We start from the raw sequence: 53,251 nt of genomic DNA on the forward strand, positions 1-53,251 counted from the left end.
CACCCCTACCCCTGTTGAGCCCACTCACCCCTGCTGGCCTGGCCCTGCGGGGGAGCAGAGCTGACCTGTCAGGGGCACGTTGGAGAAGTCTGTGGAGAGACTTCGGCAGTGAAAAGCTGTGGATGAGGGAAGGACAGGGCGGGGTCCGCTTGTGGGACTCCGCCCCTTTCCACGGGAGCTGGGACGGCCCTGCTCCCCCCCCCCCCCCCCCCCCCCCCGCCGTGGGAGCTGGTTCAAGCTCGGGTTCCTCCAGCCTTCAGGACGGCACCAGGCTGCCACCACCGCCCAGGACTGCCTGGCTGCTGGGACCTGCACTCCCCGGTCTGGAAACAGCCCAAGGCCCACTCCTAGGCCACAGGTGTGAGAGGTGGGAGGAGCCCAGGAATTGGGTGGGCGTGGCTAGCCCAAGGAGAAAAGGTAACTGCAGAGAGGTGCCCTGGGGGCCCTACTGACCACAGGGTCCCAAAGCAGCTTTTCTCTTCTCTGGACTGAGCACTATGGAGGTGACTCTGACACTCCTGGGCACAGCCTGGCCCTCAGAGAGGGACATCTGGTGGCCAGTGGGCATGGGGAGTGGGCAGCACCTGGGCACAGAGGTACCCCATGAACACCCCATCTCCTTGGCAGTGCATGCCTCTGTGCTGAAGCCAGATTAGGGCCCCCTAGGAGCCATCACCCAGGGAGAGCCAGACCACCAGGGATGAGAGCTAAGGATCATGGCTGGGGGTCATGGCTGGGGAAGGGGATGGGTCGCAACCCAGAGGGGTGAGGTCCACATGAACAGGCTCAGTACACCCAGCTGACAGGCACCCACTGGGGCTCTGTCCGCAGCTTCTCCATGGCAGCCTGGAGCTCACGAAAGGTCCTCTCCAGGTTGGTGTTGACCAGGCTGAGGTCGAAGTAGTGCCCGTAGCCTCTCTGGATGCGGCTGCTCTCTTCCACTGTCCTCCTCAAGTCTGCCTCCTGCTGGCACAAGGGGACCTCGCGGCCATCAGTGTCCCCCAGTCACCCCCATCATCACGGGGAATCAATCTACAGCCTCCCCCATCTATCCCCCTGCCCAGAGCCCAGCCATATCAGGTACAGACTCCCTGGCTAGGGAGGCAGGAGCCATCGCACGTCTCCGGGCGGCTCTCCTGCAACCAGGGACAGACAGATGGGTGAAAAGAAGGAAGGAAGGAAGTAAATAACCTTTAGTCAGTGCCAAGCATGGCACTAACTGCTTTGCAACCCACGTGATCTTCGCGATAGCTCTGCTAGGCAGGACTAATGATTCCCCATTTCCAGCAGAGAAAACTGAGGTTCAAAGAGGTCACCCAGCCAGCCAGTGGCTGCAGAGGGTCTGTCTGACCCCAAGGTCAGTGCTCCCTCCAGTGTGACCAGGCGCCTGAGATGCACCTCCCAAGCACGCCCCCACTAAGGCAATCCACGGGTGCCCCAGGCCACCGCTACCCCACACCTAATCAAAGCTGGCCAGCTGGCTGAGCAGGGGTAGGAAGGAAACTTTGAATGCTGACTTAAATGAGCAGAGGTGGAAGCTCTAGCGCTGGCCCAGCTTTGTCCCAGTGGCCCCAGTTGGCTATGTTTGTGGCCAGGGGACTTCAGAGGGGACCCCAGCCCAGACAGCCTCTGACCAGGGGCCTGAGAACTGCAGTACCAGGCATGGCCAGCAGATGGACCCCTGAGCTCAGAGTTCTGCAAACCCTACATCCGGAGAAGGCGGCTCCAAGGGGTTCCTGGGGGAGAGGTAGGCGCCCTGATGTCCTGTAACCAGTGACTTGAAGCTTCTCCTCCCAGCCTCCTCCCTGATGCTAACTCATCCCTCCAGCCATCCTTCCAGCCTCCAGCCCCCTCCTTCCCTTCAGCTTTTCCCTCCAGCTGTAAATGCCTGGCCCACTTCTGCCCAGAGATCACCCACCGGCCCTCCGGGCTCCCTTAAGCACTCTGTCCCCCCACAGTGGACAGAGTGGCAGGCCTTTCAAAAGCTCCTGCACCCCAGGCTAGCTGTATCCCTGACTCTATGAGACTCTGGGCACTTTACTTCCTTGCTCAGATCTCCGTTTCCAAACCGATAAAGTGGGAGTCAGGAGTCCAACCTCACTGATACCTTGGGTGGTGCCCTCTCTCCTTTCCCCAATGCCACCTTTTTCTCCTCATCAGCTCCAGCCTACCTTCTTCCGGGGCAGCCATCAGACCCCTCCCACCGCACCTCAGAGTCCTCACCGTAAGCTGCTTGGTGGACAGCCCACTCTCCAATGCAGCCCGGTTCATGGCCCGGAGGGTCTCGTAGTCAGGGGCCTCGATGAACACCACATAAGGGACAAACTCAGCTGTTCTCAGCACTTTCACTGCCTGCGGGAGAAGAAGGGGGTGGGGGAGTATATCCCCACAGACATCCTGGAAGGGGGAGGAGGGATAGCTGGGGCCTACCTGGGAGGGTGGGGAAATGGAACCTGGGGATGAATGGGAGAGGAACAGCTGGCAGGTGGCCGGGGACTGGGAAACCGGAAGAGGCTAGAGAAGGAGGGGGCCTGGGAGGGCGAGAAAGAGATTCCAGGTGGGTTGGGTCCCTAGCAGTAGTTGGGGGATATATGAGGGTGCTTGGGAGACCAGTGCCTGGAAGCATATGGGAAGGGCTGGGGGTGGGCTAGCAGAGTACCCAGCGGGGATCTCAGACCGGCTGGGACTTTACCTGGGGGTTGACATCCAGCACACACACTTTGCCGGCGGCGACCACGCCCCGGATGGAGTCGATGCGCGTGCCATACAGGTTGCCCTCGTACTCGCCATGTTCCAGGTAGCGCCCAGCGCGGATGTCCGCCTCCATCTCCCCACGGGACACAAAGCTGTAGCCCTGACCTTCCCGTTCGGAGTCCTTGGGCCGCCGGGACGTGTCTGGGGGGGAAGGAGGGGCTGAGTGAGCACAAGCAGGCTGTACCATCTCAGATGAGCACGGTCGTGCAGTCTGGGAGGGGCAGCCTCCTTCCGCCTTCAAAACGCTGCCGCCTCCCCACACCCGCACCCTCACCCTCACCCTCACCCCTGCCACACATGCATTCGAGACTCCCACATTGACAGGACCTTCAGAGTTCACTGCGCCAACCTAGTGCTCACAGATGGGGGGCTGAGGACCAGAGGGGGCGATGTGCACCCCAAAGCCACACACCAAGGTCAAGGAGATCTGGGGTCAGCACTCAGGTTCCCGCCTCCAGGAACCAGGGGCTCTCACCACCCCAGCTGGTTCTGTCACCAAGAAGCCCCGTCTTCCACAAGGCCACACGCAGCCCTGTTTCACAGGGGTTCCCAGCGGGGCTTCTAGTAAGTGAAACTTGAGAGGAGGAAAGGCGAGGCCTGCCCGCAGCCCACCCAGGCCACCCAGGTTCAAAGGACAGCTTCCCCACCCCTCTCCAGCCTGCAGTTCCCCCTACCACCTAAAGAGGGCGCACTCCCCCCACGCCTCACTCAAAAGTACCCCTTGACTTGGGAGTCCATGCAGATGCCTGCTCAGTGGACCCAGCCCCAGCCCCTGCTCCCAGTCCCCTGCCCACCAAGGCCCGGCTCCCACTCACAGGGCACGGTGGTGCCATAGCGATCTGGATCCCACATGATGAGTTTGTTCTTCAGGCTGCGCCGGCCCACACCCTGGGCTCCGATGAGCACCAGGGTTTTCCGGCGGAAGGGGGGCATGCGGGCCACCTCCTCATAAATGAGCAGCTCATGCCGGTCAAACTCTGAACACAGGAGATGGCGCTCATCAGGCTAAGCGGGAGGCGTGGGTGGGGCCGGGCCTCAGGGAGGCCAAGGATAAGAGGGCTGCAGCGGTGGGTGGGGGGAGGATAGCAGAGAGAGACGGGGCAGGTTCTGGGGATGGGACTGGCAGCATCAGCACCAACAAGTCACTGGCGGGAGCGGGAGGGCGCATGCCATTATTAGAGGAGGACAGGGAAGGGGGCCCCCAACACCCACCTGCATTCTTCGTAGTCAAATACATCATTCGCTTCTTTTTCTTTCCTGAAAGGCTGCCACATAGGGTCCCTGGCCACAGGGAGATGGGCGAGTGAGGCCAGGCAGGTTTGTGTCACATCCCAGATTAGGGGTCATGAGGCGGGGGGGGGACCCTCATACCTGAGGTAGGTGTCAGCTCCAGATCCCGTTTGACAAAGGCTTTCCGCTTCTCCTCCAGCAGCTGGCTGGGGATGAGCCCAGCGCTGCCCCCTTCGACGTGGCATGCCTGAAAACGGACAAGGGAGAAAGATCTGCCTGAGTGAGAAGATACCTCCCTGGGCGCTCACCTCCCCCCCACACCACGCCTGGAGAGACAGACACTGAGGGCTCACCTGCCACCAGTTAGCATCGTCCTGGTTTACAATCTGCAGTAAGTCCCCAGCACTGAAGCGCAGGCCGGCTTCCTTGCAGGGGATAAGGCTGTCTCTTGCAGGGTCATAGTCGAAGTGGCATTTCACAAATACCTGGATGGGGGATCAGAGAAGGGTCAAGGGAGGAAGGTAAGGCTGGAGGTCAGAACCCTTCTCAGACCAGCCCCCTACCCCACTTCCCCCTCTGAGGGTGGGGGGACCGTCACGGGGTCCACTGTCTTCCCCAGGCCCTCACAAAGGTGAAAGAGGCTAAGGCATGGCCCCCCTAGTAGGGGCATGGTGCCCCCAGGCCCCCCTGGTAGCGGCCTCCCTTTGCATCTAGAACAAAAGGACTCAGACTAATGGAGCCTGTGGTCAGGCCTGGGGCCTGAGGCGACCACCCGCTGAGGAGGAGGCAGATCACTGGGTAAGGGACACAATCCTGGCTCTGGATCCCTCAGTCCACCCACAGCCGCCTCTTGGAACAGGGGGCTCTGGCAGATGGCTACAAAGCCAGTAAGAGAAAGTGGACAGAACGGCCAGACCCCCACGTTCCACCAACCGGGAGGCAGCTGTACAGGGCACCTGGCAACTCAGCATCGCGCATGCGCGCACACGGTACCCATAGGCCGGGGGCTGCATCGATACAGGTTGCCTACGCGGGTACAAACGCGCGCACGGCCCTTGCACATGCGTACGAGTGCCCAAGACTCAGGCCAATGCACGTGTACGTGGGCCTGTGACCCTGGCGGCCGGGAGTCCCGGCTGCCCCTTGGGCCTTGGGCTGGGTGGGGAGGTAGGTGGAGGGACCCACCTGGCGGGGCAGATGGGGCTCCTGGTAGCTGGGCAGGATCTTGAGGATGACGCTGCCGCTGGCACTGCGCAAGAGTTCCTGCAGCGCGCGGGGGTCGCTGCCCACTGGCTGCCCGTTCACCTCCTTGATGATGTCGCCCACGTGCAGCAGGCCTTGCTGAGCCACCATGCCGCCGTGCAGAATGCGCGCGATCACCAACTCGCCGCCCTCCACACGGAACGTCACTCCCTGGGGGGTGGAGGGCGGGTGTGACAAGGCCCCAGCTGCTCCAAGGCAGAATCTTCAAGTGGGTTTCCTAACGGCCCCTCCATTCCCACCCTCACCCCTTCCACCCCGGACTCACAGAGTCCCCCCTCTTCCATTTTTCTGCCCCAATCCTTCACTTACAGGGCCGCTCATGGAGGGAAGGGGGGCAGAGTGGGGAGGGTCCTGGCACGCGGACGTGTGCAGCTCAGGTGCACGGTGTCTGCGGTCTCCTGGGGCTGCACGGGCCTGGCCCGGGGGCAAAGCTGGAACCATCTTCCCCTTCAGCCCTCTCCGGGCCAGATCCGGCCTCCACTGCTTACTCTCCACCCCGCCCCCCTCCGGATCCCACCCCCAGCCCTGCCCTGTGGCCTCACCAGATGCTCTCCAGCAGTCTTGCGGATGCCCACCATGCGGACTGCGTCGGGAGGCACCGGCTGGTTGCTGAAGGTGGGGTCCAGGCCAGGGCTGGGCGGGGGAGTCTCATAGGTCTTCGAGGCCACAGAGTCGTGTGTCTCCAGGAGGGACTGGGGAGGTGGTGGAAACAGGAGGGACCGTGGGACAGTGCCCCGTGGCTCTAACTCCCCGCCAGCCTCTCTCCCAGGGCCGCCCCAGCCACCACCCCAACTCCCCGCCCACGTCCCCGCCCCTCCGGGGCTGGAACCTGGAAGTGAGGCTCTTGGAGGATGCGGGCCAGCTCCGCAGCTGTGCTGCTCTGCTCTGCCAGCTGCGCCAGATCCCGAAGGATCTCCTGCACCAGCTCCAGGTTGTTGTCCCGCACGGCCTCCAGCTTGGTCTCCTCCAGCCGTTCGTGGGCCTGGTGGGTGAGGGCGGGGCAGGTAACACCTGAGGGTCCCCAAGAACCCTGAGCTACCAAACACTGCCCCGCCCCCCCAGAGCAAATCCTGACTTCAGACCCCGCCCTTGGCACCGCTTCTGACATCAGCTTCAGACCCTCACTCACCCAGCAGCGAGCACACTCCCACCTGCGCAGGCACACCTTGCCTTCTCCTTTCACCCCCAAAATGGTGATTAGGACCCAATTTAGGGAAGGGAGAGTACAAAGGATAAACCTTCATCCTGTTGCCACAGAGGGCCATGAAATTTATCACACTGTCTCCAGCCCCACCCCACCCCCGGGACCCTATAAGCATGTGAGTTCAGGACAACTTATTCCACCCAACATCATGGTCTTGGACATCCTGTAGCCCAGGATGAAGAAGCCGGAGAGGTGGAGTAACTTGCTCAAGGTCACAGGGACCCAAACTTGGGTCTCCAGGCCTTCAGCCTAGTGCTCCCAGTGAGGGAGGGGACGAGAAACCGGTGCAGTTGACCTTGAACGACACGAGGGTTTGCCACACCAACGCCGGCACAGTCAAAAATCCACATATAACTTTTTACTCCACAAAGACTTAATTACTGATAGGCTACTGGTGACTGGAAGCCTTATGGGTAGCAAAGAGTTGGTTGGGGTGCCTGAGTGGCTCAGTCGGTTGAGTGCCCAACTCTTGATTTCAGCTCAGATCGTGACCTCAAGGTCGTGGGATTGAGCCCCTATGTCAGGCTCTGCACTGGGTGTGGGCCTTCTTGGGATTCTCTCTCTCCCTCTCCCTCTGCCCCTTCCCTTCTCACATGAGTGTTCCCCCCGTCTCTCTCTCTCTCAAAAAAAACAAAAACAAAAACAAAGAGTTGGTTAACACATATTTTCTACATTATATTATTATATACTGTACTCTACAATAAAGTAAGCTAGGGAAAAGAAAATGTTAAGGAAGAGAAAACATTTACAGTACTGTGCTTTATTTATTGAGAAAAGTCCACAGACGAGTGAACTCGCACAGCTCAAACCCATGTTGCTCAAGGGTCAAATGCACATGGCGCCAGGAGAGGACCTTGCACCTGCTTGTTGATTTATGGACTCTGGGCTCCATGTGCTCTGAAAAGGGGGAAGGAAGGTTTTACCAGTGACCAGTCCAGCAAGGAGAGTTATATTAGTTGGGTCAGGAAGTAAGGAGTCTTATTTCAGGGATATAAATGAAGACTTTTTTCTCTCTGAACCATTTGAAAAATAGACCTAAGTCACTTCACCCCAGACTACTTCAGCGTACATCACCTAAGAGCAAGTAGGAGACCAGCTACATAAACTATAATACCACCACCACTTGGAAGAAGTTCAACGTTGACACATTGATGTAATATCTAATAGACAGTCTCTATTTAAATACTGGTTAGTGTCCCCAAAGTATCCCTTATAGTTTTGGGGGGTTGTTTTTTTTTTTAATTTTTTTTTCAACGTTTATTTATTTTTGGGACAGAGAGAGACAGAGCATGAACGGGGGAGGGGCAGAGAGAGAGGGACACACAGAATCAGAAACAGGCTCCAGGCTCCGAGCCATCAGCCCAGAGCCATCAGCACAGAGCCTGACGCGGGGCGGGGCTCGAACTCACAGACCGCGAGATCGTGACCTGGCCGAAGTCGGACGCTTAACCGACTGCACCACCAGGCGCCCCTGTTTTTGTTTTTTTCTGATCAACAATCTCATCAAGGACCATGTGTTACATTTGGTGACACAAAGGCCACATCTTTTTATTCCCCTTTAGACCAGATCCCAGTAACTTCTGGTCTTTCGGGACATTTTTAAGTTCAGGCAAGTAGTTTGTAAAATGCCCCACAACTGGATTTCTCTGATTGTTTTGCCATGATTAGACTCAGGTTAATCATTTTTGGCCAGAGTTCCACATAAGCAATCTTGTGTCTTTCCCAAATCTTGAGACTGTGACTATTCTGTTCCCCAACAATCTTTCATTGATGTATTTAGCATTCATTTATGACCCCTGCCTAAATCAATTCTTAAGTTGGGGGTTGCAAAATAGTGATTTTCTAACTCCGTTATTCCTTCTACATTTATTAGCTGTCATTCTCCTGTAAGAAAGAGCTAGTCCTTTTTCCCTCCCACCCCACCTCCCTCTCACCTAAACTCCCCTCTCTGTATCACTATGGATTCTTTTTTATTCTGCGTTATACTCCACCACCATCGCTATCTTTGTGGTCTCAATTTATCCCAAATTTTGTTCATTGGGAGCTCCAAACACACCCGTGTCCTTTGGACACGGTTCCCATCAGTCCTCGAGCACCCTTCTTCCCTCTGCCACAGGCTCATCTCGTACTTTCCCTACCCCACGTCTGGGCTCAGCAATTTCTCCAAGGAACTTGGATTCCTTTTGGCAGGGAATGGTACTTAGAAACCAAGATCTGGGGTACTCAGTGCTCATTGCTTCTGGCATGTCACTTCTTTAGTAACCCTTAGTTGACCGTGATAGTTCCAATTAAAATCTAACGCTGCAAAATTCTCCTCCTCTGCTCCCGTTCCGTATTTGTACCTCCCTTCTCCCTCAGTGAGAACTTATTTCCCCAAAATATGAATATATCTGCTTATCTGTTCCATCCTTCAAAATTCAAAAGGATTTCAAAATTGCTAAACTACTGTGGCCACCTATCACAAACTTAAGTAAAAGTCAAGATTTATCTGCAGTCCCTTTTGTCCTCAGAATAGTCTAAAAGCACTTACAGCATTAGGGAGATGCTCTGTATCTGTGCTGTCCAACATGGCAGCCATATGTGGCCATCAAGCAATGGGACTAGTATGACTGAAAAACTGAATTTTTAATTCTACATCAGCAGTGCAGTTTATTTAAGTGTTTTCATTTTAATTTAAGCATTTAAATAAATACTCACATGTGGCTAGTGGCTACTGTATCAAATAGTACAGCCTTAGACTGTATCTCACTTAGGGTATACAGTCAGAATACTGTGAGCAAAAGTACTGGAATTAATTCCCTTTTCTGTATAGTTATGCTAACGATTTACTATGTGGACAGATTCACTTATCTGCACTTGATCTCAGAGTTTGCTTTTTTCATTCTTTTCAATTCATTTGTATTTTTTGAATATTTACAACACTTACATGGTTCAAATTTTAAATCTAGGGGCACCTGGGTGGCTCATCCGTTGAGCATCCAACTCTTGATTTTGGTTCAGGTCATGATCTCATGGTCCTGGGATGGAACCCCACATCAGGCTCCATGCTAAGTGTGGAGCCTGCTCGGGATTCTCTCTCTCTCTCTCTCTCTTTCTCTCTCCCCAAAAGATAATTTAAATCTATATAAAAAGTAAACCTAGGGACACCTGGGTGACTCGGTTGTCCAACTTCAGCTTAGGTCATGGTCAAGGTTCGTGAGTTCGAGCCCTGCATCGGCCTCCCTGCTCTCAGCACAGGGCCTGCTTTGGATCCTCTGTCCTCCTCTCTCTCTGCCCCTCCCTTATTTGCACTCTCTCTCTCTCAAAAAGAGATTTTAGGGGCATCTGGGTGGCTCAGTTGGTTAAGCGTATGACTTCAGCTCAGGTCATGATCTCCTGGTTCACAGGTTCGAGCCCCTTCTTTCTTTTCACAACAGTAAGTAAATATTTCTCTTTCTTTTTTACATACAACGTAGAACACTATACACACACACTCTTTGCTTCCTTTTTGTTTGATTGTTTGTTTTTTAATTGGCTTGGTTTGCTGTTTGGCTTTTTACTGAACAGTATGCCCTGGAAATCACTCTATGCTGCTACGTGGAGATCTTCCTTTATTATTATTATATCTTTTTTTAATTACTGCGTTTGAGTCACTGCGCCACCGGAGTACCATAATTCATTCGACCATTCTCGGGGGTATTTAGGTTGTTTCTAATCTCTTACTATTGCAAACAAAGCTAGAGTGAATAACCTGGCATAGCTGTTGTCTATTGGTAGAGAAGCCTTCCATGTCAATTCCTGGATCAAGCAGTAGATACACTGTGGTTTTGTTAGATATTGACAACCCCCCTCTCCATGGGGCTCGGGCCGCTTTGTCCTCTCACCAGCTTTGGATGAGAGACTTCCCTGAAGCCTTGCCACCGGAGCGTGTGATCAGACCTTTGCGTGTCTGCCAATCACGTGGATGAGAAACAATTTCTCAGTGGGTCTTGATTTGCATTTTGCTTCTGGAGTGAAGCTGAGCATCTCCTCATATGTTTAAAGGCCATCTCTTCATCTTTCTCTGCAAATTGCCTGTTCACGTCTTCTGCCAATTTTTCTATCAGGTCTTGGTTTTTTTTCTTTGTCCCATTTTTCAAATGTGCTCTGTGTTGGAAAGATAAGCCCTTTATCTGTGCTATCTCTTGCAAATATTTTCCCCCAGTTTGTCATTGTCTTTTGATGCTGCTTACGGTTTTCTGTCAATGCAAAGTTTATTAATACATGCATCTGATTTTTAAAGCATAGTTTAAAAGGGGGGCTTTCCCAACACACAGATCCATGTTTTCATCTAGGATATGTATGGTTTATTTTTCACATTTACATCTCCGATCTGCTTTGAGTTTATTCTGGTGTACGGTGTAAGTACGGATCTGCTTTGATATCTTTCCAAAGGACAATCCAGGTATCCCAATGCCATTTATTAAAAATCTATAGGAAATTTTGTTTAATTTTCTATGTGTGACAATGGTAGTGTGAATATATTTTTAAGAATCTTTATCTTTTAGCTATATATGCTGAACTACAGATAAAATTATGTCTGAGATTTGCTTCAAAATAATTCAGGAGAGGGGCGCCTGGGTGGCTCAGCCGGTTAAGCGGCCGACTTCAGCTCAGGTCATGATCTCGCGGTCCGTGAGTTCAAGCCCCGCGTCGGGCTCTGGGCTGATGGCTCAGAGCCTGGAGCCTGCTTCCGATTCTGTGTCTCCCTCTCTCTCTGCCCCTCCCCCGTTCATGCTCTGTCTCTCTCTGTCTCAAAAATAAATTTAAAAAAACGTTAAAAAAAATAATTCAGGAGAGAGGGATGTAGGTGGAGGTATGGATAAAGCAAGATTATTCATGGGTTGTTACATGTCAATGTGCAGCAATGAATGATGCAGGTTCAGGAGACATATTTTTCAAGCCCAAGAGAAGAGATTTTAATAACACCTCATAGGGATACCCTGAGGATTTGGGGAGATGCACACAGGGCCTGGCACACAGTAGGTGCTCAGTAAAGGCTGGCTCTTTCTATCTTCTCTTCCCCAAACAGGCCAGGGGAACGGCATCGGCAGGGGGAGGCACGTTAGCCCCACAGTCACTTAAACCAGCCTCTGGCAGGTGAGAAGCATTTCAGACAGACGCCCACAGCCTGGCGGGGCAGAATGTTCCTGCATGGGAGAAGCAGACAATTGAAGGGGCAAAGGAGTAGCACTCAGAAACCACTTATGCCTTGGGGCACCCAGGTGTCCTAGTCAGTTAAGCTATGGACTCTGGATTTCAGCCTCAAGTCATAATCTCACGGTCATGAGTTCAAGCCCCCACGTGGGGCTCCTCACTGAGCATGAAGGCTGCTTGGGATTCTCTCCCTCCCTCCCTCTGCCTTCCCTACCTCCCTGTGCATTCTCTCTCCCTTCCCCCCCCCAAAAAAATAAACATTAAAAAAAAAGAAAGAAAACAGTTATGCCTTGATGTTCCTTGATGTTCCCCAGGCGCTAACTGAGGCATGTCTCTGAAGGTTCCACCAAAACATATGTGCTCTTGTCATTTAGCTCAGCACAGCACGCCAAGCTTTCCGGGCCCTGTTACCAGCGACTAGAACAATGCCTGGAGTTCAGAGCCCAAGAACTGTATTTCAAGAATGAACAGTGGCACTGGGGCATGGAACCATCTCACAATGGCCACTTTAGCCGGTCTGTCTCTTCAGCTTAGCAGGGGAGAACAAATTTCCCCAGGAGCCCTCACTAACTGAGCCAGAAGCCAGGGCCCCTCCCAAGCTGCCTACCTCCCATCCCTCCCTTAATGACACCTCCCTGCAGGCTGGTCCGTTCATCCTCCTGTGGCTGCCCCGGGCGTCTCACCCACTGATATAAAAGCACAGCTCCTCCAAGCTGGACTTTCACGGCCCAGCTTGGGCTGGGTTGAATCCAACCCAGAATTGGATTCATCCTATCCTTGCTCTGTGATATGTTCTCGTCATTGGTTTGGTTTGTGCATGGCTCCCTTTCAGTTTGGTCGGCATTGAGTTAGACATTTTTATAGTAATATAACAAGGATCGAAGAACCCACCATTCAAACCATAAATGAGGATCTTGACAATATCCTACATCTAACCACATGGCCCAGCCACCCATCCACTCCCAGAAACCGCCATCTTGATTCCCTGTCATCATCCTGCCCCGGCTTCCATTTACCGTTTCATTGTCTCTATGCATTATACATATTTCTAGAATTGATATCATTTTTAATTATTCTTACCTTTTTTTAAAAAAGGGCGAATTATGCTATATATAATGCCTGGGGGCCTGATTCTTTTCACTTAACATTATTAACTGAAAAATTATTTTACCTACTATTTTTTTACCCACTATTATCTTGCTAAAATTTACTCTCACTTTCCATATTAAGAGATAACATTTTACTTTGTTTCACTTATTATTTTTCACTTAACATTATTCCTCTATGATTCATTCTTTTTCCCCCCCATATCACAGTTGTTCATTTTAACCATATTATATTCCATTGTGTGAATATGCCACATTTGATTCATGCCCTCTCCTTGGGAAGCACCTGGGTCATTTCAGGATTTGGGCATCGTGAACAGCACTGCTATGAACATTCCAGTCTGTATCTCCTGGTGCACATGCAAGAGTTTCTCCCAGAAACAAAATTGCTGGGCCATGGGGTATACGTACGTTCAATAGTAAAGCAGCACATTTACAAAATATCTCATTTAAATGTCATACCAGATGGGTGCACCGGGGTGGTTCAGTTGGTTAAGCGACTGACTTCGGCCCAGGTCATAATCTCACGGTTCGTGGGTTCGAACCCTGCGTCAGGGCTCTGTGCTGACAGCTCGGAGCCTGGAGCCTGCTTCAGATTCTGTGTCTCCCTCTCTCTCTCTCTCTGCCCCTAGCCCACTCATGCTCTGTCTCTCTCTCTCTCTCAAAAATAAATAAAATTTAAAAAATAAATAAATGTCATAATGACCCTGTGAGATTAGTAGTCCCAAGGCCATTATTTGAGACTTGAGTGGGTGAAAACGAATTCCTTCGGAGCCCAGAACTCATCTGTGTACATCAGGGACTCCAGTCAGTTTCCTGGGCTCCTCCACAGCTGTGGTCCCACCATCTGGGCACCTGTTTTGAGAATACATGCAGTTGAGAGGCACTAGGCCCCACTACCAGGAAAGTTTTGAGTTTATGTGGTAACCATTTGTTGAATTCTGCTCTGACAATCATCTTCGGCACAGCAGGGGCTCAAGCTTATTACAGACCAGAAGCCTGGGCCAAGTATACAGTTAGCTAATGGTGCAGCTGGTACTGGAACCCTGATCTGTCAGCTGCTGGTCCGGAAGCAGACTGCAAAAGCAGAAACGTCACACAGACATTTCTCTGTGAGTTTTTCCCCCTCTGCCCTCACACTCCGACATCTCTGATTGTGGCAAGAGACAGGGAATTCTCATTTGACGCCTATGCTCATAATTAAATAGCTCAAAAACTGAAAGAAGTCCCAGAGGGTGGTGTGCCAGAAGGTAAAGTCGCTCTTCAATCGTGATTTGATGATGTGATTTGCTTTGGTCGGGGGACATTAGCAAATATGATGCAAAAAGAGGCTTTGAGGCTTGTCTTCCCTTGCTGCTGAGACCACCATGTGAAGAAACCTGGGCTCTCTCCTAGAGGGTGAGGGACCACACTATCCTAGACACTGCAGCCTTCTCAGCTGAGACACCAGATGTGTGAATGAAAACATCCTAGACCACCCTGCTGAGCAGCCCAGACCAGAAAAACCACCCAAACCATCCAAAAAATCATGAGAAATGAATCATGGTTGTTTAAAGCCACTACATTGTGGGATGGTTTGTTACACAGCAGAAACCGACTGATACACTGAGCTCCCCACCACCGTAGCTTCCACTTGTCATGTCCCTTGGTCAGAGTCTCTATTTCAGTGACACCCCCCCCCCCGACTCCTTCATTCTTCTAGGACTCTCTCACCCCAGACTTATTACAGGAGTGGAGTCTCCCAGTGAACTCTAGTCAATGGACAAGACTGCATTGTAACAACTCTTTATGGTTTGAAATACACTTCTACATCCATGACTTTCCCCATCCCTACTACAACTCTGAAAGAGAGACATCATTATCCCCACTTTTCCAAAGAAATAACTAAAGCTCAGAGAGGTTGTCAGACATACTAAAATCACACAGCCAACCAAGGACTCTTCTGACTCCAAACCCCATGTTCTGTCTACCTCGTCTCATGTGGATTAGATCACAGGCCCCCCAGCTGGCAGATGTCTCCACTGGTAACAGTTTGCCAGAATTTCTGAATGTCAGCTGACTTGGATTCCTCACCTTTGACTTGCCTGTTGTTGGAACACCTGCTAGGGATCCAAGTCAGCCCTCCCCTATGTCACCCGCCTGCTAAGGCTGCCACCTGTTGTCTGCAGCCAAGCCCCTGGATTTATGACCTGTCGGCCAGATTTGATTTCCCTCCAAAGCCTTTACTCTCTGGGTTTGTCCCCTCAGGCCCCGCCCCTCCGTCCCAGATCTACTCAGCCCAGCCCCTCCCAGGCTGTCTGCCACATCCCCAGAGGGGACAGGCAAGCCCCACCCCATAGGGGAAGGGGCGGGGGCTTAATAGCTACCACACGAAGTTCCAGCTTGTTTATGGGCCACTTTGCCAAGAGAACCAAGTTTTTACAACTGGATCTTTGATCCGAGCCCTTTTGTCTGGTAAGTTGGAAATGTATCTCTGTATGCAAGGCCATTAAAATTGTGAGAAGGAATAAGAAATAGGTCCTGTTGTCCAAAGCAGGTCATGGGGTCAAGCCCAGACTGAAGAATGGAGAAACTCTGCCACTCGATGAGACAAGTGACAAAGTTCCATTGCAAAGGGTCACACGTACAGGGATGGGAAGGATTCTTACTGAGCTCAGACAGGCCTTTATGGAGATGCACTTCTTGTCTGTCTCACAGCTCAGTGGAGAGAAGTCACAGGGTCCTCTTGGCCCATCAGCCTCGTACTGGGGGGTCTCAGAGTTGAAGAAAGGTCCACCCTATTCTCTGTTGTGCTTTATGCATCTGGAACCATCCTGGGAATCTCTTGGAAGGAAATTCTGACCAGCTTATCCCCCAAGAACAAGTCTGGAGAAGGGAGTTTATGTTTCCAGTCTGATACGGTTCGTCGGTAACTTCTCAGGTAGGCTGTACCGTGACACCCCAGGGCGACAGACTTGGACTCCATCCGGAGAACAAACTATCTGACCGCTCACTCCCATAGCCCTAGCACTGTGCCTGGTACTCGGCAAGCACGCAATGGATATTCGCTGTATCAGTGATGGCTGACCGGGTGAGTGATGGGAAATCATACAGCCAGCCGTCTGTATGGCCGTCTGGATCGTCTGGAGGGCCGTCTTGTGGATCAAAGACACCGAAGAAGGACGCTACCAAGGGCAATCATGCTTCAGAGGGACCTTCTAACCCTGAGATTCTGCTATCCTAAAAGCTCTCTATTTCATTGGCTGTCTCACTGTAGAAGCAACAGCTAACGTGACCCAGAGGGGACAACGGTCTAAAAAATCCAACTCTGAAATTGGCTTTGGCAGGTTACAGGTGTTGAGGGTCAAAATGTGCATATTCAGCAATGCCACTGCCAAGTGTCCACCCTAGAGAGACTCACACACGTGCAGAAGCAGCTGAATGTGAGGACACTCACCGCAGCGCTGTCCTTAGTAGAAGAAAGTCAACAACATCACACCTTTTCTCAGTAGAACCGATAAATAAATACACCAGGCTCTATCTCATAAACTGGAATACCACACAACAGAGAGGGAGACACAGAATCTGAAGCAGGATCCAGGCTCTCAGCTGTCTGCACAGAGTCCACACGGCAGCGCTTGAACTCACGAGCTGTGAGATCATGACCTGAGCCGAGATCAAGAGTCGGACACTTAACCGACTGAGCCACCCAGGGGCCCCTACGACAACATACTTCTTATTTCTTGCAAAGAAACAACAAGCACTAAAGAAAACAGGGCCAGCACTCACGACCTGGAGATAGGTACTTACACAGCTGTTGGGTTTAACTCCTACACCCTTTGTATTCATTCATTCAGCAAATATTTAGTGACCACCTACTGTATGCTAAGGGCTGTTCTGGGCTCTGGGGATGCAAACAGAAGGACACCCCTGCCCTCCGGGACCTCACATTCTCTTTGTTGCAAACATGCGTGATGCCTTGTTTTTATTTTTTTCAATGTTCATTTATTTGTTTATTTATTTAATTGGGGGGGGGGGCAGAGAGAGACGGAGAGAATCCCAAGCAGGCTCTGCGCTGTCAGCACGGAGCCTGACAAGGGGCTCGATCTCACGAACCATGAGATCATGACCTGAGTCGACATCAAGAGTTGGACGCTTCACCGACTGAGCCACCCAGAAGCCCCTTCCTGTTTTTACTTTTAATACACGAATACAGTCCTTGACCATTGAACGAAAAGCAACCGGCCTTTTCTCCAATTCCCCCCAGTCTGCTCACTTTTCTCCTCCCCAGAACATCCCACTACTGACCATTTCAGCCCTTGCCCCCTCCGTGGTTAGCAACCTCCCCAGGTCTTCATACGGAACGTTCCACATGACCAGGCTCTGCCCCCAGGGCACAGTGTCCCCTGAGTAGCTCTCTCCCTCCAGTGGGGCCTGGTCCCTCCCACACCCCATGCTGGAGCCAGCCACGGCTGTCCTGTGTCAGAGTCCCTATCCCTACCCTGAGGAAAAGCCACCACCTGGCTGTACCGCCCTCTACCGCTGTCTCAACAGCATCATTGCCACACTCCTGGTCACTCCATCGCCATTCCTTGAAACCCTGGGCCTGCCTCGGTCTTCTCCCACCCCAATGCCTGTCGTACCCTAGATTCCCACCCCACCCCCACACAAACCTTTCCTTTCTGAGCCTCTTTAACATCAATGACCTCTCCATCCACTGCAGCCACATCCTAAATTGTCGTGTTACCCCCTAGAGCTGTGCTCCTTGGAAATCTTTCACCTCCAGCCTCCCTCTCTCTAATCTCTGCCTTCTCTTCCAGTTATGTACTCTCTCTCCAAACACTCTATGACCTCAGAGAGCCCCCAGGCCTCCATCTTTTCCCTCCCTCCCCGCTCTCCCAGTCTGGGCCCCAGAAGTGATGCTCTGCGTCCCTCCCTCTCACTGGTCCCCTTCACACTGCCCCCCTGCATCCCAGCCTCCACAGCCCACAAGACCTGGACCAAAGCCACCCCCTTTCCTCCTGGCATCCCGGGACTGAGCCCACCCCCAACCCGAAAGTCCGGCCTCTGCCACGGGCAGTCTGGGGCCCTGTCAATCCTGCTCCCTGGCTTTAGTGGGGACCCCTTGCCCTCCCTTCAGCGATTAGTCAAATCTTCATCTCCAAATCCCCCTGCTCCATCCGGATCCCTAATTTCCAGCAGACCACTGCCCCCCGCTTCTCTGAAAACCCTGAGCAATCACACATGATTCTCTGCAACTCCGCTACCTCTTCCCCAGGAGACGGGGTGCCCTTCTACCCCCCCACACCTCAGCTGAGGGCACCACCAGCCTCTTACTTCCCTTATGCAGAATCCTGGGTGCCTTGCAACCTCCACCCCTCACCTTCCACACCCAAACACCAAACGCTGTCAATTCACTTCCTCAATAATTCTTTCCTCTTTCCCTCCCTCAAGCCCTGTTACTAGAGGTCTAGTTCACAGCCATCTCCAACTCAGGTCTTTCCAGCTCCAGCCTTGACCCTCCAACCATCTTCCACATGGCTGCCAGAGGGGATGCTCCTAAAATGACCATGTGCCATCAAAACGCCCTTGCTTAAAACCCACAAAAGGCCCCATGTCACTCACAGGACATCACAGGATGAGGCCCAAGTCCCCAGCACAGCCCCCGGGGCCTGCCACAACCTGTCAGCATCTCGGCAGCTTACACTCTCTGTCTTGCAGCCGAAGCTCAAGCCTCACACCGACACTCACAGTCCCCCGCATACTTCTGGCTTTTTCTCACTTCTGTTTCTGCTCAAGCTCTTCCCTTGTCCCCAGATGCCCTCTCCCTCCTCTTTGTTCTTCCAGACTCAGCTCAAGTGGCCCTTCTTCCAGGAAGCCTTCACTGGCTACATCGGGCCAGGTTAGGCATCTGTCCTTATGTTCCCCAAACACCTAGTGCATCTGCCTCTATCACGGCCATTACCAACGCGTTTCATGACTTTCTCTCTTAGTGAGTTTCTCCCCCACCTGATGTGTGGCAGGTGGCTTTAAAAAAGACACCTGCACAAAATGCTCGAAGGCAGGGAGAGACAGGCAGGATGAACTCTGGAGATTCCAATGCACAGACGTGCCCACCCCTCGGCAGACGCACCCTCCACAAGCTGGCGGTCACATCTGCCCACATGGGCCTGTCCACGCTCTCACCAGCCAGGCACAACACAGCCCCCTCACCTGCAGTCATGCAGATCCATCACCTGGGCACCATCATCATGCAGAGCCCCTCCCAGGGTCTTCTAAGTGCCACATGCCCCATTCCCAGGCACCCTGTGGCCAACACCCCACAACCTCCCCAGACACCGTGGCTCTCATGCCCACCTCCCTGAAGCACTATACCTTGGCCAGGGATCTTACTATGGGACTTTCCATAATGCCTCGAAGGAAGATCAGGTCCAGCTCCGCAGCCCCCGTGGCATTGGGGAGGGATCCCAGGTTGTCCAGGACTTGCTGCATGGCTGGGAAGAAGGGACGGGCAGTGAGACACAGGTACCAGCTGGGCACAGGAGGCCAAAACACACCACAGCAATCCCACCTTCCTGCTCTGTGCGCCACAGAAGACGGCCCCTCTCCAGCAGCAATTCCCTCAATGCCCAGCACCGACACTCCAGGCCCCTGAATGGCTGGGGAAGGGAGGTGGGGGGACTGGGGCAGTTTGCTTGGCCTGTTCTCTAGGCCCTAGGTAATGCCAGCCGGGGCAGGTGGGAGGCTCCTGGAAGCAGAAAATGGACTCGAGGTGCGAGGGGGGAGAAACGGAAGCAGTTGTCAGGTTCCAGGTTCTGTCCTAAACCAGAGAACCACAGATTCCTCACTCAAGCTCTGGATGGGCTGGTCCCGGGACTCAGCCACCTGCACCTAGAGGGTTCAAGGATAAGACAGACAGTACTTGGGGTGTCCCTGAGTGCAGGCCCAGAGTCAAGCAGGCAGCCATGCAGGCGGCCAGAGCCTCTACAGTACCCAGTACAAACAGTATCACTAATTCACTGTGATTTTTCAAAAGTCACGGTCCCTCACCGGCCTCGGTCTTTCCCTCCTGTAAAACGGGTGGGGGCAACTGTGTCTACAGGCCCTTCAGTTCTGGCAGAGAGTGATCTATTACCATTGAGAAGTTAACATAGAACACAGAGAGCCAAAGCTGAGGCCCAGAACATTGGCAGGAGCTGGGGAAACGGGCACCCAAGGGCAGAGGTTAGACCAAATCAGCCCAGGGATCAGCAAACCCGCAGCCTGGCATGGGACATAACAAGGACGTGAGAACACCTGACACTGGGCCACCACAGTGGCTGCTGAGATCTGAGGTAGGGGCTGTCTTCACCCACCCACAGAGGTGGGAGCTCCTGGCAGGAGCTCCACAGAGGTGGCAGGTTCTAGGGGGAGGAAGGGAGAAGCAGAATGTGCCCAGCTGGGGGCAGAGATGGGCAGGGGGTATCATTACTCTGCCACCCAGCCACCCACGCCTGCATCTACGTAACAGCACTCAAGCTATGGAGGAGGGGTGGATACAGTCCCTGCCTCCTCTCACCACTCTTACCAGCGCCCCCTCCTCCAGGCAGGAATGGGGACGAGGAGGAGGGGGCTCTGAACTGGAGAAGCAGTCATGGCTCAAGGACCCCCTCTTTCCCTCCTCCCCCCCACCTTCTCCAGAAACAGCATCCAAGCCAGCCCTCTAGACCCCTCCTACTCAGGCCCGGGCTTGGCATTGATCAGAGACCTGCAAGGCCTTTAGTGGCCTCGGAAAGAAGCCAGGGTAGGGACTCTTCCCGCTCTGCGAGGGCATCCTGGGATCCACCCTCCCCGGCCATCCTCACGTACAGGCTCACAAGCCTGTCAGCCTTGGAGGAGGACAGAGGCAGGGGAGTTAATGCCCTCTGTCCGGGCCAGCTCTCCTGACAGGCTGTGCCCCCAGACCTTTAGGCTCCTGAGAGCCCGCTCCCAGGACACGCTCTCCAGATGCCCAAACCCCTAGGGAGGAGAGTAGATTAACGGTCCAGCTTTCCCCCCAGCCTCCCGCCCCGCCTTTCCCTACCTTCCCTCTGGAGATCGGCTTCCTCAGAAGAGCCCAGGGATATACCCTCCAAGGAGGCCCCGCTGCCCGGACTGCCCGCCATGGCTACCCCCCACGCCCCCGGCTCCGGGGCTCCTGGAGTAGCCTCCACGCAGCCGTAGCTGCCTTCCCTGCCCAAGGAGGGCAGCGCTGGAGGAGGCGGGACTCGGGGAGCGCCCTCTGCAGGATCAGCCAATAGCTAGGCTCAGACTCCCTGCCCGCCCTGCTGATTGGCCAAAGCCCGACTGGAGCAGCCGGGTGGGGAGGGGGCGGTGGTAGGGTGCGAGTGGGGCGGAGGGAAAGGGAGTCCTGGTCTTCCTGGTGCCCGATCACCCCCCACCCGTGTTCGCACCAGCGGGGGTGGGGAGGAGGCGGCAGAGAGGAGGTTTGTGGGGCAGGGGGTTCAGACTGCTGCCCCTTCACAACTGAGGCGGTGCTCAGAGACCCCTCCTGTCACAGTCCAGCTGCAGGAAACCTAAGGCGGGGTGGGGATTTGGCCCCACCTTGTTCCCGCCCCCCTTTTCTGGAAGTCTCTTCTCCAATCCACCCAGGCCACTTCCTCCTCTGGCCCTCAGACCTCTACTGTATGTTCCTTCTCCAGACCCAGTCTCCTTTACGATGACCCCCTCAGGATCAAAGGAAGCCCCCAAGAATGACTCTCAGTACCAGGGGCACTCTCACTGCCAGGGGCAGTGGCAGTGGCAGTGGCATGGGGCAGATACCCCAAACCCCAAATGCCTCCCCCTACCTGCTAGCCTTGGGGGAATGGAGGGGGGTGCAGAAGAGGTGCGTGTGTGTGGGGGGGGGACAGAAAGGAAAAGGAGGGGAAGGGAGCGCTATTACTGCGGGCAGGGTAGGGTGCCTCAAACCCTTCTGACCCCACACCTCAGCCGCAGCCTCTCCCCTCCCCCATCAGGCATTAGCTTCTCCCCTTAGATTAGGGATGATGCCTGGTGGGCAAGTCAGGCATCTGGGAAGGGAAAAGTGAAGATGCATTCTCGCAGCAGGGACACAGGTGGGCAGGAGCAAAGGACTTGGCAGTCACCCCAGCCCAGTGCCTCCATTCCTCTGATACCCTGTACCTATGAGGCCACCTCCAGACACTGCTGCTGCCACCAGCCAGCCAGCCAGCCAGCCAGCCAGCCATTCCCTGAGGAGTGGCACCAGGTCCTAACGCACCCCTGGTTGCCATGGCAGCAGGAGGGATTACACACCAGGACATTAACCCAGGGATGCAAGAGAGATTTAAAGAGACAGCTCCACCTCAAAACAGCCCACATCCCAGCCTGGATTCAAAGACAAGGGGGAGTCAAGTAACGAGGGAAGAGAGGGTAGGGCTGCAGGTCTGGAGACTCCAGGGGTAAGTTCTCTAAATACCCAGCCCATGCCATAACCCACATATCTCCCAACCCATCCCCAAGGGAGCCCTCCACTCTACTAGAAGTAGAGTTGGGTGTCTCTGCGAGAATCCCACTCCACAATGACAATGGCCATGTTGACCCGTGGGGAAGGGTAGGAGGACATTGTTAGCTTCACTGTGCAGATCCCTAGGCTGGGATCTCTCGGGGAAGGGAGTGAGGAGAGGGAGGGTGACCCTGAACTCAGAGGCAGGGGCACTGCTATCTATCAGGCCTGTAGAAAGTGTAATGGCCACAAATGAGAAGAGGCAGATCCATCATTAGATTTTTGAGGCCAGGGGCCAATCCAGCCTGGGGCAGGCAGAGAGCGCTGCCTGCAGGAAGGACCGAGAGGCTCATGGTCTCAGGGTCTCACATCACCTCTTTACAGAAAGAAACTCAGGCTCCAAGAGGTTAAGCAGCCTGCTCCTGTCCTCCTTCCTTTGGATGTGGGAAGGCAGAAGTAGCCCATGGCAGAACACCAGGGGATCAGGGTCCCCAGGAGTCCTCAGAGGAAGCAGACTGTACCCATGCCCCTAGACTCCCCTCCTTGCCTGGCCCCCCACTGCACCCCCACCATGCCCCCATCAACTGGCCTGCAACAAAGAAGTCAAATTCCCCTCCCTCTACACCCCTTCCAGGCACTATTAATGGGTTTACTGGGCAGCCCCAGATTGAGAGGCCTTTAATCACAGGCTCAGGGATGGGCTTAATTAACTCCCAAGCAGCTTACAGTGGGGCCCAGGCAGACTGGAGCAGAGGGGGAGCAGGCTGGACAGGAGGTAGGGGCACTGAGCCCTCCAAGGCTGTCAAAGCTGGGGGACGTTAGTACAGTGCCTCTACTACATGGAGAAAAGGCCTTTCTTCTGGGGACAAGGGTGTCACAGTTTAGGGTCTGGCCTACTCACAGCATCCTTCACTTTCCTGGCTCACTTTCTCAGAGGAGAGGGACAGGGGAGTCGTTCTAACCAAATTGGGAGGCCTGGAATGTCTTGCAGAGGCAAGGGAAGGGGCTGCATGGACAGGAGGTCAGATAGAGCAGATTACAGTGTGAGGGCCCCTAGCCTCGAGCATAGGGAACTTCACCTGGTGGGCCCCTGAATGCACAAGGGGGTCCATGAACCCCTGGGGTAGAATGCAGATTTTGTACATAGAAGCATTGGTCTATGATGAGGGCCCACAGCTGTCATCAGATTCTCACAAAGGGATTCAGGACCAAGAAAAGTTAAGAACACTTCTCCCGTCCAATTGCCTCATGTTACAGACGGGAAAACCTAGGTCCTAAACAGGACTCAAGGTCACAGCCTAATTGAGGTAATAACCCAGCAGCACAGCATAACAACTGTGAATAGTCCTATGATGGAAATATCATCATAGCCTTTGAATTTCACATCAACCTCTTGATAGAAGAGGAGACGCAGGCCCCAAGAGGTTAAGTAATTTGCTCCTGAGGCTTCCGAGCTCATCTGGGCGGCTCACTCCCTTGCCCCAAAACCTCCTACAGAACCAGGTCCAGGCTTCCTGAACTGGCACTCCCCACACACAGGTCCTTATGTCCCAGCACACATAGACACACATGTCGCTGGCACATGCTGGTTTACTCCACCTGTCTGGTGGGCACCGCACTGTGGACTTCTCAGCCCCAGGCTGTTCTGCTATAGTCCCTCTACTCCCAAGCCATCCTCCAAGGGCCAGCTCCTAAGGGCCACCTCCCCAACCAGCCTGGCCCCGTGCCATTGCCCTCCAGCAATACTGTGGATCGTGTCCGGAGCGCACAAGTCCCTGCCCTCCACGGAGGTGAGCTGTGCCACGTCTCTAGCCCCACCCTGGGGCAGACGCAGCAGGGCCATAGAAGCAGCTGGAAGGAAAGGCTGAGTGGCAGGATGGAGCAGCAGTGGGGGCCAGTTTCTCCTTAGAGGTAGCCAGGTAGCCGTGGACGTGCCCGACTGCTGCTCTCCAACCCCAAGCCCTTGCCTGGCACTCTCTGAACCACTGATACAAACTGACATCCTCAGCCCCTTCTTACCAGACTCAGAGTTGGTGGCAGCAACTGGCATGGTGAGGTCTGCAAGGGCTCTGCAGTGTCTCTCCTGGAGGAGGGGAGGAAAACGAATGAGAAGGAACAATGGCACAGCAATGGGGAAGGAATGGCGGTGGGCGGGGGGGCGGAGGGGGGGGGCTGAGGCTGTTCCCCTCAGCATCAGGGCATTACCTAGAGACTATATGATCCCACAGGAAGGCAGGAAGAGCACGTATTACATGCCCATTCCTCCAAGGAGGAGGAAATGAAGGATCAGAGAGGTTCGTTGCTTTGCCTAAGGTCACAGAGCTAATATAGAGAGCTACAATGAAAACCCGGGATTTTAACTGTTTCTGTCGGCCATCTGTCCTTTATTCATTTATTTTTTTTTGAGGGGGGAGGGTAAGAGTCCAGAATTTGAGGCAAAAGCAGGAAAGATGGGCATTCCCAGGCTGTAAGCTGCGTGAAGTCAAGAACTACACCTGTTTTATTTTGCTTCTGGAACCTAGACGTAGCCAGTGGAGATGCTCTACAATCGTTCGTCTGTCTGGCCGACAGAAATGAAGTCATGCCTTCCCAAGCCCTCTCTGACTTCCTCTTTCTCCCTTTGCCTCTTTTTAGCCCAGAGCTGGGGCAAGGAAAGCAGTGGGCTCCCCAGTCTCCAGTGGGGGGCAGGGTGTGTGCAAGGGAGCCACCCACTACCTTTTCCTCCCTTCGCCTTCCTGGGCACTTGCTGCTGGTGAAAACCCTAATTCCCAGTTGCCGTGACAACTAGAGGCAGTGAGTGGCTCCCAGCAGGGGTGGGGGAGAGGAGGGAAGCAGCTGGCAGTGCCCACTTTAGGACTGAATGCCTGCTGGGCCCTGGGCGTAGGGAGCCACACCTTCACCTCCCCCTAAAAAAGGGACTCTCCCCAGAGGGACCAATGCCAGATTTTAATACAACCCTCCCTGGTCCCATGCCTGCCACCCCCAGGCCAGAGCTGGTCACCTGAGCTCAGGTAGCAGAAATTGCAAAGACTCCGGGAAGACTTCGCTTCCTCCTGGATCTGCCCCTTAAAGACATGGAAGAAAGGAGTTTCAGGGGAGAAGAAGGGCCCCCCCCCCCTGAGGTTAGCACCCAGGCTGGGAGAAATGCCCAGCATCTACTGTGCCAGCCAGTGCCCCCACGCCAACCCCTGCTGTCCGGATTCCTTCCCTCCTCCCCCATCCAAAGTCCTGACCACCTGGAACCTGGGGCATTCTCCTGGCTGGTGCCTTTCTCCCCGACCGTTATTGGCAGAGGGGACTCCAGACATCTTCCTTCCTTAGAGAGCGGAAGGTGAGAAGAGGCAGGGAGGATCCTGTCCCCTGGAGTCTTGCCCAGCCTGCCTGGGTTTTTCTCTGGGTAATCCGTTCCCACAGCATCGGCTAGCTCTTCCCCACCCCCACCCAGGCCTCTGAGAGGGCGGGGCCTGGCTTGTGCCCACATGAGAACAGCAGTGCCAGGCAAGCCAGGCTGGCTCTGGGCCAAGGTCCGGGACCCAGGCTTCTGGGAACGCGCTCCTCGGCTTCCAAAAGCCTGCGCCTAGGTGTCCTCTCACCCCTACCTCCAGACCATCCACACCACCCAGGGTCAGTAGGTGATGCGGACCCCTCCGGCAATACACATACAAAGAGATGTTGAGGAGAAAGGTCTGACAAAGGAGCTTTGAAGACCGATAGATCGTGGGGAGGGGTAGACAGCCTAAAGGATGGGGGTCTAGGGACGTGCGGACCTGCACGCACCGACAATCAGAGAGCCCCAGCCCCACCGGCTCGGCCCTAACCCGCCGGGCGCTAGGACCTGGGGGAAGGGGGGGGGGCGTGTTGCGAGCCATCAAAGAAGGCTCTTTGCAAGCGCGCCCGCGGGAGTCTAGGGGATGAGGTCACTGACTGGATGCCCCCCGCCTCACTCCCCCCGCCCCTTAGTTGACCTAACTTTCTGACCCCGGCTCCTCGCTCCTGGCACCGATCCCCTCCCAGGTCTCCAGGCCGTAGCCTTGGCCTTCGACCCCGACCCGCCCCCGCTACAGCCTGGGAGGCGAAAGAAGCAGCGCGCCCCCCTTCCCAGGACCCCTTCCCAGGGTAGGTTGAAGTGTTGACCTCCCAAGGGGGTCTGAGGGGCCACGGGGACCCACGCAACCTCTGTCTCGCGCCCCCACCCCCCGGAAGCGCTAACAGCGCGGTTCTTACGTAATGCCCGGCTCCAAAGTCCCCCGAATCCGCACGGCCCCCGAAGAGGCCTCGCGGATACCGGAGCCTCGCTCAGCTCACCAGCTCTGAACCCGATGTCACTTTACAGCCCTAATCGCGGGGGCAGCATCACGGGACACCGGGCTTTGATTTCTCCCTAGGAGCCCCCCGAGAGAGGAAGGGAGGAGGGAGGTGGAGAGGGAGGGGACGGACCCGAGGGAAGGGACCCGGGGAAAACCGGACCCAGAGAATAGGGCCCCAAGTGCTGTACCTGCACGAAGAGGAAGCAAGGACCTTGGGGTGAGCGCTGGCCCAGGGGTGGGGGTGGGGGGCGCCTACCTGCGCCCCGGGGAGCCCGTAGCTCGGGGCGGCTCCAGTGCAACCCGGCTCTCCGCGTTTATTGCTTGTCAATCGTTACCCTGGCTCTTAAAGCGGCGAGGCCTCCTCTGCGCGAGGGGGCGGAGACGGAGAGGGGAAAGGAAGGGAGGGGGGATACGGACGTCGCGGGAAAGGCCGGAGAAAGTAGCCTTCCCGAGCGGCTGGAGGGTAGGCGGGGAGGTGGTGGTTTGGGAGACACCGCACAGCCCAAGACCCCCTGCTCTCTTTCCACTCGGGGAAGCACAGGCTGGGACCTGTACCCACCCGTGTCCCTCGGCGCCCAGCGATCCCTTAAAAGGGCGATGGTGAAAGATTGCTCCCTTCTCTCCGCTTAGACCCGCGTTCCAGTTTCAGGCGGGCCTCGCCTCTCGCCGCTATCCTGCTCCCCGCTTCGGAAAAGGGATCAGGAGTTCCCTTTAGGGAGATTTCCCCAAGGGGCAAGAGACCCATCCCCAGAGGGTCTCGGGCTCAGGGGCAGCTTCCAAGGACTCGAATGGTGGATAGCTGGATCCCAGCCACTCTGGAAGAATTTGCAAAAATGGGGGAAATGTCTTCCAGGAGTAGTTTGAGATCTTATTTTAAGTCTGGATCGGAGAGCTAGTCCATACCCTTCCTACGGAATAGGGAAAGAAGTAACTTGCTATCCGTCTTCAGAGTTCCATCTCAAGAAGTAAATAAAGTGTTAAACCCAGTTAGTTGCCTGCCTTAGCCCAGCCTCTGGCTCCACCCCAGACCTGCTTGTAAAAGATAGTGTATGGCCTTGAATACTTGGAAGTTCAGCCTGGAGACCATCCTTGGTTCAAAGGGCTGAGCATTTGGGGCCAGCCACGGTACCTTTCTGACTTCAGTGTTCTCCCACCCCCTCCAATTGCCTTCCGGAATATGCAGAGATTATCCCTCTTTCTTGCTAGCTGGGATCCTAATGTCAGAAATGGAACGAAGCTCCTGGCTGTCTCCGTGGTGGCGCTTGCGGCTCTTGATCTCTGGGTTGGAAGTTTAAGTCCCACTTTGAGTGTCAAAATTATTTTTTAAAAAATCTTAAAGAAGAAAGAAAGAAAGGGGTGCCTGGGTGCTCAGTCCGTTAAGTCTCTGCTTCTTGATTTCAGCTCAAGTCATGATCTCATGTGAGATCAAGCCCCAAGTCAGCTCTGCGCTGACAGCTAGCTTGGGATTCTTTTTTTTTTTTTTTTTTTTTTTTTCTCCCCCTCTCTCTCTCTGCCGGTCCCTGACTTGCACGTGCACGCTCTCGCTCTCAAGATAAACATTTTAAATGAGAGAGAGAGAGAGAGAAATGGACTACATCCTGGAATCTTGCTTGGAAATCTCAGAAATGGGCTTGACTTGCGATTCCATCCAGGGAGCAGGAGACTGGCCCCAGGGCCCCAAGAGACTCAGTTCACCCCGATGAGCTCTGGAGGGCTCTTGGTTATATAGGTATAGGGAAAAGGCATAACACCAGGCCAAACTCTGCTGAAAGCCATGAGCATCCATGCTCTCCACGCTTACTGAGGGAGGAGAAGAAAGGTAGTTAGCGACCCCAGATGGTGAAGACTGGAATTGCAGGCTTCAGTTGCCAACCAGAAGCTTGCTGGAGCACAGTTGTCAACCCCCTCCTCAGCCCTCAAACCAGAAGATCCTCCTAATTCAACTCAGAAAAAAAGTCCCCTTCCCATTATGAAGGCTACCCTCCACCATCACCTGTCCACGTCTCATTGCATTTGGTTGGGAAGTGGAGAGAATCACTCAGCTCATTGCATTTGGTTGGGAAGTGGAAGGATCTTGAATCCCTCCGAAATATTACTTACTTCTTTTCAATCAGGCAGCTATTATGCCATAGCAACCCATAACAAACCTTCAATTCCATTCAGGATCCCCAAGACAAGGTGGAATCCCAGACTCTGGCCCACGAGGGAGGTGGAGCCCAATTTGTTATTTTTACCAGCTGCTTTCCCCCACATACACACCCCAGTAGTCAGTCAACAAGTATCTTTCTAAAAGGGACTTACAGAATGCCAGCCCCTCACATCTTTTTAGGACCTTACAACTGATAAGCTGATTCTCACAACAGCCCGGTGAGGTTCTGGTGTGGGGAGAAGAATTTCTTGATGCAGGGTAGGATGCTCCTATTCTGTTTCAGACAAGGGGCCAGCTTCCATCATACCGAGTCAGATGCCAGCTTGGATGCCAGGTTCAGTGACTCCTGATCTCCTGGAGCTCACAGACTGGGGTGGAGATCGGGGAGGCGGGGGGTGCCTGGTGGTATAGTTGAATGTCATAACAGAGGTGCAGTAAGCGGTCCCCAAGGAATGAGAGGTACTACTGGTGGGAGATAGAGTAGCTGAGAGGGAAGCCGGTTGGAGAGGTTCACAACGCATCCCATGCCAGTCAGTGGCTGCCCACCGTGCTGGGAAAAGGGGGAAAGGGCGAGAGGGATAGAGTCTTCTCTGTGGTCTGTAATTAGTTCGGTCTCCCAGCCTCCGCAGGTCACAAGGGTGCAGGCAGTGTCTCTGCTTCCCCTAAAATCAAGGCTTTCCTCTGGTGGATGTTCATCCCGGGGCTTTGGGAATCAGGACACTGAGAGCGGCTGTTGTGAGTTTCAGGCAGCTCTCGCGCGGTGTAGAGTGATGTTACACTCCCGATAATGGCCAGCAGGGGCCGCCAACAGCTATCCCAAGTCTGTCTACACCCACCTGCTTCAACTTCTCACCTCCCACCGCTGCAACTTGCCAGTCTTGTTCTAGAAATCTTTCCTATTGGCTATATCTCTCAATAAAATAAATAAATAGAGAAACAAACAAACAAACAAACAAGTTTGAAACTCTCACTGCATATATATATATGTGGGTGATGTGTGTGTCCCAGGCCAGTTACCTCTCTGGGTCTCAATTTTTTTCATGTGTGCAATGGGCATAACAGCCTCCACCTTGGGAGAGGACAGATGTAAAGTGGCTGCCACAATGCAAGGCACACAGAAAGTGCTCCGAAAATGTTCCCCTTTGGGTCTGGGTCGAAGAGGCTCTAGCAAGGTGCCCTCTGGGCAGTGGATGTTTAGTCTCTGCCTCTGGATATCTGGTGTGCCCATAACTGACCTCAGGTCCTCCAGGGCATGGGACGTCCCAGGGCTTCTGGATCCCCAGGTATTTGGTATGGATTGTGGGTCCTCTTCCTGCTGCCCACACAACCATTGGTGGCACCTTGCCCAGCCCTGTCTGTGCCATCCACTTCTCTTCTCCTCTTCTTCCTCCATTTCCCCTACCAGGGTGCCGAGGGCTTTGCTGTGGACACCATATCAGGGGGCCAGGAATAAGTAGCCCATCACCAGAGTGGGGACGAGCTTGCAAAAGGCAATGCAGACCTTAAGAGTGGGAGGGAGTCTTGCTAGCCACCCCAATAGCCCCAAAACCCAATATCCATTGCTGGAGACCCTCGTAAACCGATTATGCCTTGGACTGCTCCTGTAGACCTGGACAGGCAGGGATGAGGGGCCAAAGGGGGAGAGAGTGGAGGGAGGCTATAGACAGTGGGAATATACGTATGCCCTGTGGGCTGTGTGAGGCACTTGAGTTGTTGTTTAGAGACAGAAAGAAAGGAGAGAGGGGTGTCCCTGCTTGAATCGGTGACCTGGAAGAGGGCTGCGTGTGCGGGCGTGCATGCACGCACCCACACCCTGGGCCAAGGGAGCACTTGCAGAGTGGGGCTGAGGCAGAGACAGAAGGGACGGGGGCCGTGGAGATCATTAGGGCGGCTTGCTGGGAGACTTCAGGCAAGACCAGTTTGGCCCGGGCTGGGTAATATCCATCTCACCGGCTCTGTATAGACTGGGGCGGGTGACCAACGTAAAAGTGCTTTGTGAACCATGGCAATGTTGCTCAGGGCATGCCCTGGCCATGGCCCCTTCCCGGGAATGCAGGGAGGCCCCAGGCCCCGATCCGTTTTCTGCCCCTCCCCTGACACATGCAGCAAAGGCTCTTCGCCCCCAGCCCTGCTTGGCTCCAACTGCTCAGCTCCAAGCCTCCCCACCACCACTGTCTCCTGCCCTCCGCATCGGGGTTTAGCCACACTGGGCCCACGATGTGCACTCTCCTGTCTGAGGTCACCACTTTCGGGGTCACAGCTGACACGCAAAGCCTGCTTTGCCCCGAGCTGTCGCTAGCGCCTGCCGTGAGAATTGAACTCTGACAGCACCGAGGTGCCCCAGCCTCCTACTTCCTGGGCCAGATGATGGGCCCTCTTCCATGCTTCCTGGGGGAGGAGGAGAGATGGTATGGAATTAGGAGACGTGGGGTAGCTCTTTCCTTTCCACTGTGTCTGGGGCATTTGCCTAGTCACTTCACCCCCACTGCTGAGATTTGCCTCCTTTTAATTTTCAGAAAGCTTACTCATAATTCAGAGCTTCATCCTGCACTCGAGGGCTGCCTCTCCGTGCTCCAACCACCGTCCGCACCCCAGCAGCCGTTTGTGAACCCTCGGCCCGCAACAGTCCCAGTCCCTTCGCCCGTATACATGCCTTTGGTCCCCAAAATAACTCGTCGAGAGGCGGACTACTGTGACCCCGTTTTACAGATGAAGGCACTGGGGGCCACAGAGACTAAGAAATTTGCCCAGAGGCGTTCCACTGCTAGGTGATGGAGCGGCGATTTGGCCCCAGGTCGTGCGGCCTCGGGCTCCACCGTAGATGCTGCGCCTTACTTCACAGGTACTATTTCTGGCTTTCATGTCTTCGTAGACGAAGACATGAAAGGTTAGACGAGTTCAGTGACTTGCCTGCCCACGATCGCACAGCAAGCAAGGGGCAGCGCTAAGCTTCAGCAGGTTTTGTTAGTAAAGAAACTTGCTTAGTTTTCTATAAATTGTCCTCCAGTCTACAAAAATATGACAACTCACAGAAACTGCTGCACTCACGTAACATTTAAATGCGACTTAATTTAAGACAGTGCATAAAATTATCAGCATTACAAGAAATTAACTTCTAGACACAATTTGTAGTCTTTCTAGCTAACCCTTCGCTGTTACCCGTCACAGCTTAAAGTAATCTTGAAGTTGTCTAGGCTTGATTAAAATACTTTGGCGAGTGGGTCCTAAATCTTTTATTAACTTGGCATCCGACCCTGGGCTTGAGAACAGCTGAGCAGTTCTCAAGAGTGGCTAGCAGTGAAGCCCTAAGGCAAGAACCTTCTGGCTTTTAGAGACCCCCTTCCTCCTCGAGTGCAGAAAACCTGGCTACTTGGCCTTGGCTTTTCTCATCTACAAAATGGGAGGTTTGGGAATTGGAATCCGTTTCCTGAATTCCCTTCCCACTCCATCAAAATATGTATCCAAGCTGACAACTTCCCACTCTGCTCATAAAGGGGCTAATAACTTTCTCTCTCTTTTTTTTTTAATTTTTAAAAAATGTTTTAATTTATTTTTTAAGGAGAGAGACAGAGCATGAGTGGGGGAGGGGCAGCGACAGAGAGAGACACAGAATCCGAAGCAGGCTCCAGGCTCTGAGCTGTCAGCACAGAGCCCGACGCGGGGCTCGAACTCACGAACCATGAGATCGTGACCTGAGCGGAAGTCAGACGCCTAACCGACTGAGCACCCAGGCGCCCCCCAAAACCCTCAGGCTTCCGGCCCCAAGTCCCCAACAGGGATTTCCAAGAGGTGGCATCTTGGTAGATCGTTCTTGAACTATTAACTAGTCCATTCGAGAAGTACCTACTCCCACTACTGTGAGGTTCTTTGAAGATAGTGACTATATCTCATTGACTACTGTAACTCCAGCACCTAAAGCCCTGCCTACCATCAGGTGGGTGATCGATTACACGGTGCGGACTCTGGGGGCAGGACCGTATAGTGGTAGTTGGAAAGTCCTCCGGGTCATTCCAGTGTACAGCCAAGGGTGGGAATAGGTAAGGGATCATCATCAGACGATGGGGCCTGGCGTGCGGACGGGTGAGGACTGCCAGGCTAGTTAGTGGATATCTGCCTCTCGATATCCGGATATCCTCTCTGCAGAGGAGCCAAGGACCCCAGGGTAGGGCAGGGAGGGGACGGGGGAGGCTTTGCAGAAAAAGAACGGCCAGAAGGGAGTCCCACCGGGGACTGTGCTGGGCAGAAGAGTGGAAGACGCTCATTCCAGATAGAAGGGACAAGCAAGGGCTGGGGTACGAAAGTGCAGAGCTGTTCGGGAGGCCACTGGAGTCTTAACAGGCGGAGGGTCGGACAGGTACGTTGAGGGAAGAATCTGCCCACGAGCAGGTGATGTGGCTAAAGAGAGTGGGTGGAAAAGCCAACTTCCAGGACAGGGGAATGATAAACCGATGGTCGGTACATCCTCATCCAGGGACAATTCTACTCAGCAATAAAAAAAACAAATGGCCGATGTGCCTGGCAATACAAGAGAATGTCAAAAACGTTATGCTGAGTGGAAGAAGCCAGACAAAAAGAACAGACTGATGCCATTTATACGAAGTCGGAAACAGGCAAAACTAATCTATAGAGATCAAATCACTAGTCATTTGGGGCCAGATGAACTGGAAAGGGGCAGGAGCGAACCAGCTCAGGCGATGGAAATGTTCTGTGTCTTGACTGTGGGGGTGGTTACACATTTGTCAAAACTCATCCGCCTGTACACTTCAAATAGGCGAATTTTATTGTGTTTAAATTATACTCCTATAAAATTGTGTTTGAAGGCTTTGTGTGTTTTTTTAAGTGGGCTGTGGTCACATTGTGAGCGACCTCAAACGTCACGCTAAGAAGTTTGGGTTTAATCCAGGAAATAATGGAAGGCTTGTTAGCCAAAGTTTTTTTTTTTTGTTTTTTTTTTTCAGTTTGCTTTGGTTTGGCTCAGTAGCAAGTAAAAATCCGATTTAAGACCAGATGAAGCAAAAGAGGGGGGTTCTCTGAAGGGTCCTGGGACAACTCACAAAATTCAAGGAAGACTTGGGGCCGGAAGCCTGAGAATCCTTCTCTCAGCTTCGTCTCCCAATAGCCCCATGACCTAGCCCTGGTGTTTCCCCCGTAGCTGAGGACACCATGATCAGAGAAGCAAAGCGACTTGTCTAGGGACACGCAGCCAACGAGCGATTATGCCAGGCTTGGAACCCAGGTCATTCTGATACCAGTGCCTGTGTCTTGACCACCAGACCTGGAGGAACAGGGAAGAGTTTACTCAAAAAGGCGTCTAGGAGAAACAGAGCCAAGCAGATGGAGGGAGAATGGAAAGGGGGGAGGGGGCGCAGAGCATGGCGAGAAACCCCACTCAGAGTCAGGAGTAGCTGACAGGCCAATGGACTGAGAAGTGATCGAGGGGAACTCCAAACTGCAGATGGCCTGAATCCCGAGGGACAGAGACAGGGTGGCTTTCCAAGAAGCTGGGACCGCTTCTCCAGATCTGAGACAGTCCTGAGCTTGCGTCTCAGCCCCACTAGCCTTGGGTAGTCTCATAACTTCTCTGAGTCCGTTTCCTCAAACGCAAAAGCAGTTGATGATGCCTGCAGGCGTCACTGAAATTAGAGACGCCGCATCAGAGTGCTTCTCCCGGTACCCGGAACTGAGCAACTGCAGTGATTATCAGTTATTAGTAAATAAATAGATAAGATACTAGGCAGGGCTATGAGGACTGTGATAATATTTTGTGCTTGTGATAATAATATTCAGTGCTTTCTGCCTCCTTCCCCAGCCTGCTCACCCCATCAAGCATTTTCTCTTCTTCTGCCAGGAAGGAGGGTAGAGGAACACCATCCCTCAGAAACGTGACAGTTCCTGGAATGAGTGAGTGAGTGGAGAAGAGTGAGGGACTGAGAGTGAAAGCCCTGGGGTTTGTAAGGGCAGTTTGGGTCCTCAAAGCCAAGGCTGTACGAGGACACATCATTTGAGCTCTTTCAGGCACGGGGTCATCAACAGTGGGCTTGTGCCTAGATGAAATAAAAGATAGCCTGTTTGTGAGCACCCGGGTGGCCAGCCAGTTAAGCATCCAACTCTTGATTTTGGCTCAGGTCATGATCTCACGGTTCGTGAGTTCGAGCCACTACTTGGGAGTCTCTCTCTGCTCTGCCCTCGCTTGAGGAAGGGCATGCTATCTCTCTCTCTCTCTCTCTCTCTCTCTCTCTCTCAAAATAAACTAACTTAAATATATATATGGTCCATTTGTTGGGATTTGATATCTACATCTGATACCTACATTTGATATCTACACTGATATCTACATCTCTCCTCCCAATCTGCACTATGGAATTTTATCATAGGAGCCTCATTTCTTTTTCTTGAGAGTCTTGGCTCTGTGGGAACGCAGTCCCGTCTCACTTGGCTGCTGAACCATCGCAGAAACTTCGGTGACATTGACATTGAGTTTCTCATTCCTTCCCCCAAGGGAGAAGTGAGGATGGGGGCAGAGGGTGCGTCCCTGAGTGGAGGGGCTCACATCATTGTGTGCCAGAAGCTGCCCAAGGGCTTCAGCGACATCATCCTACTCAACTGCTCACAACAACCCCAAGGCTATAGGTGTGGTCAGCTCCATTTCACAGGTGAGGATGCGGAGGCTCAGGGGAGATAATGCCCCTTAATCAGGGTCACATGGCCAGGAAGTGGTAAAGTGAGGATTCCTGGGGCGCCTGGGTGGCTCAGTCGGTTGAGCATCCGACTTCGGCTCAGGTCACGATCTCGCGGTCCGTGAGTTCGAGCCCCACGTCGGGCTCTGGGCTGATGGCTCAGAGCCTGGAGCCTGCTTCTGATTCTGTGTCTCTCTCTCTCTCTGCCCCTCCCCCGTTCATGCTCTGTCTCTCTCTGTCTCAAAAATAAATAAATGTTAAAAAAAAAAAATTAAAAAAAAAAGTGAGGATTCCTACCCAGAAGGCCCTGCTCTTCCTACTGTGTCCTTTCTGGGGGCGGGGAGCAGGGAGACAGGGACTGGCATGAAAAAGCTTCAGTCCGCTTTTTACAACCCCGCCACAGAAAAGCAGCACCATTGGGCAGGTAGAGGGGCCCTGACGGCCGCACAGCCAAAGCTCTGTGACCTGAGGCAGCTCAAGGCCTGAGTTCATCACTGAGGCAGCCAAGGCCCACCACACTTTAGAAAGTTCTGCAGGTCTCCCATCAGGGTCTCCAAGGTGGCTACACAGGCTGTGAAAATCTCCAGGATGAGCAGTAGGGCTTGCAATCCTAAAGGCAGAAACCTTAACTTCACCCATGCCCCTGCCAGCAGCCCTGAAGCCAGGAGTAGGGCTGCTGAGGCCCCGGCTGGGGTGGGGGGGGGGGGGTGGGGGGGGGAAGCGCACCTGGTCTCTCAGCACAGCCCCCTCCCAACCCCAAGAACAGTCCCTGGGCAAAGCTCAGCCCCTTCTCAACCCCAGAGACTGTCCCTCCCTAGAATCTTTAGACTCGAAGCAAAACGTGACCCTCCTCCCCAGTGCCTGCCGCCTCCGCCGCCCACACCTCTGGGCCCCTGGCAGGAACTGTGCCCGGGGTCGGGACAGCTGGCAGTCCATGTGCTTCCACCCCCGCTTTCTCCCTGTTCCCAACTCCCAGGTTAAGACACAGGGGCGGGAGGAGGCCAAGCTGGGGTGGGGGGACCTTAGCGGGGAAGGGGGCATGGATATAAAGAGCCCCGGGGGATCCTGGACAGATGCCGTTCCGCTGTGCCGCTCTGCGCCTGCCCAGAACCATGGTAATGTCTGATGGCCAAGTCCGGGACCCCTGTCAGCTGTGCTCTCCAGGAGCTTGGGGACGGAGGCTGGCACCAGGGGCCCTTCCCTAGGCACTAAGGGCATGAAGGAGTGAGGCCAGGGCAGCCCCTTCTGCCAATCTGATGGCCAGAACAGCTGCCAGGGTCTCCTGCCCCTGCTTTGGGCAGGGAGGATGAGGGGCGTGCCTGGTCAAGAGAGGGCTGAGGGTCCCAGAGGCCCTGGAGGGTGTGTATTAAGTGAATGGGCATCACAGTCTGTGAGTCACCAGACGGGCGCGTGGGTCGCCAGCACAAAATTCTCCGTGCACAGCTGGGGGCATGCGTGGGGATCCCCGGGCGGGCTTTCCAGGATGTGGCCACATTAGGCATTCACGTAACATGTTTTATTGAGCACCTGCGAAGCGTCAGGCACTGTTCTAGGTGCTTGTGCTACATCCGTGAGCAAAACAGGCAAAAGGCCCAGGGGTGATGGTGCTTCCACTGGCCGGGGGCGGGGCGTGCCTCTTGGGAGAGATGAATACAATTTTTAAAAGCACAGAATATAAAGGTTAAAGGTGAAATGGAGGGGGAAAGTAGAACCAGATGAAGGGATGGGCTGCAATTGTAAACAGGGGTAGGACCCATTTAGGAGGTTGATTTTGAGCTGATGCCCGAGGCGGGGAGGAAGTTGGCCCTGCGGACCCCTGGAGGACTTCTTCCAGGCCCTGGAGAACGGCCTGTCTGGCATTTTTGAGGAACAGCAAGGAGGCGAGAGAGAGACAGAGAGAGAGAGAGAGAGAAAGAGAGGTTGGAGGGGGGAGCTGACCGCTGGCTCCACGCAGTCCTCCCGGTCCATCCGAGGGCGCGCGTCCCGGTTCATCCCCGCCAGCCGCGTTTCCCCGGTGCTTTGCGCGCGCAGACGCATCACTGCGGGTCCAGCTGCGCCCCTCTCGGTCGGGACACCTGGGCACCGGGATGTCCCTGACGGCCTCGCGCGCCTGTGTGCGTCCCAGAGACAGACGCGCCGCTGAGCTTGAGCGCCGGCGCGGGGCGCGGGGCTCGCCCACCCGGCCACGGGGCCCCCCGCGTGGGCGTCACGTGACACGCCCCTCCCCCGCGGCTCTGTCTGCCACCCCCCCCCCCCCCCCCGCCAGACGCCTTCTCTGCGCTGCGCGTGCGCACTGGTCCTGGTGTGCCTGGTGCCGCTGCTGCTGCTGCTGCGGCCCCGGGGCGCCCTGGGCGAGGAACTGCGGCTGCCGCAGCCCCCCGGGCCCAGGGCGGCCGATTGGCTCTCCAACTTCGCCCACTTCAACAAGTAGCTGGAGAAGCTCTTCAACAGCAGGTGGGCGGGGGGGGGGGGGGAAGAGCGGGAGGGAGGACGGAGGGCGTGGGGGTGGGGGAGGAAACGGACGCCACCCGCACCCCCACCCACCGCTCCTGGCCTCCCCGTGATCTGTGCAAAGACGTATGTTCCCCAGCGTGAAGTCTAAGGACCCCAAGAAATCGAAAAACGTTCAAAACCCCAAGAATGCCGCGAACACCACAAAAAGTCCACCAGCAAACACCGTGAAACCGCTACCAGAGAATGCTAGGAAACCTCCCCAACAGAACACCGGAAAACCCTAACCACTGACCTCCTCCCAGGGCCCCAGGTAGGAGAGCCTGGGCAGGCTGGCACCGATCGATCGATGGATCGATCGGGAGCTGCAGAACTGGGGGCAGGTTGGGCTGGAGGGAGAGGAAGCCCCTGGGGTGGGGGCGGGGATACCGGGGCCGCAGGGACTTCCTTCTCCAGGCCGGGCCTTGACCTCTAGATGCCTGGCTCAAGTCTCCTCGCCCGCCGACCCTCTTTATATTCCGCGAGGAGCCTTAACTCCTACCTGCCCACCTCCCCCACCCCCAGTGAGAACAATAAAGAGAAATCTTTCTACGGCTTTGGTGACTTCTGGGGGCCATAGGCTGAAGGGGACCTGTCCTTCAAGGGGGAGAGGGGACCCTGAAGCGCCTACTGCGAGTGAAAAAGACTCCCCTGCGGTTCTTCCCCGCCTTCTCCCTGCAGCCCAGCCACCTGCCCTCACCTTACACACATGCACCATTAGAGGGGGCTCTAATTAGAGGGCGAGCAGAGGTGAGGGGAGCCCGTCCCAGCAACCTCAAAGGAGGGGCTTCAGCCATGACCCCCCCTCCACACACACACAGAAGCTTTGATGCTAGCCCAGATGTCTGTGTTGGCACAGGAACAAGCCGCAGTGCCTTTGCCTGCCCCTCAGGGTAAAGAATGTGTCCTGTGTTTCCTTGCAGGTCTGCCTCAGCTCCTCTGGTGATGAGCAGAGCAGAGGAAGAGGCAGGAGCCCAGCCTGGGGCCTGTTCCTGAGAAGCTGGGTGCCAGGGTGCCACTCTCCTCTGGGGGCTGGTGGCCATCAGAAGGCCTGGGCAGGGGCAGGGGCTGTCAGCAGCAGATGCACCTCTCCTGAGACAATTCTCAACACACAAGTGTGTCCTGAGCAGGATCCTAATTCCTGCCCCGGGGAGGTGTCTACCTCTCTCCCTGTTCAGAGCCTATCCCCTTAGCTGCCAGAGAAAATTCTGGGGCTTTGGCCTCCGTCATCCAAACTCAGACTTTGTTCTGCTGAAACCGGCCCCCTCGCATCCACCCACTTGGGTTTGAGAATCACCTTCAGCCATGCCTTTGCCTCATAGCTGCCACACACACACACACACACACCCTATCCCATCCCACCTACTCAAGGTGTCCAAGAAGGGCAAGGGCTGGAGAAGGCCACTGGGGCCCACCAAGACTCGAGACTTATCCTCAGTACAGGCCTCCTTGGGGCAGAATCCGGGTCCTCAGCCTCATGGAACCAGAGTGTGGAAGCCGAAGACTGGACTCCTGGGGGTGGCTGGAACTCTCGGCTAACCCAGCCTCCTCCCAGAAGGCCGACTCCCCCTGCGGCCTCCCCTCCTGCAGCTGCGTGAGCAGCTCCTACACCAGGATTTCACTACTTCTGAGGACAAGTTCTCTCTAAGTTTCTGGTCCTCCCAAGACGCTTCCTTCTCATCACGGAAAGCCTGCCCTCCAGAGCCCCATCCAGGAGCCACGCGGAGTTCACCGTCACCCTCTTCCAGAAGGTGCAGCTTCGCGTGTTTGAAACACGTTTCCTCTCTGCTCATCTTTCTACATGCTTCATGGATGCAGCTGGTTGGCCGGGAGCTGCAAACCAGTCTGCCCCTCAAAGGCTCCCATTTACTAAGCATTTACCTGGGTCGAGGACCACGCTAAGTGTTTTATATGTGTTAGTTCACATCACGCTCACGACAACCCTGTCATCCTTCCCACTCTACAGATGAGGAATCTGAGGCTCAGAGAGGTTATAGCCCTGCCCCAAAGCACACAGACAGAAAGTGGCAGATCCTGGAATCAGACCCAAGTTCATCTGATTCTATAGCCAATGCCGTAGCCCTGTATTACTAGCTTGCTGTCTGCGCAGGACCTTGGATAAGCGGCTGCACCTCTCTGAGCCTCGGTTTCGTCCTCCGTAGAGTGAGGCTAACAGTATCTCCCTCACAGCGTTGTTGAATGCACCTGGCACACGGTAAGCTCCTTTTCCCAACAGTCTGCACATGACCCCATCTCCAGATCTTTCCCTGTCACAGTCCCCCTCCACCGGCCACGCTTCTCCCGGGCCCCGTGCCCCCTGATGAGCCGTGTTCCTATTGAACGTGCACAGTGACACATCTCTGACCTGTCCAGGGAAGGGTGGCTCTTAATGCCCCTGATGCAGCACCAGTCATGACTTAGCACCAGTCATTCCTCAGGGCTGGGACGTTGCCCCTGCCCACCCCCCCCCCCACCCCGTGTCAAGGACACTTTAGTATAAATTAGTACTTCACCTATTGCCTGGGTGTAGGAAAGAATTGGTGGAGGAAAGGGTATGTTTAGGGGCAGGGCTGTCATCAGACTGTTGACCAGGAAAGTCTAAAGTGCTGAAATGGGAAAATTCAAGCCTCACTGACTTGCTGAATGGCCTTGAAGGAGTCCCCGCCTCCCCTGGGCCTGCCCCTCTGTGAAGTGGGGAGGAGGAGCTGAAGGGCTCTGAAGACCCCACAGACCTTCTGGATCATTGACAGTACCCTCCTTTCCCCTCTTCGCCTCCCTCCCCTCCCCCTTTCTCTCCTGAGCATTCGGCCTGCTCCTCCCCCCCCCCCGGCCCCCCCCAGGGGTCCACAGAGACACACAGAGAAGCTGTGACTTTGATTTGCTTTATTTAGTTTGCGGAGGAGCAGCGGGGAGCAAGCTTTGGCCATTGCCAAGGGCGCAGAGGGGAGAGCTGGGCTGGCACTGCCCTTGGAGCCAGAGGAGGCAGGCGGTGGCGTTACACGTCCATCGGGCTGAGCTCCCTGTGAGAAGAGGGCAGGACATGGCAGTGGGGGTGGACAGTCCTTGCGCCCTCGCAAGACGTCAGGCTAACTCTGGGCCTGTGTTCTCCCCTCCCCCCACCCCCATTACAGCCCCCGGGGATCTGGGCACACACAGCAGGGAAGCAAACCTACCTGGGGGCAGCTGCGTGGGGAGAGCCCCACTCCAAGATGTCCAGCGTTTCTCCTCTGTCTCTTTTCCCATACCTGGTGGGTGGGGGGGTGGAGAGGCAGAGGGCGGGAAGACCTGTGCCCAGGGGCCAGCCCACCCGCCTCATGCCCACCCTTGGGCACCATCCCACCCAGGGCCCAGGGCTCCAGGCCTGGTCAGTAGACATGCTCTGCTTTCCCAAGAGCATGGCTGGGCTCATGGGCCAGGGCCGCGGGGACGGGGATTTCTCTCCCTCTCTCGCGCGCACACCTGGGCCTGGTCAGCATGTTGATGTATCTGCGGAGCTCGGCCGCATACTGGGCCATCTGCTCCGGCGTGGCATTGTCCCCCGGGTACACCGGCTCCAGCGGGGCCCCCCGGGCACCCAGCGGTGGCTGCAGCAACAGAGCCACACAGGCGGACAGGAGCAGCAGGGAGAGGCAGCGGCGGGCGACAGGCATCTGAGGAACGAGGAGCAGGAGGATAGAGGCAGAGCTGAGTCCACCTGCCCGACCCCTTGACCCATCACTCATTTGTCCAAGCCCGGGGACAAAGGGGCAGAGTGAAGGGCTATTCGATCCCCACCACCCCACCTGCTAGACCCTGCCCCGGGGGAGCACGGACAGCCAGGTCACCACCTGCCCAGCAGCCGGAGCTCAGCCAGGCCCTCGGCACAGTCGAAAGTGTGGCAGAGAAGGTGGGGGACGTGGGGCAGGGGAGCCAGGACTCACGACATCCAGAACCTTGTGGCTCTGAGGAGGCAGACGCGAGGAGGGATGTAGGGGTGCTCCAGCTCACCGACCGAGTGGGAGCACACAGAATGAACTTGGGAACCCAAGGACCGAAATCCCCAGCCCGTGGGTCTGCCGCCCCCCTCCGCCGCCAGGGTTGACATCCAGGTACAGCTCCTGGAGAGGACGCTGTCGCCCATGTCACCCTCAGCTGATAGGCACGGTTGCACGCTCAGACCCTGCCCCCCCCCCCCCCCCGAGGTCATGGTCACGCACATTTGTGTGCGTGGCCACCACCCACTCCCCGCACACGTTTTCTGCCTTCTGGTCAGCAGACAGCTCTTCCAGGGTGGCAGATTCGTCCAGGTGTAGAGCCCACTCCAAGCAGGACCTCAGAACCCCCGACACCCACCCCTGCTCTGCAAGGCATCAAGTCCTTCCCCCATCCCAGGCCCGAGGCCCAAGGAGTCTGCAGAGGCTGGCCCCCACCCCGGCTGAGACCGCTTACCCTGAGTCCTGAGTGCGCACGCGCACGCCTGCCTCAAGCCAAAGGGTGCCCGGGCCCCTCAGCCGTACCCTTTTATAGTCCTCAGCCCCCCAGAGTCCCCGCCTCCTGTCAGCCTCTCTCACTCCCCTGCCCTCACCCCTCCTCCCACCGTCTCCCTGGTACCCACAACGCCAGGGCCGGGAGGGGGCCAGGGCAGTGTTGTGGGTGCCAGGCCAGCCGCATAACAGGTAAAAGTGAACCACGGTAAGTCTCCCGTGGGCCCCCGCCCAGGCACCATCACAGGCTTGGTTCCAGGAGGACGTGGGTTCTAGGACCTCAGGATGACTGAAAGGCTCTGGTCGTAGGCCTTGGGACAGCCCCTCAGGCCTCCTGGGGATTAACTGGGATCCTCAGATGAAATCCCTCGGGGGCCTAAGATTGAGGCTCTGGGTGGGAGACTCCAGGACCGAGTCTGGACTTCCTTTCCAGGTTGTGAGGAGAACAAAGGGGGAACAAGGCGGCTGCCTGAGGTAACTAGACAGTGTGGGAAGGAGTGGGGACCCAGGCAGGGCGGAACCTTCTCCCCGCTGGTGTGTAGGGTGAACCTGAGAACCGATATGACTGGGGTCGGGGGAACTGGCGTGGGGGGATCGGGTGCCAGACCCATTTCCCAGAGCTCCTTTCCAAGCCACTGATGAAACCAGCATCATCTGCAAAGCCTTGAATTTTCCAGCGTGCTCCAAGCCCCATCAACTCACCGAGTCCTTGCGACAACTCCTCGCACGGACTCAGAAACCAACTCAGAGATACTAAGTAACTAGCCTCAGGCCACGTAACTCGTCCTTGGCAAATCCAGAGTTTAACACAACGCCTGACTCCAAAATCTGGACTCCTTTTTCCTAAGCGGGGCTGTCAAAGTATCGTTATAATTGGCCACTTTTTGGCCAAGAAGTGTGAGGCTCACAGAGGTGAAGACACCTGCCCGAGACCACACAGCTGCGTAAGACTCAAGTTCTGGCTTAGAATCCCCACCCCACGATCCCAGCTGTGCCGCCTCACCTGCACCCCCCCCCCCCCAGGAGCCGCTGGGTCTGCCCTACCAAGCGCCCCTCCCTCAACCCTAGCCCCCTCCCCAGCTCAGGCCCAGGAGCAGTAACTGGCTGGTTACCGGGACGTTCACATCCTGGCTCTGCCGTTGGCTTGGTGTGAGCCTGGGCAAGAGTCCTTTTTCCGCCTCTCTGAGTTTTGATTTTCCGCAAGACAGTGAGGATAAAAAAGCAAATCTCAGTAAATGTCAGTGTTCTGCCTTGTTTCTCTCAATTCTTTTGTTTGTTTATTTTTAAGTTTTTATTTATTCCGAGAGGGAGAGAGAGCGCGCTAGCGAGCTAGTGGGGGAGGGGCAGAGAGAGAGAATCCCAAGTAGGCTCCACACTGGCAGCGTGGAGCCCCAAGCGGGGCTCGAATTCACCAACCACCCTGGGATCATGACCCGAGCTGAAACCAAGAGTCTGACGCTTAACTGACCGAGCCACCCAGGCGCCCCTTGTTTTTCTCATTTCTGATTTCTGGTAACAAGAAGAACAATAATGCTTCACCAGACGACAGCTTACATCCCAAAAGCAAATTGGGAGGTGCGTCTGTTTGGGCAAGCCCTGGCCCTGGGGCCCACTTTGCAAAAGGAGGGTGGCGAGGCGGCAGAGGCTGCATTGTGCCACCAGGGGGCGCCAGGCTCCAACCCTAGTTCGGAGGGCCTGGCCTCCCGCCAGATCACAGCCTGGTGGGACCTGTTTGCCATTACCCCCGTCAGGACGGAGCCCCTTCCGACAGAGGGTAGATCTGGGGATTGACCTGAGTGCCAGAGCCATGTAGAGCTGTGTCTTGTGCCTACGAAATGACGTGTATTCCACCATGTCAACCGAACCTATAGCTTTCATTTTTCTCCTTTGCGAACAACAGATTCCCCTTCTGGGTCCTCTCCGGGGTGTTGGGACAAAGAGAAAGAGGCTGTGGATGTGCTTTCTGAGCTGTATGGCCACTTCCAGAACTGAGCTACGCTTCTCACTCGTCTTCATAGGCCCAAAGGCTGCTGTGGAGCCCTGCTTAGAGGAGGCCCCGAGTACTTCCCGGCAGGCAGACTGAAGGAAGATGAAAACCCCCCTCTCCGCCTGCCCACCCCCATGCCCTCTAGGACGGGGAGGATGGCCACTGGGCAGCGTTGGGGGTGGGGTGAGGGCTCGGCTGAAACTAGGCGAGGAACACCCCAGGAACACGTGGGGTCCCAGGGTGAGGCCGAGGGCGCGGTCGCAAGCGGGATGGGGGGTCCCCACATAGGCGACAGGACCGCAAGGGCAGCAATTTGTCAAGCCTCACATCCTCCATGACCACCTGTCCCAAGGCTGCCTCCAAAGCGGCCTGGCCCAGCTCTTAGGCCAATGCCTCTTTCCCGCACTGGGTGGTCGCAGCAAAGGTGCGGAAAGGCGGCTGCCCCCAGATGCCAGGAACCCAGGGGGTCCCCTCTTCCCTGGAGAAACCCTTAGGCTGAAGATAGCTGTCACACACACACCCGCACACGCCTTGAGCCCGCTTCCCACGCCCTCGAAATCAACTCAGGCCCGACTAGGGGCTCAGGTCACCCATTTGGAGCTTGGACTCTGCCCCCCATTTTTCTCCCCCCGGGAGACTCCAACTGCACCCAGGGCCCTGCCGCACAGAATTCAGTATTTTCCCCTCCCTGCCCACAGCACCTGCAAATATAAATCCTATCCTCGTCAGCCTAGATTTTTCCGAAAGCGGGGGCTGGATGGGGAAGGAAGGGGATTTTCCCTTGGGGTAGTTGGAAGGGAGAGTTATCACAGCAGTTGGGAGAAGCATTAGAAGTGGAGGAGAAGAGTGAAGGATAACAGAGGGTGTTAATAAGCCTGTGCCAGGCTGTGCCCAGCTGACCTGGGCTGTAGTTACTCCTCACGAGCTCCACCACCCACCAGCTGTGTGACCTTTGGCAAAGTACATAACCTCTCTGAGTCCCCTTAAAGTAGCGAACTGTCACTATTATCGTTCAAGGTGTAAGTCTCCCCGAATGACCGGTGAAGAAATGTGTGCAGGGAAATGAGATGACGAGGCCGAGGTCACACGGCTGCTAATGGCAGACGAGACGCGAATCCAGGTCTTTCGTCTCAGAGGCCCCTGCACCAGCTATGGGCTCCCTGCCGTTGAAGGAGTCGTGGGGGAGAGCCCCGTGTGACAGCTCAGATTCAGACTCTCAGGATTCCCACCTGCTTGATGAAGAGATGGACCCAGATGATTTCCAGACGGTGTTCAAAGGAGATCGTGTTTGTAACAGATAACACGAGTTGCCCCAATACTCACTCTCTCCTCTTTCCATCACAGAAGAGCTTGGGGGCGTTGGTGGTATAGTGACCAGGACAGCTGCCTTCCATAAAAGAGCCTGAGGGGCGCCTGGGTGGCTCAGTGGGTTGAGCGCCTGACTTCCGCTCAGGTCGTGATCTCACGAGTTGGTGAGTTCAGGCCCCACATCGGGCCTTGCCCTGAAGGGGTAGAGCCCGCTTCGGATTCTCTGCATCCCCGCCCCCCGCCCCTAAAATAAACGCTAAACAAATTTTTTTTTTAAATAAAGATAATAATAAAAGAGCTTGAGCTGGGCACAGGGCCACCCAGCTGAAGACCTCTCCTGGGTTGCTCTCCCGGTGAGGTGGGGTCACGTGACTAAGTGTTAACCAATGAGACGCGCGTTTACGTGTCTCGTGCTGCTCTGTTTCTAGGAGTGAGCGTGGGGTCCCAAGGCAGATTGTAGCAAAAATGACCACAGAAATACCTCCTATCCCGTGTGTAGTTCTACAGTGGGGTCCGTGTCCCCTCTTCTCGAATGCGGGCGGGCCTGTGACCGCTTTGACCAACAGAGTTGGAAAGGTGATATGTGGCTTGTGAGGCCAGGTCATAAAAGACGATCGTTTATGGGTTGAATGGTGTCCCCACCCCCAAATTCGTGTGTCAAAATCCTAACTCCCGGTACCTCAGGATGCAACCTTATTTGGAAATAGGGTCATTGCAGATGTGACTAATTAAGGTGAGGTCAGACCGGAGCAGGGTGGACCCCTATTCTGTTATGACTGCTGTGTTGTTGTTTTCTTCTAAATTTTTTTTTAACATTTATTTATTTTTGAGAGACAGAGAAACAGAGTGTGAGCAGGGGAGGGGCCGGGAGAGAGGGAGACAGAGAATCCGAAGCAGGCTCCAGGCTCTGAGCTGTCAGCACAGAGCCCGATGCGGGGCTCGAACCCACGAACCGTGAGATCGTGACCTGAGCCAAAGTCAGACGCCCCACCAACTAAGCCACCGAGGCGCCCCAGCTGCTGTGTTTAAATAAAAGGGCGATTTGGACACAGAAACAGATGTGCAGAGAGGGAAGACGAGGTGAAGAAATAGAGAAACTGTCTACAAGCCACAGAGAGAGGCCTGGAACAGACCCTTCCCTCACAGCCCTGCCAAAGCCTTGGTTCCAGACTTCCCAGCTCCAGAACTGCTGGGAAACCACCCGGTTTGTGGTCTTTTGTCACAGCAGCCCCAGGAATCCCCAGTCACTGGATCCTCCTGGAGCACTCACCCTGGGGGAGCCAGCTACCATGTAGGTCCCACTCCCCCGTCAATATCGTGCAGGTGCGGGGTCAGCAGACCCAGCCGAGCCCCCAGCCAGCAGCCAGCAGTGGCCACGCGAGGAAGCCTTCTTGGGCATCAGCCACAGGGGTGCCCTCAACCGACCGCAGCCCCAGCCAGCCTCTGACTGTCATTGCGTGAAACATTCCAAGTGGCAGGTGCCGAGCGGAGCCCTTTCCAAGCCTGGCCCACAAAAGCATGAGTGAAAGGAAAGGGTGTTTGAGACTGCTAAGTCTGAGGGTCACTGTGACACAGCATAGTGACAGCATGCCTGCACTTCCCCTTTCCCTCCATTCCCACTGACTGGAACACAGAGGGGGTGAGGGGCCATCTTCAGTCATGTAGAGGAGGGCATTGGGATGCCACAAAATAGGACCCTGGGCTTCGGGATGTCCTCGGGGAAGGGAGCTGCTGACTCCCCAGATGCCACTTAAATTTTATATAAAAGAGAAAGAAACTTCTGGGGCGCCCGGGTGGCTCAGTTAGTTAAGCGGCCAACTTCAGCTCAGGTCATGATCTCACGGTTCGTGAGTTCGAGCCCCGCGTCGGGCTCTGGGCTAACAGCTCGGAGCCTGGAGCCTGCGTCGGATTCTGTGTCTCCCTCTCTCTCTGCCCACCCCCCGCCCCGTTCATACTTTCTCTCTCTCTCTCTCTCTCTCTTTCAAAAATTAATAAAACAGTAAAAATTAAAAAAAAAAAGAGGAAAGAAATTTGTCTTGTTCAAGCCACTGCTGATTCTCCCTCTATTTAAAAAGCCAAATCAATATTCTAGCAATACAGTGTGCGTAAGACAAATAGCTCGGTGCTAGAGCACGTAAGTGCTTCTTTCAGAAGGTAGCTATTATTGTCACCATTCATATCACATCTAAGGCCCCTCCGGCTGCCACATGGGTGGGGTCTGGTTAATCCACCGGTTCAATACTCCAAGGGAACAGGTGCACGCCTGTCACTGGCGGTCAACCAGACGTGTCAAACTGAAACGGTCTGTGGTCGCACATAATTCACAGCAGGGGTCTCTTCCCTCAGCCTCAAACTGACCGCCAGGCAGGCCGCCAGCCAGGCGACCATGGACACCGACGCAGGCACGCACCGTCCCACTCCTCTGACAACACAGAATGAACCAAAGCTCCTGGCAGCCATTCTGTGTTCCCACCCCTCCTCCCCTGGTGCGGAGGGAGTGGGATGGGAGGAGAGAAGAGGGGGGCAAAATGACACGGGAAGCGGCTAGCGGCTAGTGACAGGGCAGTAGGGAGACGGAACCAGAGACGCTAACTCTACCCCCGAGAAATCAGGAGAGGCTTCTGGGAGGAGGTGAATACTACCCGGAAGCTGATTTCCAGACCTTTCCCTGCAGGCAGGAGAGTGGCCTGGACAAAGGCTTGGAGCATCTGAGTCCGCATCGCTTGCGATGTGCACCAGGCCCCGGGCCTGCCTTCACTTCACCCTTCCGGCTCCACTCGAGGCAGCAGCACAGAAGAGGAGAGAGTCAGAGCCCCGGCCCCCTAGGATCTTCTCTCCTCCCATAGTCACCTAAGTGCAAATAGTCCTGCGAGACCCCTACCTCCGAAGTGACGCACGCAGCCTTCCCGACCTTCTGACCCTCACTGGGTCTGGGGTTTGGGCTTCAATCCAATGCTCCGCCACACCCCCACCCCCAGCTCCCTACCTTGGGCTTGTCCGTGTCCTGCTGCCCCAGAGGCCCAGGTGAGAACCCACAGATGGAGGAGGCTGTGTTTGAGCGGGCAGACATAGGCCTGTCCTTCAGGGGTTCCTCAGACTTAGCAGGGAGACCGGGCACAGCAACATGGACAGAACAGAGCAGCGGCCATGAGAGCTGGGCTGCCTCAGAGGGAAGTGTGCAGATCAGGGACAATCAGGAAGGCTTCCTGGACGAAAGGGGCTGGGAAGGAAGGCTATCAGGGAAGATCAGCCTGCAGGCAAGCTCTGGGATTCTTCTGTCATCCGTACAGAGTGGTCAGGGACTTGGGTCAGACTCCAGTTCAGACGTCCCAAGCGCCTTCAGCCTTCAGTGTCCAGTCTAGAGAAGGGCGGGGTGGGGGGGCAGCACTGGAGGGTGTCCCCATAGCCTTGTCACTAGGAAAGCACAGTTGGTGACTTAGCCATGGAGTGGGAATTCAGCAACGTGGGGGAGGGCACTGCTAAGGGAAGGGCACTCTCCACACTCCCACTGCCCCTCGTGCCCAGGGAATGGGAGATGTGAGAAATGACCCCTCCCCCTAGCACACATACACCCACCTCAACCCCGCCCCCTGCCCCATGACTTCCTCCACAGTCCCATCTTGGATCCCATCTCTGCTCCCAGCCACTCTCCTAGGCTGCCTCGCCGGCTCCCTTCCACCCCAGCCCCCCATCCTGTCCCAGCTCTCCTTCCGGCTCCTCCCTGCCCCTTGTCAGGAACTTTCATCCTGCCCCACTTCCAACCCAACAGGAGAGTGCCACCGAGGCCCCTTGCTTGGGCCACAGTGTCTTCTCTTAGCTCAGAGCCCAGGGGAGCTCCCAGCCCTGTCCTGGGAAGTCTTTTGTCTGGGGCGCCCAGTCTTCTCCGATCCTTCCACCCTCCCCTCCCCCCCATCCCGGATGCCACCTCCACGAAGGAGAAGGGAAAGGAAATACGCACACATTCCGTTTCAGTGAAATTTGCTCTTTATTTGGGGACCAGGGAAAGACCACACACAGCCCTCCAGCCCAGGGGCCGGGGGCACGGAGAAATGGGATGAAGACCCCATCCAGCACCCCCACCCCCTCCCAGGCACAGTAGGCAGCGAGAGGAACCCAGGTTCCGGGGTCAGGAGCACACATGCAAACGAGGTCGGTGCAGTCGGCGTGTCTCCCAGGAGGCTTTGGGGTCGTCACCACATGTACGCGCCTTCTGGCCTGTAGGACGGAAAGGAAAGGAATCGCCCAGAGCCGGCCTCGGATCCAGGTGGTGGGGCCAGGGTGGGGGCTCCGTGGGGCCGCACATCCCAGACCGAGCACTAGGGGACAAGACGGGTGGCCGGGGGGGGGGGGGAGGGAGGAGGGGGCTTTTACCGTGACTTGACCTGGCGGTCCTCGCCGTCGGGGAAGAGCAGTTTCGAGAGGACCGCTTCTGGGCTGTCTCGTTTCCCGTACCTGGGGGCGGGGGTCGGAGGGGGCGGGGTCAGGCGCGGGCACGCCCCCGGGCGGAGGGGGAGGCGGGGGCGGGAGCCCCAGGGACCCGGCTCCGAGGCCGGCGCACGCGCTCACCGCTGCCGAGTGACCAGGTTGAGGTAGTGGCGCAGCGACGCGTAGTAGCGGCTCAGCTCCTCCGGCGACGCGTCTTCGCCGGGAGCCTCGGGTTTGGCGGGGTAGGCGTGGACCAGCGCCCCCAGGCAGGCGAGCAGGGCCAGCAGCACTGTGGCCACGGCGGGCCACGGCCGGCGCACGGTCACCATCTGGAGAGGGGGCAGTGGGTCGTGGGCCATCCCCCGCCTCGACACCCGACGGCGGGAGGCGGCCTGCCGTCGGGGCCCACGTTTCCCGGCCTGTGCAGGACCGCCAACGGACCGAGGCTCAGCTGCTGGCTCGCCGTGTGTTCTGCGGCACTGCCCCGTCTGTGCCTCAGTTTCCCTGTCAGGGAGGCATAAGCCCTGCCGGCCTCCCCAACCCCCGCCCGTGCTAGAGATAAAGGGCTATGCTGGCCACTCAGCCCCAGTTTCCACCATCCCAGCCTCAGTTTCCCCACAAAATAGCCCAGGTTCCCCAGCAACAGGCCATTCCTGGTCCCGGGCCACTCACGGCGACAGTTCTGGAAGCGGAGATGAGCAGGTGGAAGGCGAGAGGAGTCCCAAGGGCTGGACTGCTGCAGGTCGGGCTGTGGCCTCCTCCTCTGCTCAGCGCTTTCCCTGCGGGGCTTATATCCCCGGCCTGGGAAGGGAGGGGGAGTCCGAGGAGGGGGGGGAGCTCGAGGCGTGGGGAGGGCCCTTCCTCCTCCTTGCCTCCACCCCTGCCAGACCGCTGAGCTTCCACCCAGACAGTGCGTGACGTCTCCACCTTGTAGGAGATGAGGGGGCAGCCGCCAGGCTCAAACTCAGACTCTGGACAGAGCCTGAGCCCCATCTTCACCCCACAGCCCCCCAACAGCAGGTGTAGCCTCCTGAGGAGGTGAAGCGTTTGTATCTAGACTCCTGGGGCAGCCCCTAAGGCCAGGGATGAGATTGTATCTTCCCTAGCCTGCCCATGGGTGGGAATAAGGGACACAGACCGGACCCTTGACCTCCAGCCAGTGGGACCTGTGACCATTCCGTGGAAAAGGCAACCTCGCTCAGCAATACCTTGGAGAGGGGCTGAAGAGTGGCAGGATCTGTGGGGAAAGCCTCTTTCTACTGGGGGTGGGGTAGGAGCCATGACCATGACTCTTGACCTTTATGATCCTGGAGGAGAGGCCTCTCTGGACACCCCACCATGTCCCTTCTCTGTGAAAGAGTTGGGAAGAGTTGAGAGGAGGCAGAGGCCAGTCCTCCCCCAGAAGCAGCTGAGTCTGACACCTGCACATCCAGCCTGACACACACAGACCCCCCCCCCCCCCCGGTCCGAGCAGGCCTGGCACAGAGATCCCCTCCAAAGCAGTTCACCCCTTCCCCATCCAGGTGTTACCCAGGCTCTGCTGTCTTCTCAGGTTGAGTGATGCCCACGCACGTGCCACTCTCCCCAGCCCGTTGCCCTCTCCACCGGGGTCTGAGGCCGAGATCCTCACCCAGGGCCTTTGAAAGAAAGAGGAAGGGCCCACTGTTTATCAGGCACCTACTGTGCACCGCGCAGAACAGGCTTTCAGCGCGACGACACAATGAGCTGAGTTTATCCCCGTTTTTACAGATGAGGAAACTGAACCTCTGAGAGAGGAGGGAACCCAGGATGCAAACAAGAGGAAAGGGCTGGGGCAGGGCCCTCTCGGCCGAGGGGCGGAAAGGCTCACTACCTGGAATGATCAACCACAGGGCTCAGAAGGTGGGCATGGGGGAAGGGGAGGGGAGGCTAATTTGGGGGCCTGCTCCCCTTTCGGAGAGGCCAGCCGCATCGGACCTACCTGCCCCCATTGGAAAAAGGGGGTTGTTGGGGAGTCTCTCCATAAAGCCCTTTCCAGGTCTCCCCTCCCCCATCTGGCCAGAGCCCCCAGTGCTTCCCTCTGTCCCATCGGCCCCTGAGGGCAGGAGGGGCCATCTTGGTTGTGGGCCAGCCCCTCCGCCCTCTAGGACAGATGGCCGTGGGTGTTATTTTTAGAGCTCTCTCAAGGTGGAGAGTCTAAGGCTCCCTCAATCATCTTTTTACAGGTTCAATCACCTGCACTGTCCGGAAATGGCTCCTTATCAACTAGTCAGGCCCCATGGGCCCCCGCACACCCTAAGAAAGGCCAGGGCAGCACGCTGAGTGTGGAGGCGGAAGAGGGCATAGACCTTATACTCAGAGGGAGGAGAAAAATCATTCACCCCAAGGGCAGGTCTTGGCCCTGTTCTCCAGGAACCCCAGTCTCAGAGGAGAATCATAGCCATACCCTTGGGGATCCCCAGTCCGAGGGGAGGGGAGCAGCAGTATCACTGGGGAGCCCCAAACCAAGGGAGGAGGCACTCCACGATCCACGTAGAGCCCCAGTCTGGAGAGTTCCCAGGACACAGGGACAGGGAGGAAAACAGAGGGATAAGCCTGTGTCCAGTTGGGGGAGCGGACAGCAAAAATAAAAGAACACTCTTCCAGATGGCCATGGAAAGAAAGAGGCAGGTGCTCACCCTTGGGATGGAAAGGACAGCCAGGGGGGCTGGTTACGGCAGCTGTAACCCAGGGGTCAGAGCCTGGACAAGACCCTACGGGCTAAAGGGGACAAGGATATCTGAGAGTATGGGGGTTGGGGACACAGTGGCACCAGCTGGGGTGGTGACAGGGGGTTTCTAGTGTACTGATCCCAGGCAGAGAGAGATGATAGAGATTGTGAAATGCCCAAAGGGAAATGGTGGCCTTCCTGGAACCTTCTCATGCCTTCAGGAATATGGAGTCTGAGAATAGGTGGGAGCGGAGGAGAAACAGAGGAGCCAGAAGGCACTGGGGAAGGCCCGGATTCAGGGTACCACCCCTAAAGAAGTCGCTTCCCTCTTTACGTTTAGAGTGAAAGAGAGAGGGACCTGAGAAGGTCCCTCAGGGCAGACCGGGAGCCAGCCTCCCACACCACACAAACCTCCCTCCGTCTCGCCCCGCCCTCTGATTCCACTTCCCAATTACAGGGCAAGCCGATTGGTTCATTAATCACCACCTCCTCATTGAAGAGTTTATTAACTTGTTCATTAGTGGGGAGGGTGTCTCAGCCCTCGATCAATGGGCTCAGTTA

General features: G+C 55.7%; 3 protein-coding genes across 9 annotated transcripts; all 3 read right to left on the minus strand.

Moving 5' to 3' along the window:
• Positions 1–208: 208 nt before the first annotated feature.
• Positions 209–26,850, minus strand: MPP2 (MAGUK p55 scaffold protein 2). 7 transcript variants are annotated; one of them, XM_053211879.1, is made up of 14 exons: positions 26,759–26,850; positions 25,197–25,260; positions 24,215–24,278; positions 19,105–19,205; positions 6,077–6,229; positions 5,790–5,939; positions 5,170–5,397; positions 4,338–4,469; positions 4,126–4,231; positions 3,967–4,035; positions 3,570–3,731; positions 2,693–2,895; positions 2,224–2,352; positions 209–963 (listed from the first exon to the last, which is right to left on the minus strand). In XM_053211879.1, exons 3-14 carry the CDS (start codon positions 24,243–24,245, stop codon positions 787–789), a joined length of 1,641 nt encoding a protein of 546 aa, XP_053067854.1. In that variant the 5' UTR covers positions 24,246–24,278; positions 25,197–25,260; positions 26,759–26,850; the 3' UTR covers positions 209–786. The 7 variants fall into 7 exon arrangements, with proteins under 7 accessions (XP_053067854.1, XP_026904640.1, XP_026904639.1 ...); XM_027048839.2 differs by having other exon boundaries at positions 19,087–19,205; positions 26,759–26,849; XM_027048838.2 differs by having other exon boundaries at positions 19,087–19,205; positions 26,691–26,828.
• A 13,836-nt stretch (positions 26,851–40,686) lies between these two features.
• Positions 40,687–42,327, minus strand: PPY (pancreatic polypeptide). The gene is made up of 4 exons (XM_027048933.2): positions 42,247–42,327; positions 41,278–41,468; positions 40,992–41,063; positions 40,687–40,838 (listed from the first exon to the last, which is right to left on the minus strand). The coding sequence occupies exons 2-4, from the start codon at positions 41,466–41,468 to the stop codon at positions 40,814–40,816; spliced, it is 288 nt and encodes a 95-aa protein (XP_026904734.1). The 5' UTR covers positions 42,247–42,327; the 3' UTR covers positions 40,687–40,813.
• Positions 42,328–49,542: 7,215 nt separating this feature from the next.
• Positions 49,543–50,829, minus strand: PYY (peptide YY). Its single transcript, XM_027048955.2, has 4 exons — positions 50,674–50,829; positions 50,143–50,330; positions 49,948–50,028; positions 49,543–49,791 (listed from the first exon to the last, which is right to left on the minus strand). Exons 2-4 carry the CDS (start codon positions 50,328–50,330, stop codon positions 49,767–49,769), a joined length of 294 nt encoding a protein of 97 aa, XP_026904756.2. The 5' UTR covers positions 50,674–50,829; the 3' UTR covers positions 49,543–49,766.
• Between the last annotated feature and the right edge of the window lie 2,422 nt (positions 50,830–53,251).

Source organism: Acinonyx jubatus, chromosome E1, assembly GCF_027475565.1.
Source record: "Acinonyx jubatus isolate Ajub_Pintada_27869175 chromosome E1, VMU_Ajub_asm_v1.0, whole genome shotgun sequence".
Classification (NCBI taxonomy): domain Eukaryota; kingdom Metazoa; phylum Chordata; class Mammalia; order Carnivora; family Felidae; genus Acinonyx; species Acinonyx jubatus.

Bases quoted from the DNA above. Each gene is read 5' to 3' on its own strand.
- MPP2 (XM_027048836.2), bottom strand. From the start codon at position 20,855: ATGGCGGGCAGTCCGGGCAGCGGGGCCTCCTTGGAGGGTATATCCCTG. The intron at 5,940-6,076 runs GTTCCAGCCCCG...CCACCTCCCCAG, and splicing joins TCCAAGAGCCTCACTTCCAG to TCCCTCCTGGAGACACACGA. The intron at 3,732-3,966 runs GTGGGTGTTGGG...TCCTGTGTTCAG, and splicing joins TTTGACTACGAAGAATGCAG to AGTTTGACCGGCATGAGCTG.
- PPY (XM_027048933.2), bottom strand. From the start codon at position 41,468: ATGCCTGTCGCCCGCCGCTGCCTCTCCCTGCTGCTCCTGTCCGCCTGT. The intron at 41,064-41,277 runs GTGTGCGCGCGA...CCCACCCACCAG, and splicing joins AACATGCTGACCAGGCCCAG to GTATGGGAAAAGAGACAGAG. The intron at 40,839-40,991 runs GTAGGTTTGCTT...CTCTTCTCACAG, and splicing joins CCCCACGCAGCTGCCCCCAG to GGAGCTCAGCCCGATGGACG.
- PYY (XM_027048955.2), bottom strand. From the start codon at position 50,330: ATGGTGACCGTGCGCCGGCCGTGGCCCGCCGTGGCCACAGTGCTGCTG. The intron at 50,029-50,142 runs GTGAGCGCGTGC...CCCCGCCCCCAG, and splicing joins AACCTGGTCACTCGGCAGCG to GTACGGGAAACGAGACAGCC. The intron at 49,792-49,947 runs GTAAAAGCCCCC...TCCGTCCTACAG, and splicing joins GACCGCCAGGTCAAGTCACG to GCCAGAAGGCGCGTACATGT.